Genomic DNA, 71,526 nt, shown 5'->3' on the forward strand with positions numbered 1-71,526 from the left:
TACTCGTCTAGTGAGGGCGGTTCGGGCAGCGCCGCACAAGAGTTTGCCTCGCAGGAGGTTGAGGGCACGACAGACGATGCCAAGGGGTCATTCCGTGGGCGCCATCCGACCGCAAGGGAGAAATGCGGCGAAAGCGGCTAGAGGGAGGAGGGGTCGAGCCGAATCAAGCCAGGCGGACTCGGGCTCGAGGGCACCCTCGAACTCCCTAATGTCCATGTACATGACTGCCACAATGGTGGACACTTCCCGCATTACGTCTCCCCAATACCAAGCCTATCTTTTTTTTTCTTTTTTTTTTTTGAACGAAAACTGAACTCACAAAAGATGAATGAATCTCTTGGTTACCTCAAAATTCAGAGTACCGCAATTGTCAAAAGATATATATGCAGTAACACTGCATCAAAATACCATATAAACTACTAATAACAAGAAAATCTAAAACAAGTTCAACACAAAATCATCATTCAAACTATAACTTAACTTAATCAAACAAGCCAAAGCCCATGTCGTCGTCACTTTCCTCCTTTTCCTCCTCCTTCTTCTTCTCCTCAGCGGCAGGGGCAGCCAGGCCCGGCCATGGGGGGGTCGAGCAATGCCCCCGCCCCGGGCCCCCAAAACGTTGGGGCCTCCACAATCCAAATACATACATGAGTATATACATGCTACTGGGCCAGGTCAAAGCAAGAAACAAGAGCCCACAGCAGAGAGCCGCAAAGGCAGGCAGCGCTAAAGCCTAAATACAAGCTAATAAGCCTCACGTACATCTAATTGACGTAACAGGTAGCGCCGCCGGCCACCGGCCATCCGCCATCGTATTGAAGTGTTTTATTACTACTGTTGTTATTGTTACTATTAGTTTATAGTATTATTATGGGGCCCCTCTTTTAGTTCCGCCCCGGGCCAATAAAAACTCAGGACCTGGCCTGGGGGCAGCTGCGGAAGAGGTGCCACCAGCAGTTGGAGCAGCGACTGCGACGGCGCCACCGTCACCACCAGCGCCGACGTTCATGATGAGATCTTCAACATTCCTCTTCTCGCAAAGCTTAGCGAAAAGACTGGGCCAGTACGACTCAACAGACAAATTCGCAGCCTTCAGCAGGGTCGAGATTTTCTCCGCCGTGATGGGAATTCCATCGTCGTGGAGGACCAAAGCAGCATAGGTGCAAGCGAGCTCTCCCACCGACATCTTTTCCTACGAAGACGATGTGATTATCGAAGATTAGGGTTTTGCAGATGGAGATGCTGCTGCTGCTGCCGCTTTTTTAGGGTTGAGAAATACCAAGCCTATCTTGTCGGAATTGAGTTTATGGCAAGACAACTTGGTATTCCGCCTGCAGGTGGCTTCAGTGCACCTCCACCGCATTCGTGGGATGATTCGCCGGCGGAGTAGTTTTTTTTATTTTCTATAAAATTGTATTTTAAATTATGTAATTTTTATTTTTTTAGGATTTTAATTATGTGTTTTTTTATTTTTTTTTAATTTTAAGTTGTATTTTTATTTTATGTTGTAATTTTATTTTATTTAATGAAGTGTGTTTTTTATTAATTGAATTTGTTGGAAATAAAAATAAAAAATGAAAATGAATGAATAGTAATTTAAGAGATGGTTAAGAGACGGATAAGAGATGGAGGGTTGCAGGTTCTGTCCCTTAGTTAAGAGATGGAGTAAAAAGTACAGTGGAGCCCAAGAATAGTAATTTAAGAGACGGTTAAGGGACGGATAAGAGACAGCGTTGCAAATGGCCTAAATAAAATGCAAACCTCATTTTGTTTGATAGAATTTGGGACTTATTAGTAGTACTTAAATTAGTCTTCATTAATTGTATATTAAAATTCGTGTCAAGTTTGAGGGTGTAACATTTATCTATGAAGTTGATTTTTGCCCAAATAAAATTCGAGAAAACAAGACAGAATGTCTATTTGGACTAGATCGAATGTTTAAATAAACGACGGTGTTCCGACCTTCTAAAACATGAATGTCTCACAATGAGTTGACTCTATCTTCTTTGATAGCTTCCAAGATGTCCTCATTGGCCCATTTCCAAAGGTTTGTTCAATTGAAAATGGGGACAAGACTCAACAAATATGGAATAGCCGCAGAAAGAGAGATGGAGACGCCGACACTCCATGGTTGCAAACATCGAGTTTGCCTCGCCATGATATGTGCCAGGCCATCTCAATGCCAATCCCAACTCTGATCTGGGATGTTGGTGATTATTACAACTTTTTTTTACTATACAATTATTATTATTATTATTATTATTATTATTATTATTATTATTATTATTATTATTATTATTATTATTTTTCACTGTTTTAACTTTACATAATGAAAATAATAGTTTGAATTGTCACTTTTGTTTTCTTTTGGGGCAGGACCGCAGGAGAATAGAACCAATCAACCAAGGAGAAAGCTTAGAGTGATTTAGAAGTTTGTGCTATACTTGGACTAGTATTTTCTGTTGTTTCAAATTATGTATTTGAATTTGGTGTTGGAAATTTCTAAATTATACTGCATTTCAAGCTTTTAATTAAAACGGGGACCGGATCAACGTAAATTTTAGGAATTTTAATTAACGTAAATTTTAGGAATTTTAATTAACGTAAATTTTATGAATTTTAATTAATTATTTTTGTTATTTATATCAGTTATTTTAATTTTATAAAATTGATGATAATTAAAAAAAATTAAATTAAAGTGCGGTATGAATAAAAGGTATGTGGAGATGTATCGGGCATGTTATGACGAGTTGTGAGTTAATGCAAAATTGAGGAGAATGATGATATAATACAATTGAGGTTTCAAATGAGCTAGGTATATGTCGTGGATGACCTAATGATATCCATTCAATGTGTTTTCAGCTTTTCGCCATTGAATTTGAGTGTAATATGTACTCTCTCAGTATTAACTAAATTGCGTCATTTCTTTTAGATATAGAGATTAAAAAATTGTGTTGAATGATTTAAATAAGGAGTAATAAAATAAAGTAGGAGAGAAACGAGAGAGTAAAGTAGGTGATGAATGATTGTGCTGAATGATTTAAGAAATTGACTCAACTTTGTTGGTACATCCCAACATGGAATACGGCACAACTTAGTTGGGACAGATGAAGTATTAGAACACAAATGTGATATCAATTTGAAACCACAAAAAGATCATTTACATAGTCTTACGATAAGATATAAATGACTAAAAGGTAAGTAGAGGCAACCTGGTACGACCCTACGTCGTATCCCGTTTTACCGGCGTCCTAACGAAGGATCGGCGGTAGCAAGAACTGGCTGTGCGCGAGAGCTCTCGTCGGGCAGCACGCTTGCTAGAGTTTCTTGATAGAATAGTTACGAGTTGTGCGCGGGATCTTCCCGTCGGGCAACGCGATAACTAGGATTTGATAAGGGGCCACGTAAGTAGAGCAAAATAATATTCTTCTTATTGATTGATTGAATTGATCACATTCCTCCCTATTTATAATACTAAGTCCTAACTTATCGAACAAGAAACAAATATATGTAAAGATATGCAAGACCCTAATAAATCTAAACTAATTAAATGAAGAAGGAACAAATCTAACTAGGCGAAGGAGGCTCGTATCAACCCTCCCCCGGATAAAATCCACCTTGTCCTCAAGGTGGGAACCACGAAGCGACGACAAGTTGAAAACAGAAGCTTCGGCGAGGCATCTCCTCCTGGATCAAACACACAACGAGCCTTGACATAGGTCTGCACTCGCCCCCCCTGGACGGCCTCGTCTTCTATGAACCTTTGAAGGAGAACTTGAAACTGCTGGAACTCATTCTGCTGCACAAAACCCACGGCATACATCTTCTGGTAGTTGAGGATATCGAATTTACGCATCATTTCTCTGTAGCTCTTGTGAAGCTCAGCAATGCAATCTCGACGCTGCATTTCCTCGCTCTCGTCTATCTTCCACGGCTTCCAGTCACCGATGACCGTAGGCGTCTCGTACTCCTCCACAATGGTAGTCAAGCCTGTGGCCTTCACCTTCTTAAGCTCCATCTGCAACGGCTCAATCAACTCTTGATTCTCCCATAAACACTCCAACTTGTTGGTGATTCCATCATTCTCAAAAGGACTACACTCGTTTTCCAATTCCCCATTATTTGTCTCCATATCATCTACGGACATAAATCCTTCACCAATCTTCTCATCATATACCCCGACGAGCACTTGCCGCGGCGTATTGTCGGTCTTGACGATCTCTTCTAGGGACTCGTCGATTGGAACATCCACATCAAGATTAGCGCCCCCATTGTGAGCGTCGTTGTTGGGAACATCATCATCCTCCTCAGCATAGCATAACCAACGTTGTTTGCATACATGCCCCATGACCCATATATCAGGGCAGTAATAACATAGACCCAACCGCGCCCGTTCCGCCTTTTCTGCCTGCGAAACCCGGACCATCGGTGGCCTAAGCTGAACAGCCGCCCGTCCCAAACCTCCCTGGGATTGAACCGCAACTCCTGATGGCTGGGGTGTGCGTTCTGACGTAGTATCGGACAGCTCCAGTGCTAGAGCCATAGTAGCCGCTGAGGACAGCGGTCTATCCAACTGTAGTCTCTCCCTCCTAAATGGTGTAGGGCCTTGACGATCAAAACGATCACGCACATCCTCCAAGAAATCCTGCCACGTCACGAAATCGTTATTCGGCCAATAGTTAAATACCCAATTCGCCGCTGGTTGATCAAATAACATGACTGCATAGTGAAGACGTTGGGCATCCGGTATCATGACGTGATTAAAATAATATTGAACCCTGGCAATCCAACTCGTCGCCTCGCACCCATCGAATCTCGGAGGCTTCATCGACACCTGGTTCCTGTCGAACCCCGCTGCGGCCGGGTTATATCGTTGGGGAGGGTCCCAACGAGACGTCGGCGCGTCCGACCGCTGCTGCCATCCCCCAAACGTGGGCCGGCCATACTTCATCGTCGGCGCCGTGTCCCAGTCGGTGGGCCCGCTGTATCTCTCGGCGCGTCGACTCCTCATGTCCGACTCTCCTTCTTGATAGGCGAAATTAGGGTTTCGTGGTCGGTGACCCTTCTCCCCCGATTTTCTTCTTCTGTACTCCTCATACTCATCTTCTCCCCCCGCGTCGAACCCTAGGGAGGGTTCTTGTTCCCGCGAAGCCGCTGGTTCCAAACGGTCCAAGCGGCGATCCGCGGCGTCCTTCCATTGATCGAACCTTTCCATCTTGTCTAGAATACGATCAAGTTTCTTATTCACGGGATCATCATGATGTGAATCCCCTAGTGGGCGACTCTCCACGTCGTCGTCGATACCAAGGCGCTGGTAGATCTCGTTCCGTCGGATGTGAAAGTCTGGTCGTCGAGACGCACCATTAGGAAACATATCCGGACGGTTAACGCCCCATGTAGAATTACCATTATTATTGAAACGATTCATGAGTTCACGGATGAAAGCACCAGTTGGTACGACCCTACGTCGTATCCCGTTTTACCGGCGTCCTAACGAAGGATCGGCGGTAGCAAGAACCGGCTGTGCGCGAGAGCTCTCGTCGGGCAGCACGCTTGCTAGAGTTTCTTGATAGAATAGTTACGAGTTGTGCGCGGGATCTTCCCGTCGGGCAACGCGATAACTAGGATTTGATAAGGGGCCACGTAAGTAGAGCAAAATAATATTCTTCTTATTGATTGATTGAATTGATCACATTCCTCCCTATTTATAATACTAAGTCCTAACTTATCGAACAAGAAACAAATATATGTAAAGATATGCAAGACCCTAATAAATCTAAACTAATTAAATGAAGAAGGAACAAATCTAACTAGGCGAAGGAGGCTCGTATCACAACCTCACTCCTTTGGTTGACCTTGCTTTTTCTGCTTGCTCATGTCTAGGTAGCCAGAACTTTCTCTTGGTGGCTTAATTCTTGGGCGTGTCTGTTCTTGGGCGTTGTGCTCTCTCTGCTTGTTTATCTCCTTCTCTCTTTGGTTTATGGCTTATTGTCTCCGTGGTAGCTGTCTTGGCTAGGAAGTTGGTTTGTTTCTCTTCGGGTTTATTGTTTTGTGTTTCTTTTTGGACGTATTGGTTGTTAAACAATGGCTCGCCCAACCGCATGCTTAGCATGTATCTCATCAAAAATAAAAAAAGATAAAATATTCCAAAAAGGCGAACATCTTTTGTTCGAAAAAATAAAATAAAATAAAGATAAATTATGCACTATATATGCATTTGTGTGGATTTTATTTGTATTTGATTGAAATACTTTTTTAAAAAAGAAGAAGAGGTACAACGATTCATATGGATGTTGGAAGAAAATCGAAACTTTAAAATAATTTGAAACTATGACGTTAATTAGAAATATTTTATTTTATCTTTTTGGAGATGGGCCATGACAAATATGGATGTTGAAACAGAAAGAGTTAATGATTTTGTGCACGTACTATTCTATTTAATTGGTCCATGATAAACAAATTGTAAGGAAAAAAAAGACATCACAATGGTGAAATAATGTAATGAAAATTACAAGGGTTTAACTAAAAGATGAACTCCAAATTTGGGCTCAATAACCAAATTTAGGAGGGGCGAATGGACGTATTTAGGCGACAAGGAAATGGAATATTTGGACAAAATGAAGGAAATCAAGATCTTAAGTTCGACCAAAGCCAGGTTTTGGCCTAAGCAGAGACGGGGTCCAACTCCAAAGGGCATGTACAAGTACGGATACTTGCAGGCGCCCGTTATCCCATTAGCAAATCTCTGGGGATTGAACTCATACGAGTCCGATCCCCATATCTCTGGATCTGTATGCAAAGTCGTCACCAATGTCCACAAATTCACGCCCTTTGGCACATTAATATTCCCAAATTTCATGTCCTTAAGGGCCTCCCTCGACACCACTGACACCGGTGGGTAGAGGCGCAGCGACTCGTTGATTGCCATAGTCAGCTGCACGAACAAAAAAATAAGTCACATTCATATATAACTATTCATTTTATAAAGTAATGATAGATAAATAATGAAGCGGACCAGTTTCATTTTCTTGGCGGCCTCGTAATCAGGGACCTGGCCCTTGCAAATATCCACAACTTCGCGGCGGACCAGGTCCTGCCACTCAGGGTTGGAGGCCAAGAGCATGAGGCACCATGTGGCCGACACAGCGGTGGTCTCGTACCCGGCCAAGTATATGTTCTTGCAGTTGTCCACCACGAACCGGTCGACTGCATCCTGGCTCAGATCACTTTGCCTGGCTCCTTCAAGCACCATCTGCAGCAGATCCTTCTCGAACCCGGCCTCGTCTCTTTCCTTCGCCACGTTCAAAACTAACGTCTTGATATCCTTCTCCAACGCCCACGCCTCCCGGTTGCTCTTCGTCGGAAGGTGCCTCATGCCCGTTCCAGAGACGAAGAGTTTCTTGGAGGAAACTTCTTGCAGGGCTCTGAGTTTCAGGAAAATCTCTTCTCCTTTGGAATAATTGCTTCCAAAACAAGCTCTTGATATCACATCTCCTGAGAAACTCCTCATGTATTCATCAATTTTGATCTCTGCTAATCCACCAGCTTCCTCGACTTGCCTCTTCCACGACTCACACAGCGAAATAGTCGAATCTTGGATCAAGTTAATCATCCCCTAAAATATTGTTTGTTGTTAGAAATTTAGAATGACAAATATTTATGGGCCACTTTCATACATTGTCAGTCTACCACTAGCCCAACTCACGCACGAACACTTTTATACCTTTACTTTGTCCATGTAGAGTTCCGGTGCAAGAATCTTCCTCTGGTGGACCCAATGGGGTCCGTTTGAGGTAAGGATTCCTTGCCCGAGTAACGCGCCTCGCTCCTTCGCCTGATACGTCGGCTTCCCTAAATCCAGCGACGTGCATGTCGTGATCTCCCTCACCATCTCCGGCTGGGTCACGTGCATGATCTGCGTAGTGCCCAGAGAGAAAACGAATACTTCTCCTGCCAAGTCAAATACGTGACAATTTTAGTTAAATACGCGATCGTGAGCAGCAATTTTATTAATTTAAAAGGAAAAGTTAGTAAATGCGAATAGTATTAGTAGAGTACCATATTGCTTCCTCCACTCGTCGAAGAAGGGGAGCAGCGCGGCGCCGCAGTTGTGGGCGGGCGGGGGGCCAGAGAGGGGGGCGGCTTTGGCGGCCGCGTCTCTGGCCCTCTTCATCTCTAGTATGTTTCCGAGGAGAAAAGCCGGAGGCGGACCGGACAGGCCTTGGCGGCGCAAGGCGGACCGCAGCCTCCGCGGCTGCGCCACCACGACGTTGTAGAGGAGGAAAAGTAGCCGGAGAGAGACGACCACCGCAGCCGAGACTAGGAGGTTCCACAGGTATTGGGTGGCCATGGCGTGATTAAGCTAGCTCGACGCGACGTTGGCTGTTTTTCTTTTCTTCTTGGATATTTTTTAGGAAGTAATAATATAAGATCCTTATATAGAAACAAAAATCTTGAAACTTTCACCATGTTACGTCATCGCAGTGGAAAATGGATTAGGCCATCTATACTAGCTACAAAGATGACCTTTTCACCAAATAGATTATATTTGAAATGTTAATTACGCCAATTAGTTTGTTCAAATATTTGCTATTTTTTCATATGGAAAAGTTGCAAATGTAAGTATTTCTTGAATTTAAGGTAGTGTTGTTTTGTAAATTTTGAGTTTTAGGTATTTAGTTGGAAAGCTCCAAGGAAATATATTTACTTTAATTATAGTAGTATGAAATAGGAGTAATATTAAGCTAATTCTTTCTTGTCCTCCGATATTATCTTTAGTCCTATTTCTTAGAGGATTACTACCTCCGTCCCACAATAGAAGTCCATATCTGACTCGACACGAGTTTTAAGAAATGTAAAGAAAAATGAGTTGAAAAAGTTAGTGGAGTATGAGTCTCACTTTTATTTATTAGTTTCATAATGAATATGAGTAGAATGAATTAGTGGAATGCGAGACCTACTTACCATTTATAGAAATAGTAAAAATGGACACTTATTGTGGAACAGACTAAAATGACAAAAGTGGACTCTTCTTATTGTGGGACGAAGATAGTATATGCTAATTATGTATTTATGTTCTATAATTACAAAATTATGTGGGATAGGGGGAGTAGTTATTTAAATACTTTTTGTTTGAAAGTGTAACAAAATACTAGTAGTAGTATAATTCTTTCAATTAATTTAATTTTTTTAATAGTTCCGTTAGCCTAGTATTACAACTATAATATAGAAATATTTTGTGTTGCGCTCCTAAACCTACATGTAAAAGAAACCAGAGGCGCGACTACGCACTAATTGAACATGCCTTGGCACATTACATTAAATATAATTCGTCCATACCTAAATCATATAATGTGGAATGCATGACTTTTTTTTGTTTTGTTTTTTCAAATATGGACTAATTCACATACACTGTTCCCATGTACATAAATTCTCATGCTTTTTAAAATTATCTCATTTTCAACCTACCGATTGAAAATGAAGCGTTTTGCATACAATATTTATTATTTTTGGAGACCATGAAAAATTCGTGGCTACTATATCGAATTGTGCACTAATGAATTTCATTTCTCCGTGCCACTGGTGTTGGTAATTTTAGATATTATAAAAAGTGTTGGATCATTTTTATGATTTTTTTTGAAATATTAGCGTAGTGCAAGTTTTGTGCAATTCTATCTTAGTAATCCTTGTCAATGGGAACGTAATTAAATATTGTACAATCAACTTATTCTCCACTATATCAATTCTACTTTCTATTTTAAGTAACTGAAAATTCGACATCTGTTTCCAAAAAGTTGTTTAGACTTAGTGACCAGCACACAATATGTGGTGATGAAGTTATGATGATTGATGCCCACTATTTAAATCCAAGAAATAAAGATGACAATAATTACGCATTACACAACAATATACAAATCCAAATGCGTGCCATAGCATGATGTATGTTTCATCTAGAAAACATCGTAAAGTCAATAAGAAAGTATAAAAAAAATAGTTAGACGCAGTTTTGGTTATCAGTATGATCAGTTTAATATAATACTACTAATTAGTTAGCACTTTTTTTATTCATATATTGTGATTAAATTCCTAACAACGTCTTACATCATGTCGTCCGGTTCTTCTTATTTTCAACATGGCCATTATTTAAAATATCAATTCTCAACCATATTCTTTAATTAAAAGGTAACAGTTTATCCCAGCAGTAAGAGTTTTAGACCGTCGATCACGTTTTCATTATATCATACCAATTTTTTAATCAATTTATATGTCCTATCCAAATCCAACGTCCCTTGTGTATTTTGTAAATTATTGTATGTATAAACGATCTTTTTTTTTTATCAAATAACCGTCACGTTTATCGAAATTTTTTTAATCAATTTATATCTCTTATCCAAATCCAACGCACATTGCCACGATTTTATGATTTTATGTACTACTGTATAAATTCTACTACTACTATTTTACTATACTTTATTATTACCTTTTTGTCCATAAATGGAGAACGATTTTATGATTTTGGGGTGTTTGATTTGATGGGTGATGTAGTGCAAGATTGATAAAATAAATCAGGACTGAATTATTTAGGTTATTTAATTTTGTATTGGGTTGATTGATTTGTTGTAGGATAAATTGAAAGATTATAATAACCGTCACGTTTCATCATTTCATATCAATTTTTTTTTGTCAATTTATTTCTCCTCTCCAAATCCAACCTACCTTGTATATCCACTAAATTTTACTACTCCTACCATTTTGTAAATAATTGTGTGAATAAAATGAATTTAAGATACACGGCGCTTGTGACCGGCAGTTATGAAAAAAAAAAAATTCAATTATTGAGTTAAGAGAGTCAAGTACGTACATGCAACAGATTAAGCCAGCAAACCATGATGGCTGTGGAAAATTGAGGAGTCAAAGTGTGAGTATTAATTAGGCAAGACCAACATTTCAATTTGTGTTGGCGAACCCATGCAAATTCAATCACGTCACGCCCATCACATACCATTTCACACGTTCGCCAAATCATTCCATATGTAGGACATTCTTCTGTCTCACACATTATAAGAAAGTTGTACCAAAATATATTACCACCTAAATTACGATCAAATTTTGATGTTACACATTAAATTAAAAAGCTATGTCACGAATATTGAACTTTTAGTTTTATCTGATTTTGCTAATGGGTTGGATCCAACCCAATTTATTAATGCTGACGCGAGTCATGTGATCCCATAATAATCTGATGTGACCAAATCGTTTGATGGTTAAAACGTCATTTTGGAATAACAACCTATAAATTACCGAACTTGGATGAAATTATGATTTTACATACAAACTTAAAAATTTGTCCCATTTTGCACACCAACTTAAATTGTTCGATTTTAGTATTATGCTCTAAATTGTAAACCCTATCTCTAACACTGGTCTCTGAATAAGGCCGGCAAGGATGTCCGACAAACCCCAAGCAAGGTCAACCATCGTGAAAGGTCGAGGGGGTATGTGATTTAAGGACATCCAAGCCGATATCATGTGTGCAAGCACCATATTTCTTAACATGAATATCAAGGATATGGGAGATCACCTCCCTAATTAAGCCTCCAAAGACACTATCGACTTCTAAAATTACGTAAGCTCGTTGAGAATCGACCAACACGAATGATTCCAACGTGATCTAGTTGAAGAAATCTCGGCACTCTTCATCTCCTTGACGATTCAAATTTGTTTTCAGTTATGTACTCTTTATCAAATTATGTAAATTTTTTTATTTCAATTTGTTTTTTTTTTTAAATTGTAATTATGTAGTTTTTTGTTGTTTATTAAAACTTTAGTATATTTTTTTGGTAATTACCAAGGGTATCCACCGTGCCCAGTAACTATTCCTTGCGCTGATTTGTAGGCACCTATGGGTGGGACAGCTAGCCCAGGGATTTAAGGCTGCTCCATACCCAAAAACAGGGTCTCTGACCATTTGGTTAAGGATGGATGAGCCCCGTACCTTGGGTTAAAAACTTTAGTATTTTAATTGAGAAGCATAAATGAAACAAAGAGAAGATTAAAAACGTTAGTATTTTAATTGAGAAGCATAAATGAAACAAAGAGAAGAGAGATGAAGGCGCACGTCTGAGTGTTGAGTCCAACAAAGATAAATAAACCCTAAATTTAGTAGTACTACACTACCACTCCTAATAAATTAGAGTTTTAATTGAATTGGGTTGGGCTCGATTTTGGACCTTTAGTTACAACTTACTTGCTTCAGTTTTGGGCTATTGGGTTGGGCTGCATTTGCCCCAAATTCACTCGCAAATCTATTTGTCTGAATCTGCACCAATCAGAATCTATTTTGGAATGCATCTAACTACACATATAAATCTTGGAGCCATTATATAATTTATTTTTGAACATTAATACATGAAGTTATTCAAATCACCAATAATTTTCTTATGGAATTAATTTTTTGTGATTCATGACATCGTTGGTTAACAAGTTGTTCGTGTCAATTTTAAAGCATCGAAAATGGAAGAACACAACAAAAAAAATTCATTTTATCGAATGTTTTTCACTTGATTAGCCAACGAATTAATATGAAACCCAAATGACGAGGCAAGATTGAAAATATATAACCCGAACAGCCCGCATTTGAATAGCCCAACAACTCAAATGAATAAGCCCAAACTTGAGCGGATTGGTCCAATTATATAATATCCCTACTATAAACCATGCTTTCAAGTGCTTAGGCAGAATTTCAAGGGAGAGTGGCTTAAACGAGATATCGTGGATTAATAGTCGGCAAAAATAATCAAGCTGTTATGTGACAACAAGACAACTATTTGCATCTCAGAAAACCCGGTCCAACATGATCGAACCAAGCATATGGAAGTGGACCGACATTTCATAAAAGAGAAGATTAAGACCAAGGTTGTGAACAATGGTGAAGCCACGTTAGGGCCAGGGGGCCACTGGGCCCCCAACTATTTAACTTTTGCCTATAAATTACTCTCTCGTTCCATAGTAGTTGTGTCATTTTATGATTTTGGTACGCATAGTAGTGTAGTCATTTCCTTTTTTAGTAAAAGTCAACACATTTTCTTCTCACTTACTCTACTTTCTTACTTTATTCTCTCTTCATCTCTCTACCTTTTTCATGTCATACTTTATTTTTCCTTTACTTAACCCACTGAAAGCAATTGATTATTTAACATCATAAAAATGAAAAATATTGATTATTTATTTAACATCATAAAATTTCTTTTCCATCCATTATACTTATGTAAAAATGGAAAATATTAATTATTTCGAACATCCAACGTTGTTAATATCGACGAATAACTGATTATTAACAATGGCTTGTCTCCCCCACCTCAGAAGTTCCGGCTTCGCCTCTGGTTGTGGAGTTTTTTTTTGTTTGAAGATCAATAGGCGGATATTAATGTAGTAAACGAAAAGAGCATACATGAGGTTCTAGGCAAGGTGAGTATCGGATACCCATTACTTAATTTGAGGGGGAGTGTTGGAAAGAAATCATTACCGCCAATTAAGGAAGACTACAATCAAGAGATTGATACTCCTTACCAAGATTAGATTATTAATATATTTGTAATTATGTAAATTAGGTTTACCATATTTGTGTATTCCCCACTCTATAAAGAGTATGTACATTACGCCATATTCAATCAATGATACACGAGGGTTAAATCTAACCCAGTTTAACAATTGATCGGTCGTTAATCATTTAATTTAATATTGTGCATGAGTAGTTCATTTCAAGGATGTTTAGATATCAATTTATTCATGTCTTATTACTTGAAATAAGCCCAAACGGATCTAAGACCTAATAACAACAAATTGAGAGCTACATATTTCAATATCTAGTTTTTTTGGATGAGTAAATGAATTTAATTTTAAATGTCGTGCCGTGAAAGATTCAAGTCACTTATTCGTCCCTTAATCGTCCCTTAATATTACTATTCATGGGTCCTACTGTACTTTTTTACTCCATCTCTTAACTAAGGGACGTAACTTGCAACTCTCTGTCCCTTAACCGTCCCGTATATTACTATTCATTCAATTTCATTTTTATTTTTATTTCCAACCAAATTCAATTATAAAAAACACTTCATTAAAAATAAAATAAAATTACAACATAAAATAAAAATACAACTTAAAATTCAAAAAATAAAAAACACTTAATTAAAATCCTAAAAAATAAAAATGACATAATTTAAAATACAATTTTAAAGAAAATAAAAAAACTACTCCGCTGGCGAATCATCCCCCGAAGGCGGTGGAGGTGCACTGAAGTCGTGAGGAGGTGGAATGCCAAGTTGTGCTGTCATAAACGCAATTCCGTTAAGATAGGCTTGGTATTGGGGAGGCGTCATGCGGGAAGTGTCCGCCATTGTGGCGGTCATGTACATGGACTTATGGGAGTTCGAGGGTCCCCCGAGCCCGCCTGGCTTGATTCGGCTTGGCCCCTCCTCCCTTTAGCCGCCTTCGTCGCATTTCTCCATTGCAGCCGACGGCGCCCACGGGAGGACCCCCGGCATCGTCTGCCGGGGCCTCAACCTCCTGCGAGGCAAACTCTTGTGGGGCGCTGCCCGAACCGGCCTCACTAGACGAGTATTGGCCACACGTCGTGTGCTTCGAGGTCGAGCCCGAGCTGGACCGGACACCGCCGGCCCACCTTTTCTCATCTTTGACGACCTCCCAAATATCGACATATTTGAATTGTTTGTCGGTGTTGTCGAAGTAGACTCGCAAAGCCGACCTCAGAATGTCTCGTGGCTCCGCTTTGGTAATGAGCCGCTTCCTTCTTGTGGATGGCGCAGAATCTTTTGACCTCTCTGTCGACTCGGTCAAAGTGAGTGCGGAGCATCTTATATGTGCGGCGGCGGGGACACCCCTTCGGCTTAATCTCGTGGTAGGCCTCGGTGACCTTTTCCCAGAAGCACTTCCGGGGTTGTTGATTCCCGACGATGGGATCGTACGAGACGCTGATCCAGGCGTTGTACACCACCAGCGTTTCTTTGGGGCAGTATGGATGCCGGCCTAGATCCTCCTCCTCCTCCGCCTCCGCCCTGGAGCTTCCACCGCCTCGGCCTCTTCCCTCGCCTCGGCCTCCTCCCTCGCCTAGGCCTTCTTCCGGAGTGGGATCAACTGAATAATCCTCCCGAATCTAGGATAATCCCTGCGAATAACTCGGGGCGGAGGGACGGGCGTATGTATCCACATCAAAATGGGGTGGTTGGTACCCCCCGGCGTCGATGAACCCTGGGTGCCCGGCGTCGACGAACCGGAACCACCACCGAGGACATTGTACATGCCCCTCAGTCGCCGAACGCGTTGATGTCGAACCTGCCGGAGGCGCCACCGCCAGAGTTTCCGTCGCCGGACATTTTGTGATGAGAGGTTAGATGAAAATTGGAGAGAAAATGGAGATGATTTGGGAAGAATAGATGTGTATTTATGTGTGTGGGGATGAATTAGGAGTATTTATAGAGTAAAAAAAATAAAAATAAAATAAAAAAATAAAAATAAATAGTAATATAATAGTAATTTTACCGTTTTTCATTTTTTAATTTTTTTATTTAATTCGAATTTTTAAAAAAATGAATTATTGCGTCAGCGTGACGATGCCCACTCGCGGGTCGGCGAGTGGGCGTCACGCATGGCGCCGGAGCGCGCCACGTCGCCTCGGCGCGTGGCGAGACGTCTTGCCATTCGTCACGGCGGGACGGAACGCGGAACGGGCTGGGGACGAGACGGGGCGTTGCAACGCGTCACGCCGCCGTCTCGTCCCTTTGTGACGGAATACGGGCCACCCGCGTGATGCGTTGCCGGTGACCTTAATTTCAAGTATCTAGTAATTGTGGAGTGGAGATAGTAGTGAAATAGCTTGGTACCATTAGTTGAACTTGGAAGGCATGCATCGGTAGAATTAAATGAGTTTGTCAACAAGGCGGAAAGCTGATAACTCGAGGAATTATTGCTAAATATATACCCATTAATGAATGGCACAAGTCAACTATAGCGAGGAATTAAATGAGTTTAACCACCTGTAAGTATTATCAACAATTAAATAACAACGAAAATAATCAATGAACCGAGCACATTATATATACAGTATACTATAGGGTTATTTGGATGTAAATACATGAATTTTTATTACTTTCTTGTTTTTTTTCTCTGAATTTGTACCTTTTAATATAAATACATAAATTTTTGAATTTTTCCAAAATTCCCCAAAAAATAATTTTTTTCCTTAAATTGAAGTTGATGTGTATGTTCGGAACTCGGAAGTGCCAATGTGGCAAAATGCAACAAATATTGAAGTTGGAAAATACACGAACTTTCAAGATTTTCTAGAATTTCTCTCAATCTTTGGATTTTTCTGAATTTTTTTCCTAAAAATAGATTTTTTCTAATTTATTCGACACTTTTTAAATTTAAATATAAATATTAATTAATATTTATTGAAATTTATGAGGAGTGATTTTAAAGTAATATTTCATTAACATCTTTACAATCACATTATTTGAATAAAGAAAATTATATAAATTAAATAGAAAAAATATATAGATTTTTACATATCATTTAAATTATGAAAATAAAGCATTAATATATAAAATAAAAACAATCATCATTTTAACTAAATGAAGTTTGAATCACAAAAATCTTAGTAGTTTTCAGCAACTCTTAAAAATTGTTAATTTTTCAAGACATTAGACGGTTCAATCAATATAACTAAACAACATTCGTTTAAACAACCAAAATTTACAAATTAGGAAAAGGGTAAAATTATAGTAGTCTTATTTCGATTGCAATTGTTCATTGAGAATTTTTTTTAGAAAATCTCATTATTCATGTATTTATATTAGAAAAAGGAATGTTTAGGGGAAAAATAAAAAAAATGGCAAAAGTTCATGTATTTACAAGCTAATAACATGTTATATTGATTTGCCATGCACCTTTCGCCACGTAAATGGTAATATGCTAAGTGTAGTCCATGCTAGCTTTAATTTGACTGAAATTTTTTGTCGGGGAAAAATCGGAAAAATTCAAAGTTCATTTATTTACATTCCTAAAATAAAAGTTCAGGGGAAAAACTAAAAAATATTAAAAATTTGTGTATATATAGATAAATAACCCTAAACTATATACCATGCTTTTGTCCTATAATATTTAATAGCCATATATTAATCTTAATCTTAATTACCAAAATAGGAGTATATTGAATATGCATGTTTGTGTTTGTGTGCGGGAGGGAATGCTCGATCTCTAACGTGATCTATACACACTACGGTAACCACTCTATGATTTAATCTTTAACCAAAGAAGAGGCAAAATTGGTGAATGAAATGATTTCCAATTAATTATTCTTATTATATTTTATTATTTTTGTCAATTTAATAAAGACATAGTAGGTTGAATTCCAAATATTGCTACAAATTGTAAAAATTACTTGTTCTAAAAATAAAGTATGACATCTTTAATTAGACAAACTATTGTCTAAAAGATAAAGTAAGATAATACTATTTTTCATCACACAATAAAAGTCACATTTTGCCATTTTAATTTGTCATACAATAAGAGTCATATTTCACTTTTCATATTGAAAATTAATTGTTGATTTAAAGTTAGGCGTTTTACACAAAAACAAGTAAAGTTTCCTTATATATACTTGAGAGTATATCATTCCATTTCATTTCTCGAAATTGAATTTCCTCAAGTAGTCTTGATATTGATCAAGATGCGAAGCCTTGTTGTCACAGTATTAATAGTTATTTTCTCCATAAACACAGACGCCTCCTCGCTGCCGGAATGGCTGCTCCGATCAACAGCGGAGCTCCGAAACCACACTAGGATATCGGAGTTCCGGCTTGTAAACCGGATGCTACTGGCCAAGTGCTTCCACGCGAACCCGTACCTCAAGGTGAGCGTCACCTCCAACCCGACCCTATCCGATGAGGAATACGTGACGGTCAACATCACCGGAGTTTGGCTGCCTACCATAACCGATTGGGTGGCCATGATTTCCCCTTCTCACTCCGAGTACGTGCACTTCATTTCTTACACACCTAATTTCGATTACTAAAAGCGTGTTAGTGTTTGGTTGTAGTGTGAAGACGTGTTTTAGAAATGCGGCGCTTATGTACCAATAAACGGGCGATTTAAGGAGACTTCCACTTCTATGCCACTACCCTGTTAAGGTCCTAATACTATTTTACCTAACGATATTTTAATTAGGCACATTTATTACTTATTTTGTGTTCTTTTCCTATTTATAAACACAATTATGAAAACTAGTGATGAAAAATAACCCTCCATAAAAAATATGGATAACACGATTGTTGATATAAAATTGATAAAATAAGAGAGATACAGAAAAAAAAATATGATTCGAAAATATTATTATGAAAATTGGTATATTATAGTCAATAGATAGACCCTTGTTTCAGTGGACTGCACAAAGTTTTTTCGTGGATGTAGGTAGTAGTATTGAATTTGGTTCGATTTTCTCGAATTCTCAATTTAAAACAAATTTTTGTTTTCAAGTTTGGACAAGTTCGGTATACACCAAAACAAAATCTAAATTTATAATTAATTTTATTTATATATTGAATCCATTTTAAAATAAAATAATAAATAATAGTATTAAAAATGAATTCATTTTAATTTTCAATTCGATTTAGTTTTTATTTCATAATATTAGGTAATGTGGTTTGGTTCCAAATTGAGCAAAATTCAAACCAAAAACTTGCATTATCAATTAAAATTAGGCCTACATGCATATTCTTGAGTTTTTTTAGACGCATGGCCTCTATATACAGTTCCTGCAATTAGGCACGTAAAATTTATGTGTGCAATTTGGTTGAGACTGTTCCGAATGCAGGCTCAATACGTAAGCAACGATCCAGAATGCCTGACGTGTAGCAAGAGTGATTGTGAGGTGACCATTGCTGGGAAATGCACGGTGAAGACATACGTACTTCGACCTCAGCCTCAGTATGAGGTCGTAGTACCTCCCCTTGGTGACCGGGTTGGTCGACTTCTCATACAAGGACAAGTTCTCCTGAAGTTGCTTCATCATCTGCACCTGCAGGGTGTTGCTCAATGCTGCCACGGCCAGCCTTGGGCGCGATGCAGACGCGCCCGATGCAGAGAGCTGGGAGGCGGATCTAGCTTCTCGGATGGCAGAGTGCTGGCCCTGTGGACGTGGGCGCCTGGAGAGTGTCGAGGGGGGCTCCTCCGAAACGTCGTCATTGAGGTTGAAGGTACGAGAGTCGCTACTACTGCTGTAGTTGCCGGCGACGCCGGGTCTTGTCCGCTTCGCACTAGGAGCGCGCTCTTCCTTGCAGATGGCTTTGAATTTCGGGGAGTCCCCATCAACTCCTCCCATGTGAATCTATCAGATTCATCCAGGGGAGATTGGGTGGAATGGGATTGGGAGGACTGGAATTGGGTGGATTGGAATTGCTGAGAAGGGGTGTCAGAACGCGGAAAGTTGATCGCGTCCATGTTGGGTCGGTAGTTGCCCAACCCTGATTGGGGACGACCCACGTTCCTCTGCTGATAAGAGGGGGACTGACCCCGATTTTGGGGTGTCTGTTGCCACGGCGTGGGCGATTGCGGACTCCACATCTGGGATGGAGGGGGGTGGGACTCGATCTCCAGGGTTGGGGAGGCGGAAAGTTGCCATATCCCGATTCTCCATAGCCGGGGGAATTATCATCTCCACCTTGCATTTTGAGAGTATAAAAACTGAAGAGAATGAAAATTAAGGGTGTAAAATGTATGTGATGTGAAAATGTGTGGAATGAGGTATTTATAAAGAATTTTTGAAAATATTAAAAAAAAGGATGTCGCAGAGCCGCGGCTCTCGGCCGCCACAATAGGGCGTCGCGGTTCTCGCCTGAGCCGCCGTCGTGGCTCTCCCATGGGCGCCCCCCGGCCGCTGTGGCCCTCCGTGGCTCTAGCAATAGGGAGCCGCGACCGAGCCACCCCTTGCCCGGGAGCCGCGGCTCCCCTATTGTGGATGCTCTTATAACTAAAAATAGTACTACTATAGTATTCTATTTTTTACAACTAATTATGAAATAGTTGTAGCGATCAATTGATAATGTATCTTAGGGTGTCCACAATAGGAGAGCCCGTGGCCCTGCCCAAGCCACAAAAACTTGGTCGTGCCACCAAAAAACTTGTCCACCTTAATAGTGGACATGCCCAAGCCACCAATTAATAATTTTTTTCACTTTTTGAGGTATTTTAATTTAAGTAGAATAAAAATTATCGGACTATAATAAATATAAAAAAATACATAATTTAATAAAAATAATTAAAATCAAATATTCGTTGTATTATAGAAAGGGGTAAAATTATATAATGAAAATTATCGACATTACACAAACAACACCGCGAACGCATATCACGCTCTGGCCCATCCCCTACGATTCCAGACCCTTCAACCAAATTAGCCTACAGTGTCATATGTGATGTTTCTCTCCGCATATCGGTGAACCGTTGGATCAAGTATGCATTAGTACGCGGTACACCCATCTGCAGTGAGGCGGTGGCAATACCGTGACTTGTACTAGCACTCTCTTCCGGTGTCCAGCGCTCTGCAACAAATCTTTCGTCATCTATTATCATATTGTGCAATATGATACATGCATACATGATGGAGGTGACATCAATTTCGTGCCAAACTCGTACCGGGCACCGTAGAATGGCCCATCGCGATTGGAGGACACCAAAAGCTCGCTCAACATCCTTCCTAGCACCCTCTTGTTTTTCCGCGAAATAGGATTGCTTCGGCCCAATCGGTTGCCAGATCGTCTTGATAAACACGGGCCAACGAGGGTATATCCCATCGGCCAAATAGTATGCCTTGTTGTACTACGACACCGGCATAGGCAAGCTGCCTAATTGCGGCGGTACACTTCTGATATGTCAACAATCCGATTCTGCCGCTAGCATCACGTCGCAGTGTGAAGCACCTGAACCGCTGCGCCAATGACGTCGCTATATGGATGAAGAGCCGTTGCGACATTTTTAATCTACGACGGAAAATCTCTGTCGGATAACGGGGGTTAGCGCCAAAGTAGTCTTCCATCAGCCGTTGGTCGGCCCCGACATGGTCACGGTGGATTGTCCGCCGATGATGGATCGGCCGAGGGACCTCCGCCGCCGCCTCCTCGTCAGCTTCACATTGCACCTCTTCAAACAGTTCATTGAACTCCCTATTGATCAATTGTTGAAACTCATCGTCGGAACTCATTTTTTGAAAGTAGAATTGAGATAAATTGAAAAAAGTGGAGATTGGAATGGGGTAAAATGGAGAAAAATGGGTATATTTATAGAAATAAGAAAAAAAATTCGAAAATGGGTTGAGCCGCGGCTCTCGCCCAAGCGCCCCCGCCGAGCCGCCGTCGTGGCTCTCCCATGGGCCCCCCGCCGCGGCCCTCTGTGGCTCTCGTAATAAGGAGCCGCAGCCGAGCCACACGCGAGCCACGAGCCGCGGCTCCCCTATTGGAGACACTCTTTTACGATCTCAAAATTGAGTAAATATCATGTACGGATAAAACTCCAGAAACATTAGAAAATCCGATAATAGGACCCAAAAAGTTGTATAGTAATAATAAATTAAATTAATTACTAAGTGACAGCTAACCATCTAGACCCAGTAATGAAAATGCAACGTTTTTATCGCCATAAAATATTTTCATTACAAATATAATACAAGCAATTAGCTTACCAGTATAAATCACATCTACCAAGCAGGCAAGTTACCGTTTTCCCAAAAAAAAAAACAAAGAAGTTAGACATATATTATATCTTACTGATTTTAATAAGTTTAACTATGCAATCAACAAAACATGACTACAATTAATTTCAATTATCATATTATTAACAATTTTGCACGATTATCTAATTGTCTGTATGCATTTTGTGCAAGTGCAAGTCTCACACAAAAATGTGTTGATATGTAGAGCTTGTGTTGATTTGAAATGGCAGATGAGATTGACGTGGGTGAGTGGGGATCCAAGTCCACAACAAGTTCAATATGGAGATGCCCAAACAGCGCATTCCTCAGTTTCGACCTTTTCGCAAGCTGACATGTGCACAAGTAACTACATTCATCCACCCTATTCACCCTTTTTACTTTCATTCTATCTATCATCTCTAACTTCTATTTTATATTTTTAGGAAATATGTGATGAAATCAGTCACAGAGGAATTAAGAAAAGTAAAAAAAGATAATACTAGTTCATTCTCTATTTTGGATCACCGCTCGTGTGGCCAAATCCAGTGTAAAACTAAATGGATAGGCCGTTTTAGTAATACTAAGGAAGATGACCCATTCGGACGTCACGAGAATTTATGCAACTTTATTTATTTTGTATGTAAAATTGAGAGAGTAAAGTAAGAGAGATGAAATAAAATAGAGATATATGTGTTTCCATTTTTTTAGTAATATGTCATCTTCAGTGAGAGGTAATATTTATTGTCATAAAAAAATTAAATTAATCAGGGCAAAGAAGAGATAATACTTGTGAGACATTTCAACTTTTAGAACGGATAAAAGTGATTAGTTTGGTATGGTTTTACAGGTTCGTTGGAAAGTCCGGCTGTTGATTTCGGATGGCACGACCCTGGTTTTATTCATTCAGCTATAATGATTGGACTTCGTCCTTCCTCTAATTATTCCTAGAGACTCATTTTAGTAGATAGCTCAAAATGGAAAATCATGATTATTTATCGTGGATGCAATGCAGAGACTACATGGACTCTGGCTCCGTTTACCCAACCGCGGACTCTGGGGGAGAATGCGGGGTTGCCTACGAGACGTATTTTCCGATGCCCACCGCCGGTAAGGATAAGCCCTGGTACTCCATAGAGCAAGGCCATGTTCATTTCACTGTCATTTCCACCGAGCAAAATTGGAAGCAAAATTCAGAACAGTTAAAACTCAATTTCATCTATTAATATCCAATTTCATCTTCTAACTCATTTCATTGGCAGTATGAATGGATGAATAAAGACATGGCCGCAGTGAATAGAACAACAACTCCATGGCTCATATTCACAGGGTAAGTCTCAAAAAGTCAAAAACTATGCTGCACCACTTAATTCATTAATTATTGACGAATTTGTGATGAATACTCAGGCACAGGCCATTGTATACATCTTCTCCTGGAAACCCAATCTTTCCTAGCGTCGACGATCAGTTCGTTGATGCAGTGGAGCCGTTGCAACTAGCAAACAAGGTAGAGTAGAGTACTCATCTATTTTGAAGTTAAATGACTGAAAATTTGTGTTATTATCACGATTATTTTTTTCTGTTTTAAGTATTTATTTATCTTCCCAACCAAACTGATCTGTAAACTGTAATAGGAGGATCTGGTTCTGTTTGGGCATGTCCATAACTATGAGAGAACATGCGCCGTTTATGATGAAGAATGCACAGGAATGCCCACCAAAGATTCCAATGGAGTTGACACATACCATAATTCCAATTACACTGTGCCGGTTCATGCTGTTATTGGAATGGCTGGATTTGAGCTTGACAGTTTCACACAAACTGTAATTAATTATACCTCTTAATTAATTAATTTATTGAAATATTATCTTTGAGATTATTAATATATAGATTGTGTTGATTTTGTAGGATAATAGCTGGAGCTTGGTTAGGATTTCCAAGTTTGGATATTTAAGAGTTCATGCTACCAAGAGCGAGCTTCATGCCGAGGTCAGTGAAATGAATAAAATAAGCAAAGTTTTTTATTTGATTAATTATTTTGCTAAATTAGACACTCCTTTTTGGATTGTAGTTGGTGAATGCAGGTTCAAGAAATGTGGATGATGGTTTCCGAATCATTTAGTGAGGGACTTGACACCGTTCATAGCAAAAAAAAAAGTCAGAATTCAGACCAGATTTCATTTTTGACATGTTTAATTTTATAAATTGGTTGTAATAATAACACATCACTCTTTAGTTTATAGAAAAATATTGTACTATACTATTTTCCAAGTCACAAGTAAAAAATCGATGTTCATAATGGAGCTGCTGGAGCATAATGACGAGGCTATAACATTTCTATTTAATTTGTGGATAAATATTGGGTATATATAGAATTTAGAACAAACCTTATTTCAAAAATCTAAAACAAACAACTCTTCTTTATTACAGATATTAAAGCACTGCTCTCTTTTTTTTTGAAGTGTATCAATAGTCGCTCTTCAACCTCTTATGGAACTGTATAGCCTGCAAAATAAGAGAAAATTAGAAAAGCTCAAAGCTCATAGTAGTATATAATAGTATTGAATTAATGTTAAAAAACATATAGCAATTTCTTACTGCCACATTTGGTTCCATGAGCAAGTGGCTTGCCACAGGATGCAGAAACAAAAGCTGCCTTTTGCATGCTGATTATCTTCTCAACTTGGTTAGTGACATGCTGACAGACGCATGGAAGATCGACGTTCCTAATGACGTTGCAGCAGCCCTGAGACGGGGCCTGCTGAGGGCCCGGTCGCTGGACGAATCTGGAACATTGCTGGATGAGACCTTGGAAGTCGCCTTGGCATTGCGCTGAGGCAGTGGAGAAGATCATGCTTGTGCACATCACCAGCATCAGGTATGTTGTAAACTCTATTTTGGCCATTGCCTCTTGCTTGTAGTTATTGTTATATTTGCTTCAGCAGCTATGACTTTAAATAGAATTTTGGATCTCAAGTTGTAGTCATGATGTTTGCTACCTTCATGATTTCTTTGTGTTCCCTTCCTAAAGATGCCTCATTTTGTGCTAAAAGTTTTTTTTTGAGTTATAATTTAATTGGCGCACCTTTCTGTTTGTAAAAGTTAAGAGGTCATGACTTTGAGTGAATTTTTTTTTAAAAATAAAGGTCATGAATTTTACATGTGTCAGGAGTATTATGAATTTGAGTAACAAAAAATTATTTAATATGGATCTTAAATTTAAGGTCATAACAGAATCTTTAATTTAGTATAAAAATCGTAAAAACTGAGCTTCAAATGATTGGTTTATACTACTAGTTTATAATTCTAGAAAACAAATTTCCATCTCATTTTTCCTCTCTTCATATTCTTTTTATCTAGCTTGTCTCTTTCATTCTCTTCTATCAAATATCATCCTTTAAATTATGTTTACTTTTTTTATTAGTACTATATTTATATTGATTACCATTCTTTAAAATAAACAGAAATTAGGATTTGTAATTTTTACTTATTTTATTTTTAGAAATGGTAGATTTTGTCTCGTTGTTTAGGATATGTATTCGAAAAATTCCATTATTTCGACAATTCTCATTAAGTACTCAACAAATCATTTTTGGGAATAAAATGCTATAAAAAATTCAACGATTGGAGTATTGATGCGGCAATCGAAATTACAACCTATTGAGGTGTGACCTGCAAAAGTTTTAGTTTTACTCGTTTTGTTCCATCGTTTGGAATGTCTACTCCATTTTATTTCAATATTTGGAGGTTATGATGTTTTTTATCAAAATATTTAATTAAAACAAGACATTTTGAGTTTAAAATATAGGAATTTTGGGTGTTAAGTTGGAGGCGTGGTGTTTGATGCCTTCATGTTTTCTTTGTGTGCCTTAGTAGGATTCTTCCTTAAAAGATGCCTTATTTTGTGCTAAAAGTTATTTTGAGTTGTTTATTTGGCACACCATTTTTATCTTGTGATGAAATAAAATTAAACAATACTCTCGCTGTATTCTTTTTAGATTGGCTTATACAGTTTTGTTATTCTGAAATTTAATTGTACATTTTCTCTCTTTAATTTTTTTTCAATTATTTATTTTACTTTTTTTACTACTTTATTTTCTATTTACCTAAATATTTTATTTTTTTCCTTGTAACTAGTATTCCTTAATTAGTATGCCCAAAAGAAATGTGTCAATTGTAATTGGATAGAGCAATTATTAATCTGAGATCATATTAAAAAATATTTAATTACTTAAATGAAAGGTCATAAAAAATCTTTAATTTAGTGTAAAAATCATAAAAAATGAATAAATTGATATAGTAATAATTTAAAATTATAAATATATATTTTTTCAATTATTTGCGTATAAATACATGAACTTTTAACATCTTTTTTATTTTTGAATCTAAATATATATGTATGAACTTTCAGTTTTATTGGATTTTTGTTCAAAATTAATTGTCTCTAAATTGGTTTTATTGATAAGTTATCCTCATTTTATTTGGTTATAGAGAAATCACCGTCATATTGTGCACACATGAATAACAAATGTACCTATAGGATTGCAGCCAGAAATTTATAATAAAAGGGAAAAATATGAAAATCTTATTAGGCCTGGTTTTTAAATCAAAATCAATCAAATTTATGCCGAGTGCAAGTTTTTTTTTTCTGATTTCATGTCAACTAATGTGATCTTTACAAGAAATGTTTGTGATGCCAATATAAAATCAGGAGGGAACATCTTTTTAAGTCCACGAACTTTGGTAAAGTATCATTTTAAGTCTGTGAACTTTGAAAATATCATTTTAGGTCCGTCAACTACAAGTTAATATCATTTGAGGTATTTTAAACTTTTTCCGGACGAAAATGTCCTTAAGGCCTTCAAAGGGCACTTTGGACAATTCTTTCGTCACTCATCTTGCGTCAAAGACCTAGAGTCCAACAATTTTTTACTACTATTTAATTCAATTACCATCCAAATTGAATTTAAATATAATAAAAAAATACCGTAAAAATATGTGTTAATTTTTCAATTATTAGATGACCAATTATTTAAGGATAGTGAATTGAGACTTGATACTTTATTTTATTTTTTCAATGTAAACTGCATTTTAACAACTTACTATAGGTGGTTTGTGAATTATATTTAGTTTATTTGTTCACAGACCTAAAATGATATTTTGCCAAAGTTGGTGGAGCTAAAAAGAGGTTACCTCTAAGGGCATTAGCAATGGGGCGCCCTAAGGCGCGCCCTAAGGCGCGCCCTATGGCGCGCCACGTCAGCAGTTTTATCCTCCTACCTCCCCACCTGCAGTGGGGCGCCCTAAGGCGCGCCCTAAGGCGCGCCCTATGGCGCGCCACATCATCATTTTATTTATTTGTTTAATTGATTTAAATGTTTTCAACTAACAATTAATAACGAGTAAATAAAAAGGTCGAAATAACAAACGGGGACACATTAATAAAAAAAGAAGTTACACCGTTCAACTTACAAAAAAAAAAACTAAGTCGGTGCAATTCCCAACTTCCGACGCAGTTCATCTATCAATGCCCGGAGGTATTCGGCTTCGTCGGGGTCGGTACACTTCTTGAGGGCCTTGTGCGTCTCCAACAACGTCCTCGCCATCGACGCTGTCGCCAACGACGAATACACTTCGGCTGCCTGGGGCGGGAGCATTTCCGGGAGCGGAGGTGGGGTTGCAGCGGTCGAGGATGAGGTCGCGGCCGCCTTCCCTTTGGCCTTCGCAGCCTTGACGCCGGGAGGACGTCGGGAGGACATCGGTGTGCCGGAACCGCTGTCGTCCACGTACAACCGGTTGAGGTCAACTGGTTGATTGCCGCTGCCGCTGCTCGTGTAACCACCAACTTCGGTGGTCTTCATCCTCTTTGGCGCACTAGTGTGCAGAATTCCACCTTGGAATTTCTGCTTGTCCCTCAAAAGCGTCCAGATGGCCTCGTGCTTGAACTCGCCGAACATCGACCGGTACGACAATATCGCTTTAGCACGCACGTCTTCCCAGCTCTCGCCGCTCCCCTGTGCCCGCGCGCACTTCTCGAACTCCGCCGCGTACAAGTTCACTTGCTTCTTCACTTGATCCCAGTGCTTGCGGAGTTGCTCACGCTTGCGCTTGTACGCGTTCGGCGGCTTGGCCGCATTGTAGAGGTCGGCGATGCGCTCCCAGTACGCGAACTGCCTCTGGTTGTTCGCGAATATCGGATCTTCCGATATATCTACCCAACACCGGGCCAAAATGAGAGTTTCCTCGTCGGTGTAGTTTGTACGACCGGGGGCGTACTCATCGCAATCACCGGGAGGCGGCAACTTCTGCGCCCGCTGCCGGTTCCGCTTCTTTTTGGCTGGGGCGGAAGCGGTCGCGGCGGGGTCGGGATCGGCCGCTGCGGCGTCACGTCGGGAGGGGGCGACTGGTCGGGTTGGAGACGGCTCCATGTCCGACAACCCATACGAGTCCGTACTGAAATCGGGATCGTATTGGGCGTTGGTGTCGAACGAACGATATTGGCCGGGTTCTGTACCCGGCCAACGCGCATCTCCACTAAACATAGGACTATTTGGACTTGAAGCCATTTCGTAGTAATTATGTAAATGTAAGTTTCGAAAGTGAAATTGTGAAATGAAATGTAAAACGAATGAACTCTATTTATAAAACAACCAAACCGCGTGCCATCGTCCGCGACCTATCGTCCGTGTACGCCACAATGGGGAGGACGATGGCGCGCCCGATGCCTATCGTCCGCAGCCATCGTCCGTGTACGCCACAATGGGGCGGACGATGGCGCGGACGATAGGCATCGGGCGCGCCATCCTCCGCGCCCTTAGTATCGGCCGCGACGATCGTCCGCGACCTATCGTCCGTATCCGCAATGGGCGCGGACGATCGATGGCGCGGACGATGCGCGCCATCGGGCGTGCCATCGTCCGCCCATTGCGGATGGCCTAAAATCAATATGTAAACGTATTAACATTGAGTTTCATCTTTGCATGATTGTATATACCCCCTGTTTTTGTTTACAACAGGCCAGTCAAAATTTGCAGTTGTGTCACTGGGTAGAAGAAGCCTTCTCCCCTGTAGCAGGTAATCCCGCGATATCCTTCAACGGCGTCCACACAAATTTTCTCCTGCACATACACAATCACTATTTAATTTTCATCCATATTTTGTTATTTTGATCTATCTATTTTAAAAAGGAACGCACCAGTTGCCGCATTCAGCGAGCACCCTGACTCGAGGCCTCAGCGTCGGAAGCAGGGCCAGAAACTGCAGCTCTGCCTTGGACAGCACCTAAACAACGCACACCAATTCAATCATCTCATCATACTCAAACAGTCAAACATGAACTCGAATTACGCAAACAAAAGCAAACCTTAGCTTCGATGATCCATACTACGAGCCCCTTCGCATCTGGAGGCAGCAAAGATAGCCTGTAATCAACCTCCGGAGGGAAGTACCACCGCGCTATCGGCTGCTTCCCGATATGAGGCTGCATATATTTCGATTAAAATGGATAGATAAGATAAATAAACAAAACATGAACAGATTCCAATATAGATGAGTTATCTGTTTGACCAAACTGCCCCTTAGAGTCATAGTAGCGAGTACTACTTACTGGGCAGACGGGGTGGAACTTGGTGAGGGTGGTCTCGGGATCACCGAGGCCGCGGGCGGAGAGGTCGAGGAAATGGTAGCCTTGGTGGGCGAGGCGGATGAGGTATCGGCCCTCGTAGCCTCCCTCGTGCGGGGAGTAGATGGCTAAGGCCTTGTGCTCCTCCACGTCGGCCAGCCACTGCCCTAGGTCCAGTTTCAGCAGGTCTCCTCCGATGAAGTCTCCCAAACTACGGCTGCATTTCGTTGCTATTCTCGCCGGTTTTCTGGTGAGCGTCGCCGGCCTTGTGCTGTGGTGGAGTGGGTGGAGGTGGATTGGCGGTGCTATTGCTATTTGATGAAATGAGCATGCTGCAGTTGCTGTTGCAGCCGCAGTTGCCATTTTTATTTATTGATAGTTATGTGTGTGAGTGGAGGAGGAAGGGATGAAAGGTGAAGTGTTAGGAAGATTCTGCTGGTCCAGAAACAAGATAAGGGCATCTGGGGCGCCCTAAAGCCCGCCCTATGCATCGCCACGTCAGCATTTTATCCTCTTATCCTTCCACCTGCAGTGGGGCGCCCTAAGACGCGCTCTATAGGTTTTGCTATTGTTTTGTTAAATAATTTAAATATTTTCAAATATATAAATGCAAACTAATTAAAAAACAGAACGATTAAATGAAAAACGGCAAATACTACATTGATTAAAAAAAAGTTACACGGGTTAGAAATTTAAAAAAAGTTCTACTCTACAAAATTCTCAACTTCCGTCGCAGCTCATCGATCAACCCCTGGAGGTATTCGGCTCTGACCGGATCCGTACACTTCATGAGGGCAATGTGCATGTCCAACAACGTCCGCGCCATCGAGGCCGTTGACAACTCCGATTAGGCAAGTGCCGACGGGGTCGGGGTAGGGGTCGGGGTCGGGATCGGCGATGGGGAGGCGGCTTGCGAGGAGGATGTCGCCTTCGCCTTCCCCTTGTTCTTCGCCGGGAGGACATCGGTGTGCCGGAACTCTCTTCCTCCGTGTACGTCCGGTTGAGGTTCATCGGACGAGTTTCGCTTTCGCTGCTCGTGTAACCACCATCGTCGGTGGTCTTCGTCCTCTTCGTCGCACCGGTGTGCAGAATCCCGCCTTGGAACTTCTGCTTGTCCCTCAAGAGCGCCCAGATGCTGAAATGCTTGAAGTCGTCGTATATGGACTGGTACGACAACAACGCTCTATCGCGCACATCGCTCAAGCTCTCGCCGCTTCCCTGCTCCCTCGAGCACTTCTCGTACTCCGCCGCGAATAGGTTGACTTACTTCTTCACCTGATCCTAGTGCTTGCGGAGCTGCTCCCTATGACGCTTATACGCGGTCGGCGGCTTCGCCTCATTGTAGCGCTCGGCGATGCGCTCCCAGTACGCGAGCTGCTTTTGGTTATTCGCGAATATCGGAGGATCGACGGATTCGCCTCATTGTAGCGCTCGGCGATGCGCTCCCAGTACGCGAGCTACTTTTGGTTGTTCGCGAATATCGGATCCTCCGATATATCCACCCAACACCTACCTCGCCAAGACGAGGGTTTCATCCGGTTGGTAGTTCGTACGTCCGGGGGCGTACTCTTCATTCGTTGCCGGAGGTGGCAACTTGTACGCCCTGTACTTGGTCCGCTTCTTTCTGGCGGGGGGCGGCGGCCGAGGAGGCGGCGCGACGGGAAGGGGCGGCAAGGCGAGTTGGAGACGGCTCCATGTCAGAGAGACCGTACGAATTCGTACTGAAATCGGGATCATACTGCGTGATGGGGTCGAACGACCGATATTCGTCAGGTTGTGTACCCGGCCAACGTGCACCATCTCCAAACATCGGGCTATTGGGACTTGAGTATTTACCGGAATCCATTTTATATCGTAAGTTGAGAGTGGAAAACTGAATTGAAAGGTTACAAATGAAATGTGGGGTGTGGGTATTTATATAAACACAATTTTTGAATTTAAAAAATAAAAAATAAATAAAAATGAGTTGCATCGTCCGCGTCGCCCACAGTGGGCGGCCGATGGCGCGGACGATGCCCTATCGTCCGCGGACTAAGCTTAGGACGAGGAAGACGCATCGTCCATCGTCCGTGCACCCACAGTGGCGGACGATGACGCGCCCGAGGCATCAGGCGGCCTATCGTCCGCCCCACTGTGGATGCCCTAAGGCGCTTTTCTGACTTCAAGTTTCTCTGCAATAAAACAAAACAAAACAAAATAATCATCTAAATATTTTGACAATGTCGTTTACATGTTTATTTTGTAGTTAAAATTAGCAATTGGAATTGGGGCATTTGTATCCCATTTGAAAATATGCGGACTAGACATATCAACCAAGGTAATGGATATTTCCCTCCCATATATATAGCTTTTGCGATAATATGATTTGGGGAGGGCATTTAGAAGTATAATGAGTTTATATCTTCATCCTCCAATAAGTTATCATTTATATTAGTCAAATCATCTACAACTTTGTTGAAATCTTCTAATTGCTCTCCTATGCATTAATCTTCCAAGAACACATAGGAACACAACTGCTTCATGTATAATCAGTCGGCCAGTGATGTCATCATATCACGACACTATGCGCCTTCCTTCTCTAATACCGTAATCTTATTTTCATGCACCTTAGGATCTGGATCCTCTGTCACTCTTCTTTAAATCATCCACTCACAACACTGACCTTGTTGAATCAACACCACTCACATTTTCATCCGACACTTGCCTGAAACCTCTTCGCGTAATACAATGCACCCATACTTCAACAATCAAAGAAAATGTTTTAGTTCATTAATCGAACAAATATCTGTACGATATGGATCTAATAAATGTAAAACAGCATATACTTGTTTTTAAATGTGCTCCACCGAATGTATTTGTACTTACGCATTATTAGGTTCATAGTATAGTCAACGCGTACTATCAATAGGTAGAAAAGCGGCATCAGTCATATGCGCAGTTGCACATTCTACGATTTACAGCTATTTTATCAAAAATCGCATTTTATGCACAACACCAATTTCACTGCTTTCATAAACAGAATAGAAGCGTACACAGATTCTGTCCCCACCAACAAATACGGCTATAGGAATCACGCAACCCGGCCAAGGCTGATTTCCCCCCTTCTCTCTCTCTCTCATTTCATCAAACAGTTGGGGGAAGAGTTAGGCTTCCCCTCAAATGCACTGAGACAAACACGCCGGAGAAGAATATGCAGGGAGAAATCGCGTCGAGGTGCTCCAGAATCATCAACCACGCCGTCTCCTCCCGCGTTAATCTCGTAGCTCACGCAGTTCTCAAACCGCCTGGCGTTCCACTTCAGCTGAATCCGAACTCCGTTGCTACTGGCGCCAGAACTCTCTCGAGTAAACCGAGATTATGGCGCTCCGTCAGAACTGTGCCGTCGGCGTTCAAGCTCAACGCCTTCCTGTCCGATTTTCCTTCCCGGCCTCCTCAAAACGCGGTGACCATTCCATATTTGTTTCTTGTTGCATTTGTCTTATTCTTATAGTTTAGCAGGTTTTTGTAGTATGTCTTTTTTTAACAACAAAATTGATGTGCAATTTGTGCATTTTGTCAGGGAACCAACGGCGATCAAAACTCACCGCCGAATGGGTATGCAATGTTCTCGACGGAGGCAGCTCCGGGACCGAAGCAAGAGAAGAAGACGTCGTTGACCGAAAATGGAGCTTCCGGAGAGACTAAACTCATCGCAACTCTAGCTAAATACTTGTGGATGAAGGACAATTTTGAATTTCGGTTTCGTGTCATTGCTGCCTTAGGTCTTCTGATCAGTGCCAAAGTAAATGTTTGCGAAGATTACCTATTATTTGCACGTGATGTTGATGTTTTAAGGTGATTTTATTTTGTGGTTGTTCCCTTTGGTTTGGGGTTTGTAGGTAATTAATGTTCAGGTGCCGTTCTTGTTCAAGCTGGCTGTTGATTGGCTATCAACAGCGACAGGCAATGCGGGTGGTCTTGCTGAGTTCACTGCTGCCAATTCTACTGCTCTAGCTCTTTTTGCTAGCCCTGCGGCAGTTCTAGTTGGTTATGGTATAGCGCGGTTGGGGGCATCTGCCTGTAATGGTATGTTGCTACTTATGTAGTATTAATGGTTTGTTCCATTTTATGGAAGTTTGAAGATCCTAAAGATAGATTTAAGCTATGAGAGTAAATGAAAATCGCCTTCATGTTTCTTTGCTCAAATTGTACTCCTACTATGAAAGAGTCCCTCATTTTAACTATAGTTTACTGTGGAACTTACTGTAATTCTTTTCATATAGAACTAAGAACTGCCATATTTTCCAAGGTGGCATTGAGAACAATTCGGCAGGTTTCTAGGCAGGTAGGGGACTGCATTCCCTTACTTTCTCACCCTTTATATTGCATGATTGATCTGTTTCTTAAGATAATACTATATATTTGAATTAATGTATATTTATATGCTAATGATATGCTATTGTTCACTCTTTCATGCTGTACCCAAAAATTTTCTGAAGATGGAACATCTTTGTCCATTGAAGGGAAATAGCAGAAATTTCCCAAGCATATAAAGTAAGCTTCATGTAGGTTGGAGGAAATTATTGGCATAGAGTGAAAATTGTCATCAGTTTTAGCTTTTCTCTAGCTCTTGGTCAATTTTGAATTAAAGATTTCATGATAAGAAGATCACCGTCCTATGTAGAAAATTAGAATCTAACTTGGGGTTGCAGCTTGAAAAAGATCAAAAGTGAAACCAACCACAAGCTGCTGAACAGATGAAAAGCTCTAGGTTTCTGACCTCCCGAGACATTGATCCAGACAGAAACAGTAGGACACCCTTCTTTAAATTCCACTGATAATTGTCTGCCCATTCACCCTCTTGTTGTTCCATCTTCCATGTAGCCTCCAGCCTTTCTAGTGCCAGCTTAACTGTGTTTATCTTTCTATTATGTTGATACCTCTTACCATATCCTAATGTCTTGTCTCATAAATGTGACTCTAGTTTGGATCTGTCAGAAATAGAACAATAAAATTGAAAAATGTGTCCAAACAAATTACAACTAAATGTTAGTATAATGGCACTTTGACTGGGCACGGGTTTTAAGAAATGTAATGGAAAGTGAGTTGAAAAAGTTAGTGGAGAGTGGGTCCTACTTTTATATATTATTTTTATGATAAAATGTGAGTTGGAATGAGTTAGTGGAATATGGGATCCACTACAAAAAATGGTAAAAAGTGAAATGTGACAAATTTTGTGGGACATATGAAAATGGAAAAATGTGACAAAATTTAAGGGACGGAGGGAGTAACAAATAATGAATAGGTTGCTTCTAGCTTCTTTTGTAACTATTGGAAATTTTATTTATATTGCTCAAGATAATGATCCTACACAAACTCAGAAAGCGTGATGAATAAGCTATGTAGCCGACTAGCAGTCAGACAATATTAATAAGTCATTTATATTCTTTCTGATGATGTTCCATTCTCATTGCTTAATCAAAATGGGCAGTCTCAAAGATGCATATTACTTTTTGAAACAAAGCAGAGTTCTTGATGAGCATTGAGAAAGTGAATTCTTTATGTATCTTATAATTTTATATACCTCGAAAATAAAGGGAACTAGGGAAGGTAATCAGTGAGTGACAGAATTTCTTGGTAAAAAAGGACATAGCAAGGCTTGTTTTGGGATGTTATGTAGTTGGTTGACTAAGACCTGTTTGCCCTTTTCTCTTTTATGATTCTGTAATCATGTTTGCCAAAATTTATGGAAAAGAAGAGGTCTATAATGAATCCAACCATTGGACCTTATTGACTATGTCACTATGTTTATCTTCTATTTATAATTCTTGCGACGCAGAAAATTAGAAACAGCAAAGCATAAATAATGAAAATATAATAATATATAGAACGAAATTGGAAATCAACATGGCTTTGTAAAACAAAAGGGGATTGGATCAACTAGCTGACTAGTGGAAAATGTAGTGTTCAGTTTGGTTCCAGTACATAGCAAATGGTTTTGATTAAATGAACTATGTTAACCCAAGAGAGTCATACTACTTCTCTAAGGCATCAGGTTAATTGATTGGCAATTCTTGTTCATTTTCAGCAAGAAATAATTTGTTTCTGTAAATTATAACATGCAGAAAACAATAATATAAAGTTCAGAATCTTCAGACTTGCCTGTATATTGACAAAGTCAGCACATGATATTTGTGTAACGTACATTGTCGACCCATCTTGCAGGTCTTTTCACATTTGCATGATCTTGACCTACGATATCACCTGAGGTATGTCACGGTCCAGATTCTCTTAGAAAATAATAATACCTAGGGTCCTTCATGCTGCTTATTGTACCTTAAATTATGTTTACACGTATTATAGTAGCTCTAAGGTGAAGTTTCCAAATGAGCTGAACAATTTAGAAATAACCTTGAAATATGCCTGTTTATCTTTGCAGTCGAGAAACGGGTGCTCTTAATCGTATCATCGATCGTGGTAGCCGGGCTATAAACTGGATTCTTTCATCAATGGTCTTCAATGTTGTACCAACTGTGTTAGAGGTGTAATCCCTAGTTGATTCCTTGTTAAGTTTGATGTAGTAAAAGCTTTTACAAGTTAAGAGTTTGTAGGAACAACTTCAATTGTCTTGGTCTATGGCCTTTCAGATATCAATGGTTGCTGGCATCCTTGCCTATAAGTTTGGAGCAACATTTGCATGGATTACAACATTTTCTATGGCAGCTTATATAGCTTTCACATTAACTGTGACACAGGTATTGTTACTTTCTTTTAATAAGAGTTCTTCATCTCAATTGTCTGGTATTTTTGAGTTGGTTCAGTTTACATGTTATTTTAATAAAGACCACTATTGGATTTTCAATTTTAGTGGAGGACTAAGTTTAGGAAGGCAATGAATAAAGCTGACAATGATGCAAATACGCGTGCAATAGATTCCCTAATAAATTATGAGGTGAGTTATCCTCTTCTTTGTGAGAATTAATCTGCATATGAGCCCAATGTTGATGTTGATGTTGATGGTTCCTATTACCTTTCAGACTGTCAAGTACTTTAACAATGAGGCCTATGAAGCTGATAAATACGATGAGTTTCTTGAGAGTAAGTAATTTCACCTTCAAATTCAAAATTTATTTGTTCAAGCATTGGCCTACCACTATAGAGACCAACATAAGAGATCTAGAACTTTTCTTTCATTGGTTAAATGATAAAAAAATGTTAGATGCAGTGAAAGGGGTTAAGCTCTTAATTCCCAAGGTAAAGGGGGAGCACAAGTTACAAAGTGATGTGTGTGTATAAAGGGGTGAGGGAGACTGGTATAAAATTAATACTCATACATCTCCCATTCAAATTGATCAATGAACTCCTCTTGTGCTATGCCCTCAAATAATTCCATGAACTGAACTAGGTCTAAGAACTTATACTTTTCTAAATTTGTGAACTACATTAAGAATGTATGTTGTCTATACCAACTGTGAGGCAAAGTACGTCATCTAAAGGGCAGGCTTTTGATTATAGCCTTATAACTGAGTTGGCAGTCTCTGCAAAACAATTATCTGTAGGATAGCACTAATTCTGGTTTGCTGCATTTACATTCGCCAAATTATAATAATATAGTACCTATGGACCCATGGCTGGATGACCTTTAAGCTTGAGTTGCTACCTCATCAGAATGCCAAACTACTACTATTAGCATACTTTTTTTTCTTTTTGGTGAATTTTTTTTTACCTCAGTGGCTCTTTTCATTTTGAGTAGCTAGGTCTGGATAGTGCTATACATAATGGCGTCAGCGCATTGTGCAACAGTTCCACGGTTCCAAACAGCTAATTAATAAAGAAGCTATGACATACTTCTTTCTACTTTTTGTCCCTTTCAGATGAAAGAGTTTCTAAATTCATACCTCTCTCTGCCCTGTTATGTCATACTTCATGTTTGCTATGATGTCAGTTAACCAATGAGGAACCATCTTTCAGGATACGAAGATGCTGCCTTAAAAACTCAAAGAAGTCTTGCTTCTTTGAACTTCGGGCAGAGTTTGATATTCAGCATTGCTATCTCAACTTCTATGATTTTGTGTTCAAGTGGGATCATGCAAGGAAATATGACTGTTGGGGACTTGGTAAATTCTACCTTCCTCATAAACATTCCTGTTACCCATTTTGGCATCTATTGGCTAAGACTTGATCTCTTATTTATTCATTTATTTATGATGTATTATTATCATGACTAAATATCATTCCTCTTAGGTCATGGTAAATGGACTTCTTTTTCAACTCTCTCTTCCACTCAACTTCCTTGGAGGTGTTTATAGAGAAACGGTTCAAAGTTTGGTAGATATGAAGTCCATGTTTCAATTACTTGAGGTATTAACTCACTGTCAGGGTAATATTTATTTTCCATCTCGGAGTTTCCCTGAAAAGGTTTACTGAATCAAAGTCAGATTTTGTTTGTTGGGATCGAACAATGTGATACTCGTTACTGGTGATATTGGGAGGATCTAACGGACAATTATGTTAAGCATAGCTCAGGAAACTTGTAGTTCTGTTAAATGTTTTCATATATAATGATTTTTTACTGCTATTTGTTTCACATCCAGGAAAAATCAGAAATTGTGGATAAACACGACGCTAAGCCTTTGGAATTGAATGGGGGGTGCATAGAATTTGAAAACGTTGACTTCAGGTGCACCTCCATATTTTCTAGTTGGAATACAACTGTACTTGATGGTCTATTTGTGTAATAGTAGAAGGTCTTTCATATCATCTTTACGAAGTGGTTTTGTTCTCATAACTGACATGTAATGAGTTTAACCCTTCATAGTTGCATGAAGAATGAATCTAAGTATCGATGTACTAGTGAAACTCTGCCATGTGATATCTTCGGCCTTGTGAAGAACTTAAGGCTGACAGGCAACTTAACTAGGGATGGAAAGAAGGATCTAATAACAGCTGGGAAATGCAGCTCGCTAGGAAACTACTATAATGCAGCTTTTCATTCACTTGCATGATTTTCTACAATCTATTATACTCTGCAACGAGGTGGACCTTCATCAGGCTTAGCTTTCTCATATTACTAGGTTTGTGGAATTTATTATTACCATCTGGTTTAGCTTTCCAGACCACTTTCACGTTTCCCACTCTTTAGTTTTGCAAAAATTGAAAATAAAAACATGTAGTATATGATACTCTTATGTGAACTACTAGTCTACTAGTAGGTATTTAATGGTTTAGGTAGATGCATGGGAAATATTAAATACTAACAGGTCTCATAATAATATTTTTTATAAAATAAGGGGGTGATTGCTGGTTTAGGGAGCAAGGGAATGATAAGAACGGAGAATGAGTTTCATTGCCCCCATTTTTGGGAGGTATGGCTCATTCTTCCACTTTTAAGGTGCTAAAATTACTATTTAGGGATCATTCCAACAAACCAAGCCTATTCTTCTTTTGTGTTCCTAGTCCCTAAATACACCATACCAAGTAAGTGGTAAGTTATCTTTCTGATGAAAATGGCTGAAAAACTTGCATTTCTTGGTTATCAAATGGAATAAGTAGAAAGATTCACCCCAAAAATGAAATCAATGATGCCTAATCTTTTGACGTCAATATCAACATCCGTGACTATGACCACACTTCTGTAGCCGAAGTTTAGTGCAGATGATTGATTTTCAGTTCATTACCTGCTTGTCAGAACATATCTACATTAAGAAACTTGTTATAGTTTAGTGTTGCAATTCTCTATCATATGTTTCAGTCAGTCAGTAATAAAGTTCAATTGTGATATCCTCTCTAAGCTATCAGATCAAACAATTCGCAAAAGCAAGTGTGCCGCTTTGATAATGTGAATCCTAAAATGGTGCAGCAGACTTTGCTATTTTGTCCTACTGCTTTTAGTTAAACGTTTTCAGTAGGTAATATATTTTACTGTCTTGAAAATGATTTGAGTGTTTTGGTGCTCTTCTTATGTTCTTAACTTCTTATGCAGCTACCTCCCAGAAAGAAAGATTTTGGATGGTATATCATTTGCTGTGCCAGCTGGGAAGAGTGTAGCTATTGTTGGAACCAGTGGAAGTGGTAAACAGTCACTTATTTTTCTTGATAAATAATAAAAGGATCCATTTTTTGTTCTGGTAATCAAGATATTTGGCTCTCGTGTCTTTCTTGTTTGATTTATTCTGATGCTGAAACTGAATAAAGGTGTTTATATGTATGCATATGTAATGTTTGTTTTTCGAATAAGAAATGATTGTCTATGTAGGAGTGTTATTGAGATTGAAATACAAGTAATGTTGCTTAAAGTTCAACATTTTGTTATTTTCTGAGGTGACCTTTTTTGGCATGATGGTTGGCTTGGTATGTAGCACTTCATATTCATGACCATTTGCACCTGTTTCTTGAACTATCATAAGTTTTTTTAGTTTTAGAGTCTTATCTCATGATACCTCTGCATGTATTTGCAGGAAAGTCAACCATTCTAAGATTGCTATACAGATTTTTTGACACCCATGCTGGACACGTAAGATTACAGCAGTTTCTTTTAGACAAATAATTGGTTGGAATTTTTAAATCTATTTTACTACTGCTATGGTGCCATTTGTCATTTTCTGAAACTAATCTCAAGCAATAGATGTTCTTTCTTCATATTTATTTGACTCTTAATGTCTCCTTGGTTCTATGATGTTTTTCTTAAGTTCCATTTTACATTTTTATTTGACAGATAAAGATAGATGGGCAAGATATCAGGGGAGTAACGCTCGAGAGCCTTAGGAAATCCATTGGCGTTGTTCCTCAAGACACTGTAAGTTGACAATTCCATGTAAGTGTTTGATTCAGGAATGAATTATTGGCTATGCAGGCATCTTAACCTCCTTTTGTTGTTTTTGTTGCAAATTGCTGGCAGGTTCTATTCAATGATACTATATTCCACAACATTCACTATGGTCGCCTTGCAGCTACGCATGAGGAGGTTCCTGTTAAAATTAACATTATTCTTACGCTGTAATTGCTACTTTCAGAGGTTTTCCTCTTATTTATCTTCTAATAATAGGTATATGATGCCGCTCGTCGAGCAGCTATTCACGACACAATCATGAAATTCCCGGAGAAATATTCTACCCTAGTAGGGGAAAGAGGACTTAAGGTATATTTTGTATTTTCTTCCTTTAGAATCAATTTCTGTAGTATCCTCGTTTAGATGCAATTTCAACTTGTAAGCATGACAATTGTACATTTTTGAAAACACCTCCTATTTTGTAAGTATGTTAAGTCTCTTAAGATGTATGAGATGATCTTTTAACTTTATGTTGGTGTAAATAATTCGCAATTACCCTACTCTGATCAACATTGAAGTTTAATGTGATACTCTTACATTTTGGCAGTTAAGCGGTGGTGAAAAGCAAAGAGTGGCACTTGCTCGTACATTCTTGAAAGCACCTCCTATATTGTAAGTACTATTGCTTCTGATTACCCATGCCATGCCATTTGCTTCCTTCTTTCCATTCCTTTAGTTTTCATATATAAGTTCAAGGGGGTAAAAATCTAAAGAATGGCGATAAATTATTGAAAATGCAATCTCAACTAAATCTGGATGAGAATGACCCATTACTGCGTTGGGATTGGGAATGAAAATAATCCTTTTTGTTATGTAGTTATGTCAGTGTCTATTGATAAAGTCTAGGGTTAATAGATCAAATGAGCGCACCAGAGTCAAACTCAGAAAACCTGAGTGCAAGCTGAATGTAAATCAATGAATACTCAGGCCCATCTCAAATGAATCATATTAAATCTCCCTAATTCCTGGTCCATGCAATGGTCCGGTAGCCTATTGTCTGTTGACACAGTATAAACAATATCTATAGTATTTTGAGCTTCTTGTGATTTATCTTTCTGTATATTGCTCTACTCACATTTTTTGTGTTCTGCTTGAACTCAACGACAATGCTGTAGTTCATCTTTTGTAATTGCACAGGCATTCCTTGTATGTTTTTTAATTCTCTTTATTTTCTTCCTTTTCTAGGTTTTGTGATGAAGCTACAAGTGCGCTTGATAGCACAACAGAGTCAGAAATTCTAAATGCTTTGAAATCCTTGGCAAATAATCGAACTTCAATTTTCATTGCACACAGGCTCACAACAGCAATGCAGTGTGACGAGGTATTTGTTCTCCACTATAAGAATCTGAAGACACTCGTGTATTATATGCCATACTCCTTCCGTTCCTTGTTAATTGAGTCATTTCTTTTCTCCATGGAAATTAAGAAATAAGTAGATGTATACTATATTAAGTGGAGGGAGAATAAAGTAGGAGAGAATAAAGTAGAAGAGAGTATTATTTTTGCCAAAAATAATTGACTCAATTATCTTTGAACGTCCTGGAATGGAAAAATGACTCAATTAACAAGGAACGGAAGAATATTAAAAAAAAAGGGAAACATATACATGTCTTGACATTGTGTCACATTAGTTAGTCAAAGTCATGTGGTGGCTGAGATGTACATATTTGCATTGGACATGGTCTTACTCCGTTTATACGTTTGTTATCTGACTCTATGCTATTCATAGTAGTGTTTCCATGTGATTGTGAATGAAATTTGGAATGGCAGATCATAGTTTTGGAGAGCGGAAGAGTAGTAGAGCAGGGACCTCATGATGTTCTCTTGACCAAGTCTGGTAGATACTCACAGCTTTGGGCACAGCAAAATTCCACTGTTGATGCCATTGATGCAGCCATCAAATTGGAAGCATGAGTTCCATTCTAATTTTATCTTAAATTATTACTCTTAGTATTTATTTTGCTTGCACATAGAAACAGATGATAGATATATAATTGGGGTTTTTCAGTTCATATAAACATGTAGAGTAGGGAGTATGAATGGGGGACCATTGACTCTATAATATCTGCAGGTCTATAGATAAGTTACTGCCCCTACCCATCCCGGTGAGTAATTCGTCATCGAAAATTGCCCTTTTCATTCAATTTCTGCCCATGAATTATATATACAAGTTTGGAATAGTGAACATGTTATCCTCAGAACTGCATTTCAAAAGCACAACACAATCATGAGTTACATGAAAACTTTTTTTTTTGTAACGTACGAATTGCCAGCTATCTTATCTTTATGCACCCCATTTTCAAGTGTTGGGCCACATTTGACATTTCAATTAAAATTATGCATCAATTTTTATTACTAGTAGTATATTTTTTTCACTTTGTGGTTGAAAGATGAGATTTGAATTTTGGATCGCCTTGTTTGTGCAAATCATGGCTGCAACTAGTGCAGTAGGTCCACTCAGAGAATCAGAGGTTGATTTTTTTAGTTTAGCTGCGTGATTTTAACTCTAGACTATATAATTACCATAATTTTAATTTGCATGCTATTAGTTACATATTCCCATAAAATAATACTGTACTAAGTACTTAAATCCAATTATTACCATTCCCATGAAAGAAACATTAGATAAATGAATAAAACTTGGTAATATCCAAGTGTTGGATTAGTATAGAGTGCCCAATCTTAATCATTGATATAAAAAAATTGGATGATTTAATTGGATGCATTTATCATGGATTCTGCTTTTCCTTTTTAAATATGATACCGTGAATTTACTTTAATTGTTAACATTAACATTATGCGTAATTTTATGCATGTTTGTGTGTAAGAGCATCCACTACGCGTCACGCGCGCGGCTCGCGTTGCAACCCTCGTCCCGTCCCGTAGCCCGCATCCGCGAGACAAGGGACGCGCCGGCCCGTCACGCGCCCGGGCGACGTGGCGCGCCCCCGATGCATGCGTGACGCCCACTCGCTGGCCCGCGAGTGGGCGTCGTCACGGATGACGCAATAATTCATTTTTAAAAAAAAATCGATTTTTAATAAAAAAAAAAAATTCAAACGGTAATGTTACCGTTAATTTTTTTATTTTTTTATTTTTTTAATTTTTTTATTTACTCTATAAATAATCTTATTTCATACTCATTTCACACACAAACACACATCTATTCCTCTCAAATCCTCTCTATCACTCCAATTTCCATCTTAAATCAACTCAAACAAATGGATCCTTTTGAGCAAATGCGTCAATTAATGGAACAATCACTTGAAGAAGATCGACGACGAGAGACGGAGGAAGCCGCGCCACCCCCACGACGCTCCCGGAAGTACATCAATCGGAACCGGGAGGAAGCCGCCGCACGGTTAGTACTCGACTACTTCTGCGATAACCCGATTTGGGGAGATACCTACTTCCGTCGCCGTTTCCGCATGAGTAAACCGCTATTTCTTCACATAGCGAATACTTTGGCGGCCCGGGAAGAGTTCTTCCGAGAAGGGTTCGACGCGGTCGGCCGTCCCAGCCACACGACGCTGCAGAAATGTACTGCAGCCATCCGTCAGCTTGCGACTGGACAAACGGCCGACATATTCGACGAATACCTCCACATCGGAGGCACCACTAGGCGCATGTGCTTGCTCAACTTCTGCAGAGGCGTCCGGACAGCCTTCAGTGACGAATTTCTCCGGAGGCCAAGCACGGACGATTGTCAGTTCCTCCTCAACCTGCACGAACAAGTGCACGGATTCCCCGGGATGCTTGGCAGTGTCGATTGCATGCACTGGCAATGGAAGAATTGCCGGGTGGCTTGGAGGGGGTCCTACACGAGCGGCCACAAAGGCACGCGTACTTTGAGGCCGTTGCCGACTACCGGCTTTGGATCTGGCACGCGTACTCGGGGTCCCTGGCTCGAACAACGACGTAAACGTGCTCCACCAGTCCGATCTCTTTACCGAAGTTTTGGATGGTAAAACGTCGGCCATCAACTTCATCGCCAACAACCGGCTGTATAAAATGGGGTACTATCTCGCCGACGGCATCTACCCGAAGTGGCCGACCTTCGTGAAGACGTGCAACAGGCCTGCGAACCCAAAGCAGGCTCTTTTTGCGCAGAAGCAGGAGGCTGCGCGCAAGGATGTGGAGAGGGCGTTCGGGGTTCTCCAAGCGCGCTTCAACATCATCAAAGCCCCGGCTTGTTCCTGGTTCATGGAGAGCATGGTCGACATCATGTATACGTGCATAATCTTGCACAAAATGATTGTCCGAGACGAAGGACCCGATGCGGGAAATTGGTTCGACCCCGAATCTCCCGGAAGCTCAACCGCAAGTAGTCTGCCGCGAAGTGGAGCGCATCCATCTATACAAGAACGGTTGGCTATTCGGGCACGCGACTCTAGCGCCCACACCCAACTCCAAGAGGATCTAATTGAGCACATTTGGGAAAATTTTGGCGGAGAATATTAAATTATGTCATTTTTTATTTTTTTAGAATTTTAATTACGTCTTTTTTTCTTTTTTTTTTAAAGTTTAAGTTGTAATGTTGTTTTAATTTTAATGAATTGTGTTTGTTTAAATTTAATTGGGTTGTAAAAAAAATAAAAAATGAAATTGAATGAATAGTAATTAAGGGACGAAATAAGGGACGGTTAAGGGACGGAGCGTTGCAGGTTCCGTCCCTTAGTTAAGGGATGGAGGAAAAAAGGACAGTGGGGCCCTCAAATAGTGGTCAAATAGTAGTTAAGGGACGGTTTAAGGGACGGTATAGAGACAATGTAGTGGATGGTCTAATACTCCTTAAAATGCTTTCAGTTGGAAGTGTCATACATTTTGGAGACAAGGAACATGAAGTTTTGTTTTATGGATATAACACATGGTCTGATGTAATAGCAAAATTATGGAATAACATATCATAAGTGTGTTTAAACAGCGATTGAAAGCGACCTTATCCAAAGAGTAGGAGACACATTAATATGATGAACACGTCACAAAAATTATTGATGTCGGGTGATAGATATTTGGAAATATAAGGAGAACTCCATGCCAAAATTTAACTCTTTTCTATAAAGCGTAATTACTTGTGCATTTTGCTAGTACATTACATTATAAAACATCTCTCTCGATCTAAAAAACTGAGACTTCTATTCTGTAACAAAAAAAACTCGAAAGTAATTACGAAAGCAAGAAAATATAAATGGGAATTCGTCAGTCTATTCGTGACAATGAGGTTAACTATGCTCTATTCATGATGCATATTCAAATTCTGGCTGAATTTTTTTTCTAAATTTGAAAATTTTAATCTCAAAGAAAAATGAATCAACCAAGTTGAAATATGTGGTAATATAAACCCAAAATCGTACAATCAAATCCCATACGAACAGAGAATTCAAAAAAAAAATTGATTATTTTATCAACTTATTTTAACTAAAAAACTATCTAACTCAGATTATAAATATCAAAAATACAATATTATAAATATAAAATTTTAGTTTCTCAATTTTCAAAATACGTCAATCTGATATAATCTTAAAAAATTCAAAATTTAGGAAAAAAGTTAATTCGATATAAATTCAAAGTATACATTTAAAATTTTGATTTGGTTGGGCCCAAAATTTTTGAATATTTTGATCACATCTAATTGCTAAGGTGGATATTTAACTCAATTAATTTTTTTCTATTTATAATTGTAAGTATCAAATTCGCAAGGTTCACTTGTTAATTGAAACCTGTTATATCAGCTAACAAGTGAAATTGTCAAGTTCGCAACTAACAATTAACAAACCAATTAAAAACAAATAAAAAAAACAACTGATAGTTACAAATCTACACCACCACAATGAATAAAAAACAGTTAAGAGTAAAAAATGTAAGAACATTAAAAGCTCAATCTAGCACCAACACGGGTCTTTCATGATGCATACTTTTAGTGAAGATTTCAAGGGGAGACTACTCATTGAAAGCTCAATCTAGCCACGAACCATCAGCCACTCACACGACTTCACACATAGACTCATAAAACATCATCCGATCTCACATACAAAGTCGATTTGAAGCTCCTTCAACGTGACAGACCTTGAACCTGAGGGTTTTAATCATGTTGAAATCTGCGGTTTTGTAAGGTCATTATTGTTTGCATTTGCTCGTTTATGCAATTTTTTAGATGTTGTATAAAAAATTAGTTGTCTTATTAACCAGAATCACCGTTTCTTAGCCCACCCACATAGCCCTCACTTGGGTTACATGCTGATGTTACTAAGCTCGCCAACAATATCTCTATTTGCTATAGTTATATACATTTGAAATTAATGACCAAATGTCGATGAGGAAAATGGGATCATAGGTATGAAAGCAATACTAATGAAATTTACATTTAAACGATAAAGATAGAATTCCAATATCCTCAATTAGGACATATATGTATTCTATGATTATTATTTTTTTATAGTATATACATCTAAGATCTTTATAATAAATTTTAATTCAAAGTTCATTACATAATCATAATTTTTTAATTAAAATGAAAAATTAGTCGTGGAACACAATGATGTAGTGTTCCAGTATTCATAATACCACTTGATCAACAAAATGGCCAAGGAGAACTACAAGGAGTGCAACATAACCAAGTAGCATTTAAGAATACAATATTCATCTTGATCAGCAAGGGGAAGCACTGCTTTGTCTAGAGAATGAAGTAGTGATAAATAGTCTTTTCTTAACCTATATCTTTGTAAGAATTTTGATAAAAAAAAATTAAATTAAAAAAACTTGGAAAAAGTGTGGTAGAATATTTAGTGTGACGTTATAAAAGAGGGGGAACAAATGTGCATACCACAAGCTGGAAGAAGTGATGGTCAAATAATAATATCCCCACCATTCCTCTCCTCCATACATAGTGAATTAGTGATAGCTCGTCTGTGTGTGTATTCCCCACACAAGGTCCCTGTCGCCGCAGGTGCAGGGTGTTGTAATATAATTGGAGGGTTGGAGTCGGTGAAAACCCTTTTTACAAATGTGTATAAATACTCATATTTTCCTACCAACTATGTCTACTCGACACACCCACCCTTCATTGTCGATCTGTGACTTCTCTCTCTCCCTCTCCTGTGAAAAAAAAAAGAGAAAAAGTGAAACGCCCTTTTCCAATTCCAATTTCCCTCTCAGAGTTTTTGAGTGATAATCCCATCGCTTTCTCCACTATATCTGACTCTCATGAACGACAGCGACTCATCAACACCACTTACTTTTCTTCCTCTTCTCCCTCCTTTTTTTGCATTACTCTTCTTCGTATTTCTTTGATTTGTTGTTTTTTTAAAAAAAAATAGCTGTGGACTCTATTTCCATCATCTCAAGAAAATCTTATTTTGTGAGTTTAGCATAGTGGTTTTTATCTTTTTTTATTTATTGATCGTTTCTTTAAAGGTTCATTGATGGTCATGTTTGTAGCTTTGTTAAAGAAAAATATGAGCAGTCTTTGGCAGATTTCATCCTGTTGTATGAGTGAGGAAATTACCTGTAATATATTCTAGCTCTCTGGTAATTTTCCTCCCGACTTTTTAACGAAGAAAATGGTTATATTTGCATGTATTTTACGTTAGATTTGATTCTAGGAAGACAGATTTTAATAGATCTGATTTTGATTATTCAGGGTTAGGGTTAGGGTTCATGCAATGATTTATCCTCTTCACAAATAAATCGTTTATTCATTCTTATTACAAAAATCAGCCTTAATTTAACAAATATCAACCAGGTTTATGCGTTTGTTGTCTGTCTGCAACTAGAATGCTTCTTGTGGGGTAAAACTTTTGGGGTTTCCTCCATTTTTGGGAATTAGTGATTTTAATTAGTTCTAGCTCTAGTAAAATTTTGACTTATTTAGGGTAAGACTGATTTAGGTTATTTTTTATTGATTCTATTGCTCAAATCTTTGATTAATTTCAGGCATTTGAATTAGGATTTGGTAAATGGAGGACTTGTCTTAAAAATATTTGGATCTCAAACTATTTGCTTAAAGCAAGATCTTGAGATCTGTTTGTTTACTTACAATTTCAAGATTTATGTCTTAATGTTGCATTAATATTGTCTGAGGTTATTGATGAAGATGGTGTAAGAGAGCTTCCTTCAGTCCACTCATGGATAAGAAAAGGGTCTGAATTCGCTGCCGACTCATTCACTCAAACGCGGTAGAGGTGCGGGCCAGGCCCGTGTCTACCATGAATGCGTGAATGATGCGGGAGGCGAATTTCGGCCTAATCTTCTCACTGCTTGGACTGAAGGGAGCTCCCTTTACTAATCCCTACTAGTTTAGATCAATGTTAAATCTTGTTTCATACATATATGAGAATGTGAATCTCCCTTTACTTATCCCTACTAGTTAATTTAGATCAATGTTAAATCTAGTTTGATATATATCGGCTTGTGAATCCATTTGAGAATTCTCCCATTGGGTTCCTATTTGATTCCATGGTTGATTATTAGGATTTTTCAGTGAAGTTTTAAATTTTAGCACTATGATGTTATTTTCATTTGATTATTTTGACCAACATAGCTGACATGTCTGTGCCCTTCTTATAGTTACAGCCACATATGATTTTTTTTTACCCTAGAAAAATTGTTGAGAAGTAAACATTAGAGTATTAATTTTAACTTTGTAGAATCAATATTTCCAATACTCACACAAAAGAGGGGTAGTGTAGTGACATGAAATTTCTCTCCATTTGAGGGAAAATAGTGGAGGTGGTTGTTTTCCACTTGCTCTTTTCTGTATAAAGCTGTCACATTCTGATGAAATAGCTCCACTCTCTTTAATGGTAGAATAATTGTTCTCCACTCTCTATACTTGGTTGCTTTCCACCACTTTTTTCTCTCTTCATATGTAGATGATTTTGAACCATATTTTGCCTCGTTTCTACACTAATTTGAGAATGAATCTTGTCTTGTTTGGGCAAGTTATGGGTGATTAATAGTTAGGTTAATAAGAATGCCAATTGAGAACGAATCTTGTCATGTTTGGGCATGTTATGGGTGCTTAATATTTACTAGTTAGGTTAATTAGTTTTGACATTATTTATACAAAGTGTAGTTTGCCTTTTAATTTCAATTGGATTCCAGTTGTCTTTGGCGTGTTTCACTCAAGTGTAAGTTGTTTTCATTTTATGGGGATATGATACACTCCTATAGTTTATGCTATTGTCTGTATTATTTAGGATGCATTTCATGATATGGTCTGTAACTATGTATGATGTGCATGTAGTATCTCAAAATTAAACTAGCTAGGTATTTTTATTAGCAAACCATCCGAGTAGAATTACATTTACACACACCAAAATTCCTATGTTTGTAACCCCTATGAATTAGGGTTGCCCTAATCTAGCAAGAACCAAATAGGTAGTATAGTTGGCAGGCTATAGAGCGTTGGAACTTGTAGCTAATCCAATTATAAAATGGTGTTTGTTGACATTCGTGAGCTTTATTGCATTGAATATAGGGTTTAATTTGGAAGTGGTCACTTTTGGTAACTACTCATATTTATTACACACATTCACATGTGACCAACAGTTTTGTCTATTTTATCATGAGAATATTTATATCACTTGTTTTCTCGTGCCAAACCCCATTTATTTATGAAATTATAAACTCGTGGTTGTGTTGCTCTCTCACCTGAGGATTCTCTTTGATTTTTCCAGTCATAATTTTAAAAGTGGGCTTCAATGTGTGCTTCGAGACTACAAGTACAACTTGCTTGTCATTTTTTAGATTTTCAAGTATTTTGTCTGTAAAAAATATCTTCTTGGTCTTGGGGTGGGTGTCGGGATATGGTTTTTTGTCGACCTTTTGATGAACTACATTAATTTGGTTTATTAATGTTAGTTTGATGCTTGATTATGGCCTTGTGGTAAGTTAGTTAACACTAACAGTGATTACTGAATAAATAGTTTATTTTTGGGCTTTTATAAATAACCAAACGCAGTCTCAACATGGGCTTTAATGTCGGCCTTGTGCATCATGGGCCTACTGTGATGTCTTTTACAATTTTCTTATAAGGTTTGTGACTCTATTCCATGCTACTTATTTCTCTTTTATTTCATTATAGAGTATTATAGAAACACAATAATAGTAGAAACAAATATCCTACTATTTTATCACTCCTATTTGATGTTTCATTCTTCACTCAATAGTTATATGTTCAACTTAATTACTCGTATTAAGGATTGTGTATATGGATTAAGGGATTTATTAGGAATTTAAGTTGGAGGTTGTTCATGCGTGATGGTATGTCAACTAATATTCTTGTTAGCTTTTTTCAAAGAAGAAGGCAATAAAAAATAAATGAAACTAGTGTGTGTGAGTTGCCTTAAGTCAAAAGTCTTTGGTTCGAATCCATTTTAAAACGTGGTCTAAAAATTTAAATTCATTTACCTATCAATAAAAACCCTGGTTATATGGAGTGTCTTTTTAGAGTTCTCTTATTAATTACATATTGAAATCTGGTGACTCCTAGGGTTTATGAGATTTCTTAGAAATTCAATTTGGTGTGTGTGAACCTTATTGCTTCTTCAAATAAAGTAAAAGTAAAAATGAGGCTATCTGTTTAGAGATCTCTTGTACATACCATTCAGTTTATAAGGAATTTAACCTGGATATTTTAGACCCAAATTAAGGTAATGCTCCATCAGCTATTAGGAATTTTTGTAGAGCTAAATTTAATTTCGATTTATGGGAATTATTAGGAATTCAACTGAATTTTGCAGGGGTAAGATAATACTCCATATCAACTAAGGTCATATTTGGTAGCTATTTTTATTTTTGCAAAGATAACGAAATTTATCATAGTTTTATCTACTGTTTGATATTCAAAATAAATAAATTTCCTGGCCCGTATTTAGCTTCTTGGCAATTGTTGGAAATTAGACCGGAGCAAAAACGAAATGGAACAACAAGAACACGAGGATATACGTGGTTCGGCGTAAGCCTACGTCCACGGGAGAATAACGAATCGATTTACTTCAATCACGATCAAGAACTACAATCATACAACAAGATCACACACTCAAGAACAAGCTACTCTCTCTTCGCATATGAACTCATATCACACCGAAGACTATACAAGCTAATTCCTCACAAAGATAGTGTGTATCTCTCACTCTAGCTATTGATTGTTGTTATGATCTCTCAGCTGATTTCTCTCTCTCGTTTCTTCTCAATGAACTCCTTGGATTGCAGCAATATTTATAGGGATTGTATCATGCAGTTGAAACTGCCATGAATGTGTAATAGCTTTAATATCCGTTGCATAACAGAGTTTTGAACTCAAACTTCTTGATCATGTGTCGCACACTCCACGCTCGGTTCCGATGCACCCTCACTCGTTGTTATCATCACAAAACTCCTAACAATCCTCCACCTTTTGAGATGATACAACACTTCTTTCGATCATCTTGAACTTTGTCGATCTCATGTCCGAGTAGCGCCAATCTTGACTATTCTTGTCAGCATCCTGACTCCGAGAATCATCCCCAGATCCTCCTTTATCACTTCCTTGATCAGCCACAACGCCCCCACCGGACGATCGCCTCCACCGGACGATAAAACCTCCACCTAATCTGAATCTTCCCCGTTCAGAATTGGAGTCGCTGATCCCTAGAGATATCATACATCTCTCATAAGTGATAACCGAATCTCTGTCAAGATTATTACCACTTTCATCGCTTAGGATCGATGCCTGGACCGCTAACGAGTACGCGTCGTCGACACTGCTCTCATGCTTCTTCGCATCCCTCAAACATCTCCTGGTTACACAGAGCTTTTCCACCAGTCGTGTAATTTCCTACGGTTTTCGTCACGAAACCTCGATCTTCTCCGCATAAATCTCAGCTACTTTTGTTGCATCGTCAGCATGGCTCTGTGCCTGGTTCTTCGCAGCAGACGTCATTGACAGTTCTTGCTTCAACTTCTGAAGCTCCTGAGTTGCAGACAGCAGTGCATCGTCAATTGTTACGAATCTTGATGAACCCTCTCCCCTCCTTAGTATTCTGCGATGCTATTTTCAGCATCTCCTCTGCTCCTCCGTCAGAAACTCTTCATGACTGGAAACTCCATTTCCATATCAATCTATCGGCGCTTTCACGGCATCATCATCACAGGAATCGCCTAAACGGCATCATCACCACTCGGATTTCTCGATACAAGTATTCTCGAAGCAAGCTCCTTCTCAGCCTCCAAGAATGATAGTTTGTAGAACCAAGAATGATAATTTGTAGAAGCAAGAATGATAGTTTGTAGAAGCAAGAATGATAGTCTGTCGAAGCAAGAATGATAGTTTGATCCGCCAATTTGCTTCTATCTTCTTGTTTCAGAGTCCGCAATACCATCTTCTCTGACCTCAGATTCACCCCTGAAACTGATTTCCTCTTCCTCCAGTTTCCGAACCTTAGCCAGCAACAAGCCCTTCTCCTTCCGAAGCTTGATCAAGTTTCAATCCCCTTTTTCAAGCTTCTTCATCATTGAATCCACTTGGTGAAGAGAGCCTGCTGCCTTGCTGGGAACCGGCACATCATCATCATCCATCGGTGCTTCGCGGCGAGGTCGACGGAAACCTCCGCCTCCACCTCCACCGCGATGTGCCTTCTCATCCAGAACAGGTGCCTTCCCTTTGCTCTCGGGATTGGGCTTCTCCAAGACCGCTGCGCATCCCTTCTCGAACTGAGCTCCGACTATTTCCAACGATTCTCCTCTTTCCCACAGACGGCGCCAATTGTTGGAAATTAGACCGGAGCAAAAACGAAATGGAACAACAAGAACACGAGGATATACGTGGTTCGGCGTAAGCCTACGTCCACGGGAGAATAACGAATCGATTTACTTCAATCACGATCAAGAACTACAATCATACAACAAGATCACACACTCAAGAACAAGCTACTCTCTCTTCGCATATGAACTCATATCACACCGAAGACTATACAAGCTAATTCCTCACAAAGATAGTGTGTATCTCTCACTCTAGCTATTGATTGTTGTTATGATCTCTCAGCTGATTTATCTCTCTCGTTTCTTCTCAATGAACTCCTTGGATTGCAGCAATATTTATAGGGATTGTATCATGCAGTTGAAAATGCCATGAATGTGTAATAGCTTTAATATCCGTTGCATAACAGAGTTTTGAACTCAAACTTCTTGATCATGTGTCGCACACTCCACGCTCGGTTCCGATGCACCCTCACTCGTTGTTATCATCACAAAACTCCTAACAAGGTGTTAATGCAACCCACCAAATGGATGGGTTAAATTATCTGCCTAGTTTTCTCCACCAACATAACAAACTAAAATTGCCTGTGTAAAAGTATATTTTTTTCAAAACTTCTCTAATTGGAAATGTTTTAATAATATGGATTTAAATATTAAATTACTAACTAATATCTATATCTATTAAACATTCACTCAGATGATCATATTTATACTATCCACATCAAATTAAATAATTTATCATGACTAATGATGCCTGATAAAAATATAAACGAGGCTATTTGCTTGTTACTTGAGAGTTTTATTAATTACTTCTATTATACACTTGAAAAAATCCATATGCCACTCTCAATTTAAAAAGTACTAACTTGCAGTCTGTCACGACCATCCGACGTGTATTCATTAGTTTCTAATTAATCCAATAAAGGAGTTTTTTTTTTAGAAAAATCAGACAGATTTAAAAATAATTTTAATGCAGAAAATCGCATCTCATGGATCTGTATTGAATATTTATTACTTATATAAAGATTATATAAAAGAGTAATGATAACCAACCAAATTTTGTATAATCAAAAAGATTTATAATATTAGTAATTTGATGTATTAATCAAATTTGATGTATTAATCATATATTAAAATAATAAATATAGTTAGTAGACAAACTTAAAAAGACTTGATTAGTCTTTAGCTTCATTTTTAATTTTTTTTTATATTTAAATTGCCTCTATATTATTTTTCAAATTTAAATTAAAGTATACATTAATTATATTTATGATTATCAAAAAGAAAAAAAATTTATACATAAATTATTAATATATAATCACAATATTATGCAAGTTTCATGTACGCCCATATATTTTAATTAAATACATAAATAAACACATTTTTTCTCAAATAAACCAGTTTGGGTTGGTACAAAATTTGGTTACATCGATTTATCGTATATAAAAAACCTCGATCATTTGCATTTGTAGTACATGATTTTAATGTATATAAAAAAACCTTGATCATTTGCATTTGAAGTACGTGATTTTAACTTTTTGAGATTATTCGAATGAAATTATCGATTGAAAGAAGGCATCGAATTCTGAAATTAATGACAGAGCCAATGAAAATTTGGTGTGTGGAGGTTTGGCAGAGCAAATAAAAACAGATGAGCCACGTGGATTCTTATCTTCGTAATCCATAATATTATAAATACCGCTACTTGTTTCTTTCAATTAATCAATTCAATCATCGAAACTATCTACACGCCACTTTTGAAAGTGATGTCTTCAATATTTTGAGGGTGCACTTTTGTTTTTTCCTAATATCATCATGAATCATGACATTATACATCTTGATTTATAAGTATTAATTCATCCCTCAAACACTCGCTAACATTTTAGAATGTTTCTCTTTTTTTTACTATTATTTTTAGTAATTTAATTCCAAATCTATGAACTCATTTTCACTAATATTATACTGTTCTTCCGTCCACGAAAAATGGAACACATTTGTCATTTTTGGTTGTCCATGAAAAATAGAGCACATTTAAAAAAGAAAAGTTTTCAACAACTTCTATCTTACTAATAATATGGACTTCACATTCCACTAATACTATTTCTCTCTTACTTTTTTCTCTTCTCTCTTACTTTACCAATTCGACATTAAAATTTGTGTCATTCACAATGTGTCCTATTTTTTATGGACGAAGGGAGTATAAATAATAATAACGATAATATTTTAACACCGCTTTCTTTTTAGTATTTTTATAGTATATCTTTTTTAACAGAATAATGGAAAGTAGGCTCAAAACTTCAAATCAATTAAGAGGAGCTTTTTTCTGTAATGATGAGTTCTCATTTAGTTGTAATGAATATAATTATATGTTTGGGACTGAATTTACTCAAAAACTCGTTACTAATAAAAAAAGGCTAGTTGCAATTCAACTAGTAGAGATGTAATTCTGCTCTTTTTTTTTATAAAAAATAGTTTATTTTGTCATTTTTGGATGTTTATAAAAAATAGTCTAATTTTTAAAATTAGAAAGTTTCTCTCTTATTCTTTACTCAGTTTTTCTCATCTCTCCCTTATTTTATCCATATCTCTCTTACTTTATCTATTTTTTTTCTTATTTTCTCTTACTTTACAATTTTCATTAAAATCCATGTTGTCCACAAATGAAATTATTTTTTTTGGACTGAGAGAGTACTACATTTTAGAAATCACTTTATTGCTTTTAATTACTCTCCATGTGTCTTTTTTAGATAAAGTTCAGAAGTTGAGATATAAGATGAAACAAACAAAAGAGGAAGACGATTGCATAACAATATAACATTAGTATATGTGTTCAATTAAAGCAAGCTGATGCACCATGCATTGTTTGCTTGATTTGCAGAAGGAAGACTCCTTCACGGTATATGATTATAGGTATAATTACTCTATATAAAAAAGTTGAAAAGATGAATGTAAGTAGTATATAATAAGCAGGCCCGTCCCTTGGCCCGTGCGGTCTGTGCGACCGCACAGGGCCCCCAATTTTCAGGGGCCTCTGAAATATTTCAGCCCATATACATGTATTCCTATTTTTTCAGCCCAACAAAGCTATTTCTCTTGTATAGCAACGTACAGGCCTTTTTCTAGCACCGTGACTCCAATTCTGATCGGTTTCTTTTCCCGATCGTAGACCTGGGAGCCGTCTGTTCGTGTTCGGTGTTCCTCATCGACAAACGCCGCAACAGGGACCAGCTCACCAGAGCCATCGTTGATCGCTTCTGCAGCGCCTGCCATCGTCGGCCATTGCGATTGGGAGCAGCGCAAACGCATCAATTTGTCTTTTTTTCTATAGTATATTTCTTTAAAATGCATTGTCTTTTTTTCTTTAATTATCATATAGCTTTAAAATGCATTGTCTTTTTTTTTATAGTGGTAGGCCTCATTTTAGATTTTTGCACAGAGCCTCTGATTTTGTCGGGACAGCCCTGATAATAAGTACCCTTTTAGTTAACCGAAAATTCACTTAAAATGGATAGATTCCATTATTTTCGAAAATCGGAAAATAAAAAAAAGTTACCTCAATTGTGTACCACTACCTAAAAAACCACATTAGCCGTAAATTAAAAAAAATTAAACTCAAATAAAATGAAATTCACCTAACAAAATATTGTATCATTCCAGAGAGTTGTAAATAAGAACCATATGTAAAACTTACAAAATCACAAATTTGTGTATCTACAAAACAGAAAAAAAGACAAATATACAAATACCCATTTGAGTGATCGAATCATGTAACTAATTTATCACTTTAGAAATTAGTAGTAATAATATTGGCGGTCCACTTGGATAGCACTTGTTGGGGGATGTCATTTGTTGCCAAAAATGCACATGTATTAAAATTTGATAAGCAATTAAATTACTAATTGATACAGTAATCGCAAATTCCTATTGGTGAAAAAAATGGAAAATAGAGTCCAGTGAATTTGGAAAACTTATTGAAGGCAGATGTAATGTAACGACAATGGCGTGGTATGGTATAAGCTTGTCATTTTCCTATATACTATATTATTCCCAATTCCCATACTTATTTGTGTATTGCATAATTGCATTTGCTTTCGCATTCTTCTTTCTTCATCTTCACCAACCGCCTCTCCCACATTTTCATGTGAGAGAGATTTCTGATTTCTTCCCTGTGAAGATGATGATGCTGACGCGCAGACTCCCTTTCTCCCCCCGCCTCGCCGCCGCCGCTTCCAAATCCACGCTCTCCCAAGCCGCTCGGGAAAATGATTCCCCTCTTCCCAAAATGCCCCCCTTCGACTACTCCCCTCCGCCCTACACTGGCCCCTCCGCCGACGAGATCCTCACCAAGCGCCGCCAGTTCCTCAACCCCGCCATCTTCCATTTCTTCAAAAAACCTGTGCGATTCGATTTGATTCGATTCACAACCCCCTCCTCTTCTATGTTACTATTCCATTTTATATCCTGATTGATTGGTTGATTGATTTGTTTGTTTGTTTGTTTTTTGCGAAGTTGTGTTTGGTTGACGGGAAGAGGCAGTACCTGTTCGACGACAAGGGGAGGAGATATCTCGACGCGTTCGGCGGGATCGCCACCGTCGGCTGCGGCCACAGCCACCCGGAGGTGGTGGAGGCCGTCGTTAATCAGATGAAGCGTCTCCAGCATTCCACCATCCTGTATCTCAATCCTGCCATCGCCGATTTCGCCGAGGCGCTCGCTTCCAAGTTTCCCGGTGATCTCAAGGTTTATAGCATTAGGAAAAGTAATAGTGCTACGATTTTAAAATTATGTTTGATGCAACTGCTGATGTTATGCCCTGTTCTGATTTAGGTCGTCTTCTTCACGAATTCGGGGACGGAGGCGAATGAGCTGGCCTTGATGATGGCGCGGCTCTACAGTGGTTGCCATGATGTGATCTCGATTAGGAATGGATATCATGGTAATGCAGCAGGCACAATGGGTGCTACTGCTCAAGGAAGCTACAAATTCAATGTTGTGCAGGTATATATACATTTTGATTGCTTACAATATATTGTGCTTGAATTGTTTGGATTGCCTAATCAGGTTACCATAGTTGAGTATGGAAATTAGATTGTCTTTTGGTTCTACACTACCAACATTGAGGATTTAATCATTGATCAGTAAGGCTTGTGTCACAGTTTAAAGGATAGTTGCATAACTTTTTGAGAAACTGTGTTATTGAAAGAGTTGTGTCTTTTCCTGTTGAATTTGTGAAATGCTAGTGCAACTTTTCCTGTTGAATTTGTGCAATGCTTGTGCAACTTTTCCTGTTGAATGTGTGCAGTGCTTGTGCAACTTTTCCTGTTGAATGTGTGCAATTCTTGTGCAACTTTTCTTGTTGTGTCTTTGAGATTTTGTTCCATTTTTGGTCTTGCTTGTGACAGACTGGAGTACATCACGCACTCAATCCAGACCAGTACAGAGGCATCTTTGGGTCGGATGGATTGAAGTATGCAAAGGATGTTGAAGATATAGTTACTTACGGAACATCTGGTCGTGTTGGTGCTTTCATTGCTGAAGCCGTACAGGTAAAAATCTTGATGTATGAAGCATTTTAAAATGTGTGAGCGTGTTCTTTTCCTTGTTTATTGATGAATTTCAATCTGTACAGGGAGTTGGTGGGATTATGGAATTGGCTCCCGGGTATCTGCCCGCGGTCTATAACACCATAAGAAACGCAGGCGGCCTTTGCATAGCAGATGAGGTCCAATCAGGTTTTGCTCGGACAGGGAGCCATTTTTGGGGCTTTGAGGCCCATGGAGTTGTGCCTGATATAGTGACCATGGCGAAGGTAGTTTATCATTTTTGAGGTCTTCATTCTTTGATCATCACAAAATTTGTCAGATATAGACTGCGTTTTACTGGTATTATATTGTGTGTGTGCATCATCTCAGGGCATTGGAAATGGAATGCCACTTGGTGCAGTGATTACCACACCTGAGATTGCAAAGGTCTTAACTTATCGAAGCTATTTCAACACGTTTGGTGGCAATCCCGTCTGCACTGCTGCTGGTCATGCAGTTCTTAAAGTGATAGAGAAAGAACAGCTTCAGCAGAATGCTCTCACTGTCGGATCATACTTGAAGGATCGCCTCCTTTCGTTGAAGGACAAATACGAGAGTATGTCTCAACTTGTAAATCTAAATGTGAAAGAACCACGGAAGTGAAGCTAAATGACAGCTTGAAATTGTGTCTCCATTGATCATAGGGTGTTGTTGTGCAGTTATCGGTGATGTCAGGGGAAGAGGTATGATGCTCGGAATTGAACTGGTAACAGATCAACAGCTGAAAACCCCTGCCAAGGATGAGACTCTTTATGTAATGGAGCAGATGAAAGGTGATAATTGCTCTCTTAAAACAGGTCCATTTTCATGATACTTAATTGGGCTCAAATCCTAATCAATGCAAATGATGTCTTCTCAGATATGGGAGTTCTGATCGGGAAAGGGGGGTTCTTCGGCAATGTATTCAGGATCACCCCGCCTCTCTGCTTCACCAAGGAGGATGCTGGTTTGTCTCCATTTCCTTGACACTTTTTTTCTTGATAACTGACCTGATCATATAACCGTTGTTTTCTTATGTTGATGCAGATTTCCTGGTGGATGTGATGGACTATTCGTTGTCGAAAGTGTAGAGTTGGGTAGTGAAGTGAAAGGAGCCTGTCTTGGAATGAATGGTGGTGGTGTTGTGTATATGTTAGCCATGAAAATAAAGCATTTGCGGAGATGGTGAGACATCACCTCGTTGTCTCTGGTCTCCAACGTCTGCCAACCTTTATTCTCCCAAGGGAATTAGGCTGCCTGTATAAGCTTATGTGCTATGTATTAGTGGTAGATTGTTATCTGCTGTATGGAAATTGTTTCATCTATGTGATGAAGTCAGTATTTTTGCTAATCCCTTTTTCTCACAAATACTAATACTGTCTCCATCTTTTACTCACAAATACTAATACTGTCTCCATCTTTTACTCACGATTGTTTTTACATCGATTACTTTATTTGTTATGACGTAATATAGTAATTGTATAATCGAGACAAACAAAAATGTAAAGATACATAGATTTACGTGGTTCACCAACGTTGTGTAGGCTACGTCCACGGGTAGAAAAGGAGAAAAGATGAGCTTGGTGCCTTACAGTTATTTCTATATAAATAGGCACACACATGATAGGCTAGGCCAAATATGACAATTAGAGCCTAATATAAAAACATAGCATAACAACAAACCATATAGATTCAAGGCATACTAACATTATTCAATTCAATTATAATCGATTATTAGTATGAGTACTAGAACTTAGGCAAATTAAAAACACAGTTTGAGACTTGTTTCAACTGCTAAAGGAATTCTAAAGCATCACCTATCCTTAACAAATTTCAAAACTAAAATATATCAGAATTTGATTTGAAGACATACATATCCAGGGATGGATGGAGTCCATTGGATTAAGATGAAGATTTCAGTAACAGGAACTCAATTGTTGCTGCAACTCTCAAGTGTAGAACCAGGTCTAAGACAGGAAGGAACTGGGGTGATCGCGGGCATTGCCGCGTGCTCGTGTTCGTGATCGTTGAACAAACTTGTCAACCTACGCAAGACGAGGCTTTCCTGATTCTTTCATGTCATGGTAAATCATTTAAACCCTTGCCTATAAAAAAACTACTAACATATTTCAATCATTTCTAATATAGCCAGATGTGTATGCTATCTCTGCTCTTACTAAATTATATCATATGATGCTACTTGTGAAATAGTTACACTTTTACTAATGTTTGGCATATATTTATTAGTATGTAACTTAGGTGATTGGCTGAAAAGGGGAAAGCACATTTGCAATTGTTGTTTTTTAAATGCCAAATTTGGAAATTTATATGGGAATCCAGCTTGCATTACTACTATACTTTACAACTTGTAAATTGAAATGGACAGCTCTAAATTGAGGATCAAAAGAGTGACAGATTGAAGCTTATTATTCTAATGATAAATAGTTTATTCTTCAATGTTAAGAGTAATTCACAATAATTTTTTTTCCACATCAAACTTCTTGTATTTGCTGGAATTTTTATAATGTCTAGATGCAGAGCCTTTGTTTTTGAAATACTAAGTACTACTTCATACACAAGTAACAACATATTGTCTAGATCATTACACAACGTATACCAGGTCATTATAGTAGTAATGTTTAATTTCTATACACTAACTAATGTTATTAATATACTCCATTTTTTTATATTCACTAATTAATAATTTGTGATTAATAACAATATGTTTTTGCTATAATACTCTTGTTAAGAATCGAACTCAATCGATCAAGCAATCAGAAACAGAAATCTAAAGCACGACGAAGAATTACGTGGTTCGATCAATGTGATCTACATCCACGGACAACAAAACGAATCTTTTATTCACCTCACTCTATCAAGAACATAAAACTCTCTCTATTCGAATGGAAGTGTTAAACTCAATAGGGGAAATCATATTCTTATTCATTGTTTTGTGAATGCATAGATTACAATGTTATATAGGCTAGAGGATTCTACATATATGGTAAACCTAATTTACAATAATTACAATGAGATATATATGGCATAATATATTCTCATATCAATTTCATATGATCTGCCGCCTGATTTCGTGTGATATGATTCTAACACTCCCCCTCAACCTAGGTAATGGGATTCCCAATACTTAGCTTGCACAGTACCTCTTGAAACGACTTTGAGTTTACTGCCTTCGTCAAGATATCCGCCAGTTGGTCTTCAGATTAGACGTAGGGCATTTCTACTATCTTGGCTTCAATATTCTCCTTGATGAAGTGCATGTCCACCTCCACATGTTTGGTTCTATCATGTTGTACCGGGTTTTCAGAAATACTGATAGCTGTCTTATTGTCACAAAATAATCTACACGGAAGAGCCGGTCGAAGATCCAACTCTGTCATTAACCTTCACAACCACAAAATCTCTGTCAATCCACTTTTGATTCCTCTGAACTCTGCCTCTGCGCTGGACAATGCTACTACCTTTGGTTTCTTGCTTCTCCATGTTACAAGGTTCCCTCCTACAAAGGTAAAGTACCTAGCAGTTGACTTTCTGTCATTTGGGTTCCCTGCCCAGTCAGCGTCTGTGAAGCCATGTATCTCCATGTGTCTGTGTTTTTCAAACATAAGTCCATGTTCTGCCGTTCCTTTCAAGTATCGTACAATTCTCAAGACTGCTTCTCAATGTTCTTCTTGAGGTGCGTGCATGAATTGGCTCACCACTCCTACAACGTATGCAATATCTGGTCTTGTGTGGGATAGATAGATAGATAAGTTTTCCCACTAGTCTTTGGTATCTCCCCCAGTCGGTCTGCCTAGCCCCTTCCCTGATCTGTAGTCCATGATTTTGCACCATCGGGGTGTCCGCGAGTTTGCAGTTGATCATCCCAACTTCTGCCAATAGATCGAGCACATACTTCTTCTGATTTATGAAAATCCCCTTTTTTGACCTTAGCACTTCAATTCCCAAGAAGTACTTGAGTAAGCCGAGATCCTTCATCTCAAATTCATCAAACAGATTCTTTCTTAGTTTGGCTATCCCTTCTTCATCATCTTCGGTAATGATCATGTTATCTACATATATAATTAAACACGTGATCTTGCCACCCTTCTTCTTGATGAATAATGTATGGTCTGAATTACTCTGCTCGTAGTCGTACTTCTTCATCACTTCCGTAAACCTTCCAAACCATGCTCTTGGGGATTGTTTTAGCCCATACAATGTCTTCTTTAGTTGACATACCTCCCCATCTGAGAAGTCTCCAGTGAATCCCGGTGGAGGCTCCATGTACACTGGTTTTGGTAATTCTCCGTGTAGAAATGCGTTGGTCACGTCAAACTGATGAAGCGGCCACTTCTTTGGCCACTGGTGAGAAAGTGTCATCATAATCTACACATCTGGGTGTACCCCTTTGCCACAAGATGAGCTTTGTACATGTCTATCGTGCCATCTGGTTTCCATTTTATCGTGAATACCCATCTGCATCCGACTGTTCTAACTCCTTCGGGTAACTTGCTCCGTACCCATGTATTATTTTTCATCAATGCCTTCATCTCAATTGTCATTGCTTCCCTCCAGTTTTTATGTTTCATTGTCTCCTCGACTGTCTGTGGAATTTCTTCCTCTTCATATAGTGCGGCCTCAAAAGCTCGGGCCATTTTGGTCAGATTCCCTTGTACGAAGTTCGCCACTGCATAGCGACTCTTTTTTCCGATCTTCTCTGGGGAGTATCTTTTGGGAGGTATTCCCCTTATACTCCGACAAGGGAGCACATATCTCCCAGTGTCTCCATCAACTGTATTATCTTGAGGTTCTGCTTCAGCGGGGTCAGTGATAATTGGAATCTCAACTATATTCGGTTTAAAGATTACCTCGGATATCGTCGGAGAAAGATCACTGGGGCTTGGGTGAGAAGGCTCTTGTGGTGAGACCTGCTCGGCGGGAGTGACAACTGGATCTGTTGGTTCCTCAATCGAGGAGCTTGGAACTGGCACAACCCAACTTAGATAGACTGTGGTACTATCTGGATCACTCTCCCCCTGACTACTAAGGTGGGTGTGGTAGAAGAATTCGGTTTCCAAAAAATTGCAGTTCATGGTGGTAGTGATTTTTTTGGTGTTGGGATCATAGCATCTGTACCCCTTTTGGTTCACCCCATATCCCACAAAAACACATTGATTGCACAAGGGGATAGTTTCGTTCTTTCGTGTTTAGGTATGTGGGCGTAAACGGTGCAACCAAAGACTTTAGGAGGGAGGCTGAGGTATTCGAGAATTTGGGTTGTTTGGATAGGATATTGAGGGGGGTTTTCATTTTCAGGATTTGTTGGAAGGCGATTGATGAGATAGATTGATGTAGCGACGGCTTCGGGCCAAAAAAGTTTGGGAACTTTGGATTCGATCATAAGAGATTAGGTCATCTCTAGAATCACCCTATTTTTCCTTTCTGCTACCCCATTCTATTCAGGTGTATATGCACAAGAAGTTTGATGAATTATCCCATTATTTTTACAAAACTGGGTCATAGCACTATTAACAAATTCCCTCTCATTATCTAACCTAAGGGTTTTTATGGTGGTATGGAATTGTGTCTGGATTAGTTTAAAAAAGGATGCAAATCTATCAAAGACTTCTGACTTGTGTTTCAAAAAATAAATCCACGTCATCTTAGTACAGTCATCCACAAAAATCACAAAATATCGAAAGCCATTTCCACCAACAAAAAGCGCAGGGCCATAAACATCAGAGTGTACTAAAGAAAACATAGATTGCATACGAGTGTTTGTAGGTTTAAAATTCTGTCTGTGGCTCTTGGACAAAACACAAGTCTCGCAAGAAAAATAAGAAGAAATAGAAAGGTTTGGGTAAGGTAATTTAAACTAACCAGGAGAAGGGGTGTCCTAGTCTTCGGTGCCAGAGCCAAGTTTCTGTTTTGTGGATCCGTGAGCCAGCATCGCACTTCCATGTTGAGCTATCTCGTCCATGTAATAGAGCCCTTGTTTCTCAGTGCCATGCCCAAGAATCCTCCTCGTCTGAATATCCCGCAGAATACAAAAATCAGGATGCATTAGGAGTGTGCAATTCAACTCCTTTGTCACATGACTTATAGACATCAATCTTTGCGATAGTGTAGGAACATAGAGACAGTTCTTAAGCCGGAGTGTGGGTGATATTTCAATCGTGCCCGAACCCACAACAGTAATTAATTCCTCATTCGCTGTTCTAATATATGATCTATCAACATTTTCACTATAATCAAGAAAATCATTTTTATCCAGAGTCATGGTATCTGTTGCCCCACAATCAAATATCCAGCCTTTCGATTTCTTTTCAGTGATGTCATAAACATGAAATGCAGCGAAAATCTCTCGTAAGGGTGTAAAAGTATTTTCTGACACAAAATTGGGGTACTTTTCGGATTTATTGGCAGCTGGGGGTCTTTTTCTAATTTTCTGGAAGTCTGAGGGTCATATATATGTAGATGGGTCTTTTTTTGTATTTTGCAAATTTCAGGGGAGAAAACTTATAATTCGGCAAAGTAAAATTAGGGTTTGGATATAATCCAAACCCTTTACCTCCTCTGGCTGTTGCGCAGCCTCCGACTTCCGTCCATTCTGCGAAATTACCGGCGCCCCTCACGTTGCCGCCGGCCGATGGAGAATCCTGTCGCATCCCCGTTCCGACTCCGGTTGATTCCCCATGATTTCCGGCCTTGATTTGCTGCGGGACCCCTTCTTCGTTCACGCCGATGGCGATTTTCGCCTGGGCTGGGGAGGTTCTCGCCTTTTGCCGTTCCTCCCACCAATCCGGGTATCCGACCCGTTTGAAGCAGTTCTCCCAAGTGTGCTTCTGCTTTCCGCAATGGGAGCACCATAATTTTGAGGTATCGACTTTGTTTCCTGTTCGACTGGTGGCTGCGGGGTGCGGTGGTGGCGCGCTGTTTCGGTGTGGCGGTCGTTGATTTTGTGCGACAAAACCTTGTCCGATTCCCCCAAATGATGATTCGGTTCCGCCGTTGGCTTCGTCGGTGGGTGAGGATGACGTCGGTGGCATGATTCGACATCGAGTCGCCTCCGTCTTCACCCATCCATACGTCGCCTCCACTGATGGCACCGGATCTTCCTTCAAGATCTCCCTTCGGATTGAGTCGTATTCCTGATTTATTCCGGTCAGGAATTTGATGAGTCGTTTGGAATTTGAGTAGTTTCGGAATTGGTCGATCCCCTTATCACAGCAGCTAATCGGTTGTTTCTGACTCCGATCTATATTGATCCACAATCCGTGAATCTTTTTGTAGTATGTTTCTAGGTCCATATTGCCTTGTTTGATGTTATTTGTCTTCTCTTCCAGGTCATAAATGAGGTATCGATCGGCCTTACTCTCGAACGTCACCGCGAGGTTGTCCCACAGGGCCTTCGGGGCCTGGTGATGGGCGAAGTCCGCGATGATGTCATTTTCAATATTGTCGACGATCCACGAGAACACCACGAGGTCGTTCTCTTCCCATTTGTCGTATCCCCTGCTTCCCGGTTCTAGGGGATCATTCTTGATATGTGAGTAGGCGCCCCTGCCTCCAATCTTCACCTTGATTCGTGCCCACAACTGGTAGTTCCTACCATTCAGTTTGAACGGTACCGTGATGCTTTTGCTGTTTCTGAGGCTTACTGCTTGTTCCACCTCCTTCGTATCTTCTGTCTGACATGTTTGGATGTAGGTTCTGGGTTTTTTGGATCGGTTTTGGCTGAAAAAGGTCGAGAAATAGGTATTATCGGCTATGATGATATTTTTCTGAGCCACGATCGTTCTGCTCTTGATACCATGTTAAACTCAATAGAGGAAATCATATTCTTATTCATTGTTTCGTGAATGCATAGATTACAATATTATATAGGCTAGAGGATTCTACATATATGGTAAACCTAATTTACAATAATTACAATGAGATATATATGGTATAATATATTCTCATATCAATTTCATATGATCTGCTGTCTGATTTCGTGTGATATGATTCTAACAGGAAGCAATAATCGCAAGATGCTAACCAAGGATAAAAAAAGAGCAAAAACTATTATAAGTGAACTAACTACTGTGTGTATGTGTGTGTTGATTCTTATATATGAATCATTACAATAGAAACTGAATTGAAAAGGAGATCTCAAGAGTGTAACAAACTTCCAGCTGTAACTCTTGATCTTCATAACTCTCCTCAACTCCACCTCTTCCCATGTTCCCTCAGTTCCTTAATCACATTCACACTTCACAAATTTCCACCTTGAATGTGAGGTATATGACTGCTTAGTTGTCAACACCTGCCCTTGCTCATTTCTCCACCACATTAACCAACTCCAAACAATACTTGAACTTGACAGTTGGTAATGGCCTTGTCAACATATCTGGGGGATTGTGGTCTGTGCTGATCTTTACTACTTTGTCTCTCCCTTGTCAATCTCATCTCTGATAAAATACATCCGCACGTCATTGTGCTTACTTATTTCATGAAATACTTGGTACTTTGCAAGGCACAAAGCTCCACTGCTATCACAATTGATATCCATACTTTTCTGCATTATCCCAAAGTCTGCCAGAATGCCTTTGAGCCATTTGCCCTCTTTCACTGCCTCAGTGAGTGAGATATATTCGGCCTCCGTAGTTGATAATGCCACAACTGACTGTAGACTTGACTTCCAAGAGATAGCTGATCCATAGAGTGTAAAAACATATCCTGATTGTGACTTTCTATTGTCAATGTTGGAAGCATAATAAGAATCGCAATACCCAACCAAAACATTTGTTGTTGTATCTTCAGCTCCCTCATACATAATCCCAACACCTTGAGAAGCTTCTGCATACCCCAATACCCATTTGACTGCCTGCTAGTGACTCTTCCCCGGGTCACTCATGTACCTGCTCATAACACTCATGGCTTGAGCAAGGTCTGGTTTGGTACACACCCTAGTGTACATCAGGCTGCCTACAATATTTGAGTATGGAATCTGGTCCATCTCACTCCTTTCAAAATCAGTCTTCGAACTCTGGCCGGCTGAGAGTTTGAATTGCTGGCTAAATGGTGTTGAAACTCCTTTGGAGTTTTCCTTCTGCTATTTCTTCAGCATTCTCCCTATGTAGTCACTTTGCACGAGCCACAATCTTCTCTTTTGCCTATCCCTTATGATATCAATGCCCAAGATCCTCTTTGCACAGCCCAAATCCTGCATTTCAAAGACTGAATTGAGCTATCGCTTTATGCTCTGAATTTCCTCAATCTGTGGTCCAGCTATTAGCATGTCATCTACATACAACAACAACCATGCTACAGCTGTTCTATTTCTGTTCTTGATGTACACACATCTATCAAACTCAGATTTCTTGAAACCCAACTTGTGCATTTCTTGATCAAAAGTCAGATACCACTGCCTACTGGATTGTTTGGGACCATACAAACTTCTCTTGAGGAGGCATACCTTATCTTCATCACCAGGTGCAATAAATCCCTCTGGTTGTATCATATACATTGTCTCTTCAAGGCCTCCATGAAGAAAAGTTGTCTTCACATCCATTTGGTGCACTTCTCAGTCCTTTTGTGCAGTGATAGCCATGAGAATCCTTATAGAACTATGCTTCACTACTGGGGAAAATACTTCATCGAAATCAACCCCTTCGCTACTAACCTTGTTTTGTATCTATGCTTCTCAGTTCCAGCAACCTCAACTTTTCTCTTGAACATCCATTTGCAACCTATATGCTTCTGCAAATCAGACCTCTTTACTAGGATCCATGTCCCATTTTTGAGCAAAGACTTGATTTCATCTATCATAGCTTTCTTCCACTTTCCCTTTCCTTGCTCTTCATAGCCTCTGAGAAAGTTGAAGGCTCTGCGTATTCTATATGTTCAGCAACACATAGAGCATAATATATGATATCAGCCTGGCTATATCTTGCAGGCATTCTGATCTCTTTTCTCCTTGTTCTATCTCTGGCTAGCAAGTAATTATCCAGATTTTCTGGTTGAGATGAACTTTCTGCAGCATTCTGTTCTAGCTCCTCTATTGAAGTTTGCTGACTTTCTTCAACCTGATCATCACCATCATCTAATACTCTTGTGAGCTCCACCTCTATTCCAGTACTATCTTCATCAGATTTTGGAGCCTTATTCTGCTTTTGCTCAGTGAAAGGCATTTTATCCTCAAGGAATTTCACATCTCTACTGATCAACAGTTTGTGATTTCCAGGTTCTACTCACCACAATCTGTAGCCTTTCACTCCAGGCTGATATCCCAACATGATGTACCTTAAGGCCCTTGGCTCTAACTTGTTCTGCCTAATGTGGGCAAAGGCTGCACAACCAAAGCATCTCAAATGAGTGTAGCTTCTATTTCTTCCAAACCATCTGAAATCTGGATGTCAAATTCAATAGCTGAGGCTGGACTTTTGTTAATTAAAACTGCAGTTGTAGTTACTACCTCCCCCCAAAATCTTTTAGGAACTCCTGAGCTGAGCATCATGCACCTAACTCTTTCCATCAGAGTCCTATTCATTCTTTCTACAGTGTCATTTTGTTGGGGATTATTGGGCACGGTTCTATGCCTTTTAATACCCTTATCAGCACAATACTTCTGAAACTCCAAGGATAGAAATTCCAGACCATTGTCTGTTCTTAAACATTTCATAGATCTGCCCTTTTCTTACTCCAGTTCAGCACACCAGACCTTGATTTTCTCAAAAGCTCGTGACTTATATTTCAAGACATACACCCGTACTCTTCTTGAAAAATCATCAATTATAGACAAGAAATACCTACCCCCTCCCTCAGACAAAACAGGTGAAGGCCCCCACAAGTCCGAATGTGCATAATCAAGTGGTGAGGTTGAAGTATGCATACCTTTTGCAAAAGGGATTTTCTTGCTTTTGCAAAGTATGCAGCCTTCACATGCAGGTAGAGTCTGGAGTGCTGCACTCTTTATTAGTCCCTTATTTATGAGCTCATTCAATCCCTTCTCAGATACATGACCCAATCTCCTATGCCATTGCACAAGATCATTCGGTAGAGTAACATTAACCTGAGAACATACTTTGGCTTCTCTAAGTAGATAATAGGGACTATGTATTCTGGTTGCCTCCATTAATTTCTTGCCATCTTTGGATACAGTCAAGTTGTCATTTTCTAACTTGAAAATGCAACCCTTCATCTCTAAAACTCCAAGAGACACCAAATTTCTTTTGACATCAGGTATATACCTGACTTCAGTCAGAATGAGGGAAGAGCCATCTTCATTGATTATCTTGACTTCTCCAATTCCCTTCGCTGGACAGATCTGATTATTGTCAAGAAGCACACTTCTTTCACTTTTACTCAAGTTCATAAACCATTCTTTGTGAGGGCTCATGTGAAAACTACAGCCCGAGTCCATTATCCATGAATTCCCAATATCTTTATCAACAATATTCATGATCTGAGGCATCTCCATTCCACTGCTACATCAGCCTCATCTGCACCACCTTGTTCCTCTGCCAACTTCTTCTTCCAAGAATAGCAATTCTTCTTTAGGTGATCAGGCTTCTTGCAGTAGAAACACTCCCTAGTTTCCTTCTTCTGATGGTCCTTAGCCTTCTAATTCTTAGGCTTAGGTTGCTTCCCTTTTTGAGCCACCTTCTTGCCTTTGAATTTGCTTATGTTGAGAGCTTCTGTAGAAGAATCAGAGACCTTGTTGGAGGATCTATGCAAGTGCCTTGCCCTCAACACCGACTGAACTTCCTCAAGAGTGATGGTCTTCTCCTGACCATACATCGTTGCATCTCTAAGATGATCAAAAGACTTTCGCTGAGCATTGAGAAGTAGGATAGCCTTGTCTTCATCACCGAGGCTGACATATACGTTTTCAAGGTCATCTATTGCCTTGTTGAACTCCTCGAGTTGTTCCTCGATTCCTTTATCTTCAAGAAACTTGTAGGAATACAGTCTTTGCTTCATGACCAACCGATTGGCTAGGGATTTAGTCATGTATAGGCTCTCTAGCTTGGACCATACATCGGCTGCCGATTTCTCCTTGGCTACTTCCCTCAGAACTTTATCGCCCAAAGAGAGAATAATCGCGCTATGGGCACGCTCAAGCAACTCCTTCTTCTTAATTGCAGACTTTTCATCTACATCTGCTTGGGCTTCATCCTTAGTTTCTGATTTGAGCGCATCTTCCAAACCGTGCTGCACGAGAATCGCCCTCATCTTGATTCGCCACAACCCAAAATCGTTGCGGCCGGTGAATTTCTCAGTCTCTAGCTTCGTCGTCGCCATCGCCCCAATTCCCACGGACGGCGCCAGTTGTTAAGAATCGAACTCAATCGATCAAGCAATCGGAAACAAAAATCTAAAGCACGATGAAGAATTACGTGGTTTGATCAATGTGATCTACATCCACGGACAACAAAATGAATCCTTTATTCACCTCACTCTATCAAGAACATACAACTCTCTATTCGAATGGAAGCAATAACCGCAAGATGCTAACCAAGAATAAAAAAAAAGAGCTACAACTATTATGAGTGAACTAACTACTGTGTATGTGTGCGTGTTGATTCTTATATATGAATCGTTAGAATAGAAACTGAATTGAAAAGGATATCTCAAGAGTAACAAACTTCCAGTTGTAACTCTTGATCTTCATAACTCTCCAACGGTCATGAACCACCCGGTGCAAGTGTGCAGCTGATCCGCTGCTCCTCAACTCCACCTCTTCCCCTGTTCCCTCAGTTCCTTAATCACATTCACACTTCACAACTCTTTTCGTCAAAATAGACTAATTTTGTCATTTTGATTTGTCCCATAAAAATAGGCAAATCTTATCATTTTGATTTGTACTATAAAAATAGACATTTCTATTTTTAGTCAACTTTTTCTCTTTAATATGGCGAATTTCATTTCGTCATTAACAATGCTTCAATAATTTTTTTTGTATTTTTTATATTTTATCAGTCATGTATAAAAAACTTGTACTCTAAAATGTGTTACCACATACATTTTTTGAAGTAATACGTACTTATGTGTTCTT

The 71,526-nt window shown here is 39.1% G+C and overlaps 5 protein-coding genes and 1 pseudogene across 5 annotated transcripts; 3 read left to right on the forward strand and 3 right to left on the reverse strand.

Annotated features, from left to right (window-relative positions):
• Window positions 1-6,436: 6,436 nt before the first annotated feature.
• LOC121811518 (cytochrome P450 714C2-like) lies at window positions 6,437-8,383 on the reverse strand. The gene is made up of 4 exons (XM_042212399.1): window positions 8,059-8,383; window positions 7,724-7,950; window positions 7,016-7,615; window positions 6,437-6,934 (listed from the first exon to the last, which is right to left on the reverse strand). The coding sequence occupies exons 1-4, from the start codon at window positions 8,348-8,350 to the stop codon at window positions 6,509-6,511; spliced, it is 1,545 nt and encodes a 514-aa protein (XP_042068333.1). The 5' UTR covers window positions 8,351-8,383; the 3' UTR covers window positions 6,437-6,508.
• Window positions 8,384-17,653: 9,270 nt separating this feature from the next.
• On the forward strand, window positions 17,654-23,926 carry LOC121810370 (annotated as a pseudogene).
• Window positions 23,927-24,127: 201 nt separating this feature from the next.
• LOC121741375 lies at window positions 24,128-24,652 on the reverse strand. Its single transcript, XM_042134100.1, has 2 exons — window positions 24,356-24,652; window positions 24,128-24,262 (listed from the first exon to the last, which is right to left on the reverse strand). The coding sequence occupies exons 1-2, from the start codon at window positions 24,630-24,632 to the stop codon at window positions 24,246-24,248; spliced, it is 294 nt and encodes a 97-aa protein (XP_041990034.1). The 5' UTR covers window positions 24,633-24,652; the 3' UTR covers window positions 24,128-24,245.
• Window positions 24,653-28,706: 4,054 nt separating this feature from the next.
• Window positions 28,707-29,808, reverse strand: LOC121740866 (NAD(P)H-quinone oxidoreductase subunit N, chloroplastic-like). Its single transcript, XM_042133511.1, has 4 exons — window positions 29,364-29,808; window positions 29,121-29,237; window positions 28,953-29,038; window positions 28,707-28,875 (listed from the first exon to the last, which is right to left on the reverse strand). Exons 1-4 carry the CDS (start codon window positions 29,739-29,741, stop codon window positions 28,797-28,799), a joined length of 660 nt encoding a protein of 219 aa, XP_041989445.1. The 5' UTR covers window positions 29,742-29,808; the 3' UTR covers window positions 28,707-28,796.
• A 2,593-nt stretch (window positions 29,809-32,401) lies between these two features.
• Window positions 32,402-42,383, forward strand: LOC121742217 (ABC transporter B family member 25, mitochondrial-like). Its single transcript, XM_042135298.1, has 20 exons — window positions 32,402-32,820; window positions 32,938-33,159; window positions 33,257-33,443; window positions 33,641-33,702; window positions 35,583-35,626; window positions 35,797-35,899; window positions 36,005-36,112; window positions 36,226-36,309; window positions 36,395-36,455; window positions 37,329-37,474; window positions 37,602-37,718; window positions 37,952-38,037; window positions 39,340-39,428; window positions 39,815-39,870; window positions 40,072-40,152; window positions 40,255-40,320; window positions 40,402-40,494; window positions 40,733-40,797; window positions 41,371-41,506; window positions 41,956-42,383. Exons 1-20 carry the CDS (start codon window positions 32,569-32,571, stop codon window positions 42,097-42,099), a joined length of 2,202 nt encoding a protein of 733 aa, XP_041991232.1. The 5' UTR covers window positions 32,402-32,568; the 3' UTR covers window positions 42,100-42,383.
• A 14,522-nt stretch (window positions 42,384-56,905) lies between these two features.
• On the forward strand, window positions 56,906-59,835 carry LOC121742206 (alanine--glyoxylate aminotransferase 2 homolog 3, mitochondrial-like). The gene is made up of 9 exons (XM_042135285.1): window positions 56,906-57,319; window positions 57,433-57,663; window positions 57,751-57,921; window positions 58,326-58,469; window positions 58,553-58,732; window positions 58,836-59,061; window positions 59,165-59,278; window positions 59,365-59,451; window positions 59,532-59,835. The coding sequence occupies exons 1-9, from the start codon at window positions 56,921-56,923 to the stop codon at window positions 59,573-59,575; spliced, it is 1,596 nt and encodes a 531-aa protein (XP_041991219.1). The 5' UTR covers window positions 56,906-56,920; the 3' UTR covers window positions 59,576-59,835.
• Window positions 59,836-71,526: the final 11,691 nt, after the last annotated feature.

The sequence above is a fragment of the Salvia splendens genome, chromosome 7, assembly GCF_004379255.2.
Source record: "Salvia splendens isolate huo1 chromosome 7, SspV2, whole genome shotgun sequence".
In the NCBI taxonomy this organism is placed as follows: Eukaryota; Viridiplantae; Streptophyta; class Magnoliopsida; order Lamiales; family Lamiaceae; genus Salvia; species Salvia splendens.

Excerpts from the sequence above, each read along its gene's own strand:
- LOC121811518 (XM_042212399.1), bottom strand. The coding sequence starts at position 8,350 with ATGGCCACCCAATACCTGTGGAACCTCCTAGTCTCGGCTGCGGTGGTC. Across the intron at positions 7,616-7,723 it reads TCTACATGGACAAAGTAAAG|GGGATGATTAACTTGATCCA; the intron begins GTATAAAAGTGT and ends ACAATATTTTAG. Across the intron at positions 6,935-7,015 it reads CCGCCAAGAAAATGAAACTG|CTGACTATGGCAATCAACGA; the intron begins GTCCGCTTCATT and ends TTGTTCGTGCAG.
- LOC121741375 (XM_042134100.1), bottom strand. The coding sequence starts at position 24,632 with ATGCTGGTGATGTGCACAAGCATGATCTTCTCCACTGCCTCAGCGCAA.
- LOC121740866 (XM_042133511.1), bottom strand. The coding sequence starts at position 29,741 with ATGGCAACTGCGGCTGCAACAGCAACTGCAGCATGCTCATTTCATCAA. Across the intron at positions 29,238-29,363 it reads AGTTCCACCCCGTCTGCCCA|CCTCATATCGGGAAGCAGCC; the intron begins GTAAGTAGTACT and ends AAATATATGCAG. Across the intron at positions 29,039-29,120 it reads TATGGATCATCGAAGCTAAG|GTGCTGTCCAAGGCAGAGCT; the intron begins GTTTGCTTTTGT and ends TGCGTTGTTTAG.
- LOC121742217 (XM_042135298.1), top strand. The coding sequence starts at position 32,569 with ATGCAGGGAGAAATCGCGTCGAGGTGCTCCAGAATCATCAACCACGCC. Across the intron at positions 33,703-35,582 it reads TTCGGCAGGTTTCTAGGCAG|GTCTTTTCACATTTGCATGA; the intron begins GTAGGGGACTGC and ends CCCATCTTGCAG. Across the intron at positions 37,719-37,951 it reads CCATGTTTCAATTACTTGAG|GAAAAATCAGAAATTGTGGA; the intron begins GTATTAACTCAC and ends TTTCACATCCAG.
- LOC121742206 (XM_042135285.1), top strand. The coding sequence starts at position 56,921 with ATGGCGTGGTATGGTATAAGCTTGTCATTTTCCTATATACTATATTAT. Across the intron at positions 57,320-57,432 it reads TCCATTTCTTCAAAAAACCT|TTGTGTTTGGTTGACGGGAA; the intron begins GTGCGATTCGAT and ends TTTTTTGCGAAG. Across the intron at positions 58,733-58,835 it reads ATATAGTGACCATGGCGAAG|GGCATTGGAAATGGAATGCC; the intron begins GTAGTTTATCAT and ends GCATCATCTCAG.